At 46.0% G+C, this 72089-nt stretch overlaps 1 protein-coding gene across 1 annotated transcript; it reads right to left on the bottom strand.

Annotated features, from left to right (window-relative positions):
* Positions 1–32903: 32903 nt before the first annotated feature.
* LOC140122768 (fucolectin-like) lies at positions 32904–41439 on the bottom strand. The gene is made up of 4 exons (XM_072143966.1): positions 41381–41439; positions 40098–40181; positions 38469–38766; positions 32904–33160 (listed from the first exon to the last, which is right to left on the bottom strand). Exons 1-4 carry the CDS (start codon positions 41436–41438, stop codon positions 33016–33018), a joined length of 585 nt encoding a protein of 194 aa, XP_072000067.1. The 5' UTR covers position 41439; the 3' UTR covers positions 32904–33015.
* Positions 41440–72089: the final 30650 nt, after the last annotated feature.

Genomic DNA, 72089 nt, shown 5'->3' with positions numbered 1-72089 from the left:
TACCTATCTACTGTCGGGTAGTGTATACTGGGCTACCTATCTACTGGGGGACAGTATGTGCTGGACTACCTATCTACTGTAGGGTAGTGTATACTGGGCTACCTATATACTGGGGGACAGTATGTGCTGGACTACCTATCTACTGTAGGGTAGTGTATACTGGGCTACCTATCTACTGGGGGACAGTATGTGCTGGACTACCTATCTACTGTCGGGTAGTGTATACTGGGCTACCTATCTACTGGGGGACAGTATGTGCTGGACTACCTATCTACTGTAGGGTAGTGTGTACTGGGCTACCTATCTACTGGGGGACAGTATGTGCTGGACTACCTATCTACAGTAGGGTAGTGTAAACTGGGCTACCTATCTACTGGGGAACAGTATGTGCTGGACTACCTATCTACTGTAGGGTAGTGTATACTGGGCTACCTATCTACTGGGGGACAGTATGTGCTGGACTACCTATCTACTGTGGGGTAGTGTGTACTGGGCTACCTATCTACTGGGGGGCTGTATGTGCTGGGCTACCTATCTACTGTAGGGTAGTGTATACTGGGCTACCTATCTACTGCGGGGCTGTATGTGCTGGGCTACCTATCTACGGTAGGGTAGTGTGTACTGGGCTACCTATCTACTGGGGGACAGTATGTGCTGGACTACCTATCTACAGTAGGGTAGTGTATACTGGGCTACCTATCTACTGGGGGACAGTATGTGCTGGGCTACCTATCTACTGGGGGACAGTGAGTTCTGGGCTACCTATCTACTGGAATTCAGTGTGTGCTGATTGCTGATCTACTGGGTGGGGGCAGTGTGCTGGAAGCATATATACTGGGGGAGCATTATATATGCGGGGGCTACCTATCTATGGGGGTATGTGTAGGGGATTTATAATGCATATTGCACTTTATGTTATATGAACACATCATTAATTAATTAATTAGGGGGTGCTTTATGTAATCAGTAAAATGGGTGCTGTATCTATAATGAATAGGGGGGTGTTCTAGTTATAATTCATTCCATGGAACAATATGTAGAAGAATGAATTTATGAAGTAGTTATAAGCAATTTTGTATATTACTATAAGATGGGAACTAAAGTGTGTTGGGAGGGGGCAATAATTTTGTCAGTCAGGAGCCCCAAAATTCCCAGTGGTTGCCCTGGACCTCCTCATTTACTTCGGCAAAACACCAGAGGAAAGACGCTCATTGAAAACCTCAGTCAAGAGGGGAACCAAGGCGTCCTTAAAACTCAGATGTAAAGCCTTCAGGACCTGTGATTTTTGTGGGTGATGCCACACGTGGTGTTTTTGGTCCGTTTTAGAGCATGCGTTTCAGTCCATTTAAAAAGTTTTTGGTAGTTTTTAATTGTTTACCATGCGTTTTGCTGCCAAGAACCTGTTTATCTATTAAGATAATCAGGAAAAACGGTCAAAAAACGGATGCGTTTAAAAACGGACTGAAGACGCCAGGTCTTGTATCACCCTTAGAATGATGACACTCGTGGCGTTCTGAATGCGTCTTTGGCCCGTTTTTAAGCAGTCCGTCAAAAAATGCATGCGTTTTTTGAAAACACATCCGTTTTTGACCAGTTTAAATTAAGATAAATGGTCAAACCTGTCAAAAACGGATACGTTTTCAAAAAACGTTTTTTTTTAACGGACTGCTTAAAAACCGCTCAAAAACGCGTTCAAAACGCTACGTGTACCATCACCCTTAGAGTGCGGTCACACGTTGCAGTTACAACTGCGTCACAGTCAATTTTGAGGTGGTTTTAGGTGCACTTTTGCTAATTTAACTGGTGAAAGACATGAACGGGTGAATTTGATTTTGAAGGGAAAACCTGCTCCACAAATTTCTTTCACCTGTTAAATGAACAAAACTGCCCCTGAAACCAACTCAAAACTGATTGCGATGCAGTTTTAACTGCAACATGTGACTGTACCCTTAAGGGCGAGCCCATCGATCGCCCGGTTGACTTCCTCTTCCCTGATCATCTCTGTCAAAACATCAAGAGAGGGGTCTACTCCTGGCTCAGGGACAGTTTCAGCCAGGAAAGCCGACATCACATCCCGATCTAGATCCTTCCTGCCCAAGAGGTGTGAGTAGAAGGATCTGACAACCTCCAGAATCCCCGATTTGGACCTTTTCAGGGATCCCGTACTGTCAACCAGTCCCGTGACAACTTTACTGCTCAGTGACATCTTGCAGTTTCTGTAAGGGTCGGGTGAGCGGAAGAATTGACCAAGAATGCACCATGTGACAGCACCCTTAGGATGTTCTCACATGGAGCATTTTTGGACAGTTCTTGGACCATTTTTAAACAATGAAAATACATGCGTTTTTGTACGTTTACCGTGCATTTGGTTTTTATCCATTTCACAGCGACTTACACCTCCAGAAAAGAAGAAAAACAGATTCAAAACAGCCAAACACACGGTGAACATACAAAAACACATACGTTTTTTACGATAAAATTTGCAGAAGGGTTTTGTGACTTTTGCACAACTTTTTAAGAAAAATCCCCAAAGATATTAATGCTAAAATAATGAAATAAATGATTTAAAAAATTCTCATTGTGGTTTGTGATTCTTCTCAGATGGACATAACGGGGCACATGTACTTACCCGTCCGATGGAGTTTACGGAAAGCGCATTGTCCGTGTATAATGCGCTGTGCCGCGATTCACTAAGATTGTGCGTCCGATATCCTGCATGTGTCACTTCCCCGCTCAGGTCCCCGGAGTTCACCTTCTTCTTCCTGGTGCATGTAAGTGCATTGTCCGTGTATAATGCGCTGTGCGGTGAGTCACTAAGATCCTGCCCCCGATATCCTGCATGTGTCACTTCCCCGCTCAGGTCCCCGGAGTTCAGCTTCTTCTTCCTGGTGCATGTAAGTGCATTGTCCGTGTATAATGCGCTGTGTGGGGAGTCACTAAGATCTTGCGCCCGATATCCTGCATGTGTCACTTCCCCGCTCAGGTCCCCGGAGTTCACCTTCTTCTTCCTGGTGCATGTAAGTGCATTGTCTGTGTATAATGTGCTGTGCGGGGAGTCACTAAGATCATGCGCCCGATATCCTGCATGTGTCGCTTCCCCGCTCAGGTCCCTGGAGTTCACCTTCTTCTTCCTGGTGCATGTAAGTGCATTGTCCGTGTATAATGCGCTGTGCGGGGAGTCACTAAGATTCTGCACCCGATATCCTGCATGTGTCGCTTCCCCGCTCAGGTCCCTGGAGTTCACCTTCTTCTTCCTGGTGCATGTAAGTACATTGTCTGTGTATAATGCGCTGTGCCGCGATTCACTAAGATCGTGCCCCTGATATCCTGCATGTGTCGCTTCCCCGCTCAGGTCCCGGAGTTCACCTTCTTCTTCCTGGTGCATGTAAGTGCATTGTCCATGTATAATGCGCTGTGCCGCGATTCACTAAGATTGTGCGTCCGATATCCTGCATGTGTCGCTTCCCCGCTCAGGTCCCCGGAGTTCACCTTCTTCTTCCTGGTGCATGTAAGTGCATTGTCCTGTATAATGCGCTGCGCAGGGAGTCACTGAGATCCTGCACCCGATATCCTGCATGTGTCGCTTCCCTGCTCAGGTCCCCGGAGTTCACCTTCTTCTTCCTGGTGCATGTAAGTGCATTGTCCGTGTATAATGCGCTGTGTGGGGAGTCACTAAGATCCTGCGCCCAATATCCTGCATGTGTCGCTTCCCCGCTCAGGTCCCGGAGTTCACCTTCTTCTTCCTGGTGCATGTAAGTGCATTGTCCGTGTATAATGCACTGTGCCACGATTCACTAAGATCGTGCGTCTGATATCCTGCATGTGTCACTTCCCCGCTCAGGTCCCCGGAGTTCACCTTCTTATTCCTGGTGCATGTAAGCGCATTGTCCGTGTATAATGCGCTGTGTGGGGAGTCACTAAGATCCTGCGCCCAATATCCTGCATGTGTCGCTTCCCCGCTCAGGTCCCGGAGTTCACCTTCTTCTTCCTGGTGCATGTAAGTGCATTGTCCATGTATAACGCGCTGTGCCGTGATTCACTAAGATCGTGCGTCCGATATCCTGCATGTGTCGCTTCCCTGCTCAGGTCCCCGGAGTTCACCTTCTTCTTACTGGTGCATGTAAGTGCATTGTCCATGTATAATGCGCTGTGCCGCGATTCACTAAGATCGTGCGTCCGATATCCTGCATGTGTCGCTTCCCTGCTCAGGTCCCCGGAGTTGACCTTCTTTATCCTGGTGCATGTAAGTGCATTGTCCGTGTATAATGCGCTGTGTGGGGAGTCACTAAGATCGTGACCAAACATACCTTGACAATGCTGTAGCTACACTGATGCAGAAACATATCTTGTTTAGTCTCTGAGTGGTTTTGCTTAAAAAACAATTATAAAATTCAGGACCTTGGGAAAGCTGGGTGCCAGCTGGATGCCGTACATAAACACATTACACAGAGCTTCCTGCACTGTCGAGACAAGACTCATCAACCTGAGCTGGATGACTCGTACACGGCAGCCAGGGGATGGTGCAGCTATTGATTACTTTTGTGTCAGGGACAACACAGTGATTTCGGTGTTCTCTGAAGCAATATATAATTAGGGTAAGATGAGAAGCACCGGAGCAGCCACAGGAGTGACAGAGCTTCATTACCATAATTTTATAATAATTTTTTTAGCAAAACCACTCAGTTCAGGGAATAAAAAAAAACATTTTTTAGGGGTAGTAAGGGCTTAAGGGCTGAAAAACATGAGTAATAACAGGGCCCTGACAAATGTGCTAGAGAAAGAACTTAAAATATAATATAATACTTATAATAACAGAAAAAATAAAAAATAAATAAATAATAAAAATAAATGCTGTTTTTAAGCAGCCCCGATGACATCTGAAAAATGTTCATCTGACTTCCTGTTTGCATCCACTTCCTCCTTCATGTGCATCAGTCAAGTCATTGTCATCTAATATCTCACAACTAGAGATGAGCGAGCACTAAAATGCTCGACTGCTCGTTACTCGAGTCAAACCTTTCCCGATGCTCGAGTGCTCGTCTCGAATAACGAGCCCCATTGAAGTCAATGGGAGACTCGAGCATTTTTCAAGGGGACCAAGGGTCTGCACAGGGAAGCTTGGCCAAACACCTGGGAACCTCAAAAAAGGATGGAAACACCACGGAAATGGACAGGAAACAGCAGGGGCAGCATGCATGGATGCCTCTGAGGCTGCTTAATCGCACCATTATGCCAAAATTATGGGCAACAGCATGGCCATGACAGAGTGACCGAATGAGGCTAGATAGCATCTAAAACATCCAATAATTGACCCTGACACTATAGGGGACGGCATGCAGAGGCAGCGGCAGCAGCGGCAGGCTAGAGAGTGGCATGGCAACATACCCCAAATGGACTCAGGCTTCGAACCAATTAAAAAAATTCCTTTTGACGAGGATAAAGTGTAGCACTGTACGTATCAGTATTTGGCCTGGTTATGGCGGCAGAGAGGAACCTAAGGAGGTGAGCAAGAAGCGCTGAAATGATTTACTATGTGAACAAAAGGTTGACTGTATATTTAGTCGATAGCATGGCGGCAACATAGTGACCAAGTTCCATAACGTATCTGGTGAAACACCCGAAAAATGAGCCTGACACAGCTCGTTTGCTAAGGGGACGACATGTGGAAGCAGATATGAAGACGACTTTTGGAGGCAGCTATTGAGACGACATGTGGAGGCTGCTATGGAGACAACGTGTGGTGGCAGCTATGGAGACGGCGTGTGGAGGCAGTTATGGAGACGGCGTGTGGAGGCAGCTATGGAGACGGCGTGTGGAGGCAGCTATGGAGACGGCGTGTGGAGGCTGCTATGGAGACGACGTGTGGAGGCAATGGGGGCGGTTATGGCACCCGAGGTGATCATAAGGAGGTGAGAAAAGAGGAGTGAAAAGATAGATTTTAGAGGTAAAAGGTTATAGGTTGTGGGTTGAAGGTTGCTGCAGTTAAAACAATCTCAGTTGGATCTTGGGATGGAGCTGGCGGTCCGCTGCCAGGTGAGCTTTGGCCTGTCCAAGCACCTGCCTCTCGGCTCCTCCCCACCCAAAATGGACCTGGGGGCTCGTAGCGTTTACTTTGAAAAAATTATCATTTTAAAAGCAGGCGGGGGCTACAAACAGCATTTCTAAAAACCTTTTGTGTAAGATCAAGTGTAGTACTGTTCTTATAAGTATTTGGCCTGGTTATGGTGGGGAAGGGGAACGTACAGAGATGCGCAAGTAGCGCTGAAGTAATATCGGTCAATGATAAAAGTTGGGCGGTATATTTTGTTGATAATACAGCATGACGGCAAAAAGTTAACAAATTTGATGTGGAAGCCGATAAAAAAACACAAAATTTTGCCGGACACAGCTCGTTTGCTAAGGGGACGATGTATGGGGGCAGCTATGTGGACGACTTTTGGAGGCAGCTATGGAGACGACATGTGGAGGTAGCAATGGAGACAACGTGTGGAGGCAGCTATAAAGAGGACGTGTGGAGGCTGCTATGGAGACAATTAAATTTGGATAGTGCCTGTATGTGGCAGTCCAAAAAAATTTGCAAAACAGAGGAAAGGGTAGGTGGCCCTCCAGAAAAATTAAATAGCTATTGTACTATAGCTAGAGCCAGATGGCCCTGGCAAAAAATAGCCAGTTGCCTCTGCTTTAGTGTACATAGGGAGAAGGAGGAGAATGAGGAGGAGGAGTGCATACATGAGAATTATTCAGGTTGAGCTGCTTTCACCTGGTGGAGAATGGAAATCCTGAGAAATCCAGGCTTTATTCATCTTGATAAGCGCCAGCCTGTCAGCGCTGTCAGTCGACAGGCGTGTACGCTTATCGGTGATGATGCCACCAGCTGCACTGAAAACCCGCTCAGACAACACGCAAGCGGCAGGGCAGGCAAGAACCTCCAAGGCGTACAGCGCCAGTTCGTGCCACATGTCCAGCTTTGAAACCCAGTAGTTGTAGGGAGCTGTGTGATCATTTAGGACGATGGTATGGTCAGCTACGTACTCCCTCACCATCTTTCTGCAAAGATCAGCCCTACTCTGCCGAGACTGGGGACAGGTGACAGGGTCTTGCTGGGGTGACATAAAACTGGCAAAGGCCTTGTAAAGCTTACCCCTGCCAGTGCTGGACAAGCTGCCTGCTCGCCTACTCTCCCTCACTACCTGTCCTGCAGAAGTACGCCCTCTGCCGCTAGCGCTGTCAGAAGGGAAAGACTGTTTCAGCTTGTGCACCAGGGCCTGCTGGTATTCATGCATTCTCACACTCCTTTCCTCTCCAGGGATGAGAGTGGAAAGATTTTGCTTGTACCGTGGGTCCAGGAGAGTGAATACCCAGTAATCAGTGCTGGCAAAAATTCTTTGAACGCGAGGGTCACGGGATAGGCAGCCTAGCATGAAATCTGCCATATGCGCCAGAGTCCCAACGCACAAGAATTCATTCCCCTCACTGGCCTGACTGTCCATTTCCTCCAACTCCTCTTCTTCTGCCCATACACACTGAACAGTGAAAGACTGAGCAATGCTCCCCTCTTCTGTCTCGCCGACATTCTCCTCCTCTTCCTCTTCCTCCTCATCCTCCTCCACCTCCTCCGATACGCGCTGAGAAACAGTCCGGAGGGTGCTTTGGCTATCAACAAGGGGAATCTTCTTCCCCCGTCTCTTGTGATGAACGCAAGGCTTCCGACTTCATGCTGACCAGAGAGTTTTTCAACAGGCCAAGCAGCGGGATGGTGAGGCTGATGATTGCGGCATCACCACTGACCATCTGTGTTGACTCCTCAAAGTTACTCAGCACCTGACAGATATCAGACATCCACGTCCACTCCTCATTGTAGACTTGAGGAAGCTGACTGACCTGACTAGCAGATCTGGTGGAAGTTGACATCTGGCAGTGAACAATCGCTCTGCGCCCACCTGGTGGGCACGTTGCACAACAGTCGGTGAGCGGGCATTTGGAGGTGGCACTTCGCTGCCCTGAGAGTGGCAGCATCTGTGGTCGACTTTCTGAAATGCACACAGATGCGGCGCACCTTCGTGAGCAAATCAGACAGATTGGGGTATGTCTTGAGGAAACGCTGAACTAATGAGATTTAACACATGGGCCAGGCATACATGAGAATTATTCAGGTTGAGCTGCTTTCACCTGGTGGAGAATGGAAATCCTGAGAAATCCAGGCTTAAATCATCTTGATAAGCGCCAGCCTGACTTTCAGAAAGTCGACCTGCGTTGTCACACACAACCATGCCTGGCTTCAGGTTCAGCGGTGCCAGCCACAGATCAATCTGCACCGTGATGCCCTGTAATAGCTCTTGGGCGGTGTGTCTTTTATCGCCTAGGCTCAGCAGTTTGAGCACCGCCTGTTGTCGCTTAGCGACGGCACTGCTGCTGTGACTAGAGCTACCGACTAATGGCGCCATGCCCACAGCTGGTAATTCGGAGGAGGAGGTGGAGGAGGGGTGGATGAAGGAGGAGGCATAGTAGGCCTGAGAGACTTGGACCAAGGTAGGCCCTGCAATCCTCGGCGTCGGCAGTATACGACCAGCCCCAGGGTCAGACTCGGTCCCAGCCTCCACCAAGTTAACCCATTGTGCCGTCAGCGACATATAGTGGCCCTGCCCGGCAGCACTTGTCCACGTGTCCGTTATCAGGTGGACCAGGGCACGGATGATGTTGTCTGACACGTGCTGGTGTCAGGGCTGGGACTGCACATCGGTAAAAGTAATGGCGGCTGGGGACCGAATATCGAGGGGCGGCCACCGCCATGAGGTTGCGAAAGGCCTCGGTCTTTACCAGCCTATAGGGCAGCATCTCCAGGCTGAGTAATTCGGAGATGTGGACGTTGAGGGCTTGGGCGTGTGGGTGGGTTGCACTGTATTTCCTCTTGCACTCCAGTGTCTGGGGTATAGACAGCTGAACACTGCGCATGGAGACATTGGTGGATGCTGTTGAGGATCGTGGAGGCGAAGGTGTAGTTTTCGCATGGGAGGTGTTTGGGCCGGGGTCCTGGGCAGGGGGCTGACTAGCAGAGGCCGCAGATGACACAGGGGAAGGAGCAGTGGTGTGCCCGGCCCCAAGGTGAACAGCCTTGGTTCCATTGAGTGGGGTGTTTAGCATTCATATGCCTGCGCATACTGGTGGTGGTTAACCTAGTAGTGGTGGAACCCCTGCTGATAGTGGTGTGGCATTGCTTGCACACCACAGTCCGTCGGTCATCCGGTGTTTCTTTAAAGAACCTCCAGACTTCCGAAAATCTAGCCCACGCCACAGGAGCTTCACTACCTGAAACATTTGGCGCTGGTGCACCAGCTCTGGCCCTGCCTCTCCGTCTGGCCCCACCACTGCTTATTCCAACCTGTTCTCGTCAAGGACTCGCCTCTGTCTCAGAACCACTGTGTACCCCCGGCCTATCAACCCAGCTTGGGTCTGTCACCTCATCATCCTCCGTCTGCACTGACAATAACTTCACCACTGTCTGACAACCGTGTCTCCTTATTGTCCGACACCTCTTTACACACTTCTTCTATTACGTCAACAATGTCATCATGACCCACAGACTGCGACCGGTGGAAAACCTGGGCATCGGGAAAGAGCTCAGCAGCAACCGGACAAGTGGTTTGTGACTCTGGGAAGGGTCCAGAAAACAGTTCCTCAGAGTATGCCGGTTCAAATGCCAAATTTTCCTGGGAGGGGGCAGACTGGGGGGAAGGAGGCTGAGGTGGAGGAGCTGGAGGAGTGCTGATTTCAGTGACATGGGTGGACTGCGTGGAAGACTGACTGGTGGACAAATGGCTAGAAGCATTGTCCGCAATCCACGACATCACCTGTTTTCATTGTTCTGGCCTCAACAGTGCTCTACCACGAGTCCCCGTAACTTGAGACATGAACCTAGGGAGTGTAGCTCTGCGGCGTTCCCTGCTCCCTCATCAGCAGGTGCTGTCTCACCCCGCCTAAGACCATGGCCTCTGACCCCTACCCCTAGCCCTCGGGTTCAACATTTTCAAAATTAAAGTGTAAACTGTTAATTTTTTTTGTGTTTTTGAATTTTTTTTTTTAACAAAACGATCAGAAGAAATCACACAGCAACCACAGAAGATGATGATGGCTAGTTTCTAACCTGACAGCACACAACTAGATTTTGTGCTGTGCCTGTGATGATGACTTTCAGTTTTGAAAAAAAAATAAAAAATCTGCAGACTGTGCCTAACTCAATCAAACCTCTAATAAATTGTCCCACTTAGGTATTTGAGATGTATATGTGTGTCACTAAGAGCTAAATAGAATGTTCCCAAGTCTCCCTGCAAATTCGTCACAATATGGTACTAGCTGCACTACTAGTGCCAGCAAGCCCAGCCACGAGCAAATAATAATAAAAAAAATATATAATGCTATTGTATGACTAGTTTCTAACCTACACTGACAGCACACAACTGGATTTTGTGCTGTGCCTGTGAATTAAAGTTAAAAAAAAAAAAAATCGGCAGACTATGCCTAATTCAATCAAACCCCTAATAAATTGTCCCACTTAGATGTTTGAGATGGATATGTGTGTCACTAAGAGCTAAATAGAACGTTCCCAAGTCTCCCTGCAAATTCGTCACAATATGGTAGTAGCTGCACTACTAGTGCCAGCAAGGCCAGCCACTAGCAAACAAAAAATAAATAAAATATAACGCTATTGTAGGCCTAAGAAGGGCTGTTGGGTTCTTGTAGACTCACTCCTGGCTAACAGTAAGCTAATATAACAGCCTAACGCTATCCCTGCAGCAGCAGCAGCTCTCTCCCTAATGGCATTCAGACAGAGAATGATCCGAGCAGCGCGGGCAGGGGCTAGTCTATTCCAGTGTCACCTGATCAGGCCAGCCAACCACTGCTATTGACGTGTAAGGGTACCACGTCATGCTGGGTGGAGTGCAGAGGCTCCTGGCTTGTGATTGGCTCTGTTCTTGGCCGCCAAAAATCAAAACAGCGGGAGATGCCATTTTCTCGAGCTGGCGAAGTATTCGTCCGAGCAACGAGCAGTTACGAGTACGCTAATACTCGAAAAGCTCAGACAAGTGTGTTCGCTCATCTCTAGTAATATGTATATATATATATTGTGAGACACTGAAGGGGTTAACTGTGGATGGGCGGTATGTTTCCCCTAGGTTTTCCTATAATGCAAGGCCTTAGTGCTGAGGTTGTAGTGTCCAGCACTTTGGACACAGGTGGTGGGAACAGCCTAATCAGCCTGCATAAAGCTGCCTAGCAGAGCTGAGAGTGTGGTCTCTCTGAGTGGAGGCTGGAGAGCACACAGCCTTGACCTCTGTGCCTGGAGCAGCAAAGTATTTTGTTAGCGGTGAGTCAGAGAATCACTGTATAGTTAGTACCCTGACGGGTAGGATATTATTTTGTTTTGTTGCCTGAATGTGAAGGCTGTTTTATTTTGTTCCTGCTGCAATAAACACAGGCTAGACCTGTTTTGGACTGTACCTTGGTGTCACTGTCTTGAGCTGCATCACAGCACCCCGCTACCACGGTCTCTACTGGGCCAAATCTCCCCATATGGTGCTTCGGATTGCGGGCAGTTCAAAAGACACACACCTGAAAAGGCTCGCTACATCCTGCAACATTGCATGGCCTGGGTGAAAGCTGCAGGCAAATTGCAGGATAAAGCCAAGATGGAGGACTTTATTAAGGCCATGCTCCAGCAGCAGGAGGAGAGGTCCCGCCAGCAGCAGGAGGAGGCCAGAGCTAATCGGCAGCAGCAGCAGGAAGAGTCCCAGGCTAATTGGCAGCTGCAGCAAGCCATGCTCCAGCAGCAGGAGGAGAGGTCCCGCCAGCAGCAGGAAGAGTCCCGAGCCATGTTCCAGCTGATGATGGAAAAGTTTTCTGGCATTATGGCAGCACCGCAAGCGACGACTACTGATGGGTCCCATACTGGTTTGCAAGGGTACCCGGTTGTCCAGCGTACAGCACGGGCTGCAGTACAAAAGGCTTTACAAAAAATGACGGCGACCGACGACGTGGAGGCGTATCTCACTGTGTTCGAGCGAGTAGCTGAGCGAGAGGAGATACCAGCTGAGCAGTGGGCAGATGTCCTGGCATCTTTCCTGACGGGCGAAGCGCAGAAGGCTTACTACGACCTGAGTGAAACGGAGGCCCGTGAGTACCCCCAGCTAAAGGCGGAGATTCTGGCTCGTCTTGGGGTCACCGTTCAAGTTCGTTCCAGCCGGGTCCACCAGTGGGCATACTCAGAAAAACTACCCCCAAGCTCCCAAATGCATGACCTGATCCATCTTGTCCGGAAGTGGCTACAACCAGAGGACTGCACCCCAGCACAGATGGTAGAGAGAGTAGTTCTTGACAAGTTCACCCGTTCTCTGCCCTCTCGGCTCCAGCGATGGGTTGGACAGGCCGGTCCCACAAATGCTGAGGAACTCGTGTCCCTAGTAGAGAGATATCGGGCTACGGAGGAGCTTCTACTTACCTCTCCCACACGAAGCAGTGCCAGTGGCAAGGTCACCAAACCATCTGGCAAGACTGCTACTGCGGAAAAGTGGAGACAGGTCAGGTTGGGAGGGGGTTCATTGGGGGGCGTGGATACCCAGAAACCCAGTGAGGCTCGTGACAGAGGTCATAGCCGTATCCAATGCTGGTGATGCCATGAAATGGGCCATATTGCTGGCAACTGTCCACTGTCAGTGGAGCCAATGGACTGCAACCAGACCCGGCGAGTGTCACTGTTTGCCCGGCCGGTTCTGGCAGCCGAGTCGGTCACGGATGCGGAACCCCAAGTGTGTATGGTCACAATCGGAGGTCATACGGTGGAAGCCTTGCTAGACTCAGGGAGTCTGGTCACCCTGGTGCGGAGAACTTTCGTTGATCCTGGACTATACAGTGGGCGGAAAGTGGGAGTGTTGTGTATACATGGGGACACTCGCGAGTATCCCACTGCTGTCATCAACCTACATACCCCTTGTGGTACTATTACCCATGAAGTGGGGGTGGTGGGGACCCTGTTTCATGAGGCTATTATCGGCAGAGACTTACCGGTGTTTTGGGACCTCTGGAGACGAAGACCCACCTCAGGTGCTGTTGCAGATAATGGACATCAGGTGTGTCCGGCCTTGGCCCCTGAACCCTTTGAGGCCAATGTACCCACACCAGCACAGCTACAGAACCCTACCTTATTTAAAGCACGGGAGAATGTTAAGGTGATAAATGGGGTACTCCAAATACCAGGGGCTGACAAAATATACCCCCGAATGGTGATTGTTGGGGAACTGTTGTACAGGGTTGACCAGGTACGGGGTGAGGAGGTTGAGCAACTTGTAGTACCCCAATCTCACCGTAGGCTGGTGCTAGATTTGGCACATAAACATGTGCTGGGTGGGCACTTAGGTGCTGAGAAGACCCGACAGAGGATCCTGCAGAGATTTTTCTGGCCCGGGGTGTGGGAGGAGGTAAACCGGTATTGTAGCTCCTGCCCTGAGTGCCAACTTACTGCCCCGGTGTCCCACTTCAGGAGTTCTCTGGTACCGTTACCAATCATAGAGGTGCCGTTTGAACGGGTTGCAATGGATTTGGTTGGCCCCATAGTCAAGTCCACAAGGGGGCACCAGTACATCCTGGTTATCCTGGACTACGCTACGTGGTATCCAGAGGCAATCCCGTTAAGGAACACCTCCTCCAAAAACATTGCTAGGGAGCTGTTCCAGGTATTCTCCCGCACAGGCCTCCCCAAGGAAATCTTGACTGACCAGGGAACCCCATTCATGTCTAGATTAATGAAGGAGATGTGTAAATTACTCCAGGTTAAACAGCTCCGCACCTCTGTATATCATCCTCAGACAGATGGCCTGGTCGAGAGGTTTAACAAGACCTTGAAGGGGATGCTAAAGAGGGTGGTCAGCAAAGATGGGAAGGACTGGGATTGTTTGTTGCCTTATTTGATGTTTGCCATACGTGAAGTTCACCAGTCCTCCACGGGTTTCTCACCCTTTGAGCTGTTATATGGCCGTTCCCCACGTGGGCTTTTGGATGTAGCCAAGGAGACCTGGGAACAGGAGAGGACCCCCCACCGTAGTGTGATTGAACACGTCTCCCTTATGCAGGACCGCATAGCGGCGGTAATGCCCCTTGTAAAGGAGCACATGACAAGGGCACAAGAGGCCCAGTCTAGGGTCTACAATAGATCAGCCAGACTCAGGACCTTTAACCCAGGCGACAGAGTGCTAGTTCTGGTGCCCACCGTTGAGAGTAAGTTCTTGGCAAAATGGCAAGGTCCATATGAGGTCATGGAGAAAGTGGGGGAGGTAAACTACAAGGTATCTCAGCCGGGGAGGAGAAACCCGAACAGATATACCATGTGAACCTCCTAAAGCCATGGAGGGAAAGAGAGTCCCTGATGGCCGTGGGAGTAGAAAAAGCATCTGTCCCCAAGAAGGTGACACCGGAGGTAGGTGTACCCAATGCCAAGGTGCCTGAAGTACGGATCTCGGAGTCCCTCTCCAGGGCCCAGATTCAGGAAGCGAAGGAGTTTGTGCTCCGAAACATTGATGTGTTCTCTAAGTTACCGGGACGTACTTCAGTCATCAAGCATGACATCATAACCGAACCCCACATCCGGGTACACCAAAAACCCTACCGGGTCCCTGAAGCGCGCCGGCTTGCCATATCCGAAGAAGTCAGGCAGATGTTAGACCTGGGGGTTATCGAGGAGTCTAAAAGTGACTGGTCGAGCCCTATTGTGTTGATTCCCAAACCTGATGGTTCCCTACGGTTCTGCAATGACTTTAGGAAGTTGAACGAGGTGTCCAAATTTGATTCTTATCCTATGCCCAGAGTTGACGAGTTGATAGAACGACTTGGACAGGCTAGGTTCTTCTCCACCCTTGACCTGACGAAAGGGTATTGGCAGGTACCCCTTACTGACAGGGCCAAAGAGAAGACCGCTTTTGTTACTCCTGATAGGCTTTTTCAGTATGTGGTACTCCCCTTTGGGCTACATGGGGCTCCCGTCACATTCCAGAGGTTAATGGATCTCGTGCTAAAACCTCACCGGAGATATGCCTCGGCCTACCTGGATGACATAATAGTCTAAAGTAACGATTGGGAGAGTCATCTAGCCAAGGTACAAGCAGTGGTAGACTCCCTGAGGGCAGCAGGGTTGACAGCGAACCCCCAAAAATGTGCACTTGGTCTGGAAGAGGCCCGTTACCTGGGGTACCATATTGGGCGAGGTGTCATCAAACCCCAAGTAAATAAAGTGGAGGCGATACAGCAGTGGCCACGACCTATGAGCAAGAAGCAAGTGAGGGCTTTCCTAGGCATAGTGGGCTATTATCGCCGATTTATTCCCGATTTTGCAACAATAGCGGCACCCCTGACTGACCTGACCAAGGGTAGCAGGTCAGTAATGGTAAAGTGGAGTGAAGCGGCTGAGGGGGCGTTTCAGCGACTTAAGGCGGTTTTGTGCGAGGGACCGGTACTGATCACCCCTAACTTCACCAAGACCTTTATTGTACAGACTGACGTTTCTGACATGGGTTTAGGGGCTGTCCTGTCCTAAGTAGTGGAGGGTGAGGAACATCCCGTGACATTCCTGAGCCTCAAGCTCACACCTCCTGAGTAGAACTATAGCATAGTTGAGAGGGAGTGCTTGGCGATCAAATGGACCCCTGAGATATTACTTGATAGAGTTCACACTAGTAACCGATCATTCTCCCCTCACCTGGATGAGTCAGGCTAAAGAGAGGAACGCCAGGGTCACAAGGTGGTTCCTAATGTTACAAAACTTCAAGTTCACGGTAGAACATCGAGCAGGAAAGCTGCATGGGAATGATGATGCCCTGTCTCATACCCACTGTCTGATGGCCAAAGGTGTTCGCCCCCACAGGGTCAAACAGAGGTGGAGGGTATGTGAGACACTGAAGGGGTTAACTGTGGATGGGCGGTATGTTTCCCCTAGGTTTTCCTATTATGCAAGGCCTTAGTGCTGAGGTTGTAGTGTCCAGCACTTTGTACACAGGTGGTGGGAACAGCCTAATCAGCCTGCATAAAGCTGCCTAGCAGAGCTGAGAGTGTGGTCTCTCTGAGTGGAGGCTGGAGAGCACACAGCCTTGACCTCTGTGCCTGGAGCAGCAAAGTATTTTGTTAGCGGTGAGTCAGAGAATCACTGTATAGTTAGTACCCTGACGGGTAGGATATTATTTTGTTTTGTTGCCTGAATGTGAAGGCTGTTTTATTTTGTTTCTGCTGCAATAAACGCAGGCTAGACCTATTTTGGACTGTACCTTGGTGTCACTGTCTTAAACTGCATCACAGCACCCCGCTACCACGGTCTCTACAGGGCCAAATCTCCCACAAAATATATATATATATATATATATATATATATATATATATATATATGTGTGTGTATATATATGTAATATGTGTATGTATATATGCATATGTGTGTGTGTATATATGTGTATACAGGCGGTCCCCTACTTAAGGACACCCGACTTACAGACAACCCATAGTTACAGACAGACCCCTCTGACCTCTAGTGAAGCTTTCTGAATGCTTTACCATAGTCTCAGACTGCAATGATCAGCTGTAAGGTGTCTGTAATGAAGCTTTATTGATAATCCTTGGTCCCATTACAGCAAAAAATGTTTAAACTCCAGTTGTCACTGAGGCCAAATTTTTTTTGTCTGGATCTACAATTATAAAATATACAGTTTCGACTTACATACAAATTCAACTTAAGAACAAACCTCCGGACCCTATCTTGTACGTAACCCGGGGACTGCCTGTATATGTATGTATGTGTGTGTGCATATGTGTATATATGTATGTATGTGTTAGTGCATATATTTATGTGTATATACACTCACCGGCCCCTTTATTAGGTACACCATGCTGGTAACGGGTTGGACCCCCTTTTGCCTTCAGAACTGCCTCAATTCTTCGTGGCATAGATTCAACAAGGTGCTGGAAGCTCCTCAGAGATGTTGGTCCATATTGACATGATGGCATCACACAGTTGCCGCAGATTTGTCGGCTGCACATCCATGATGCGAATCTCCCGTTCCACCACATCCCAAAGATGCTCTATTGGATTGAGATTTGGTGACTGTGGAGGCCATTTGAGTCCAGTGACCTCATTGTCATGTTCAAGAAACCAGTCTGAGATGATTCCAGCTTTATGACATGGCGCATTATCCTGCTGAAAGTAGCCATCAGATGTTACAGGGTACATTGTGCTCATAAAGGGATGGACATGGTCAGCAACATTACTCAGGTAGGCTGTGGCGTTGTACCAAGGGGCCCAAAGACACCATGACACCACCACCACCAGCCTGACCCGCTGATACAAGGCAGGATGGATCCATGCTTTCATGTTGTTGACGCCAAATTCTGACCCTACCATCTGAATGTCGCAGCAGAAATCGAGACTCATCAGACCAGGCAACATTTTTCCAATCTTCTACTGTCCAATTTCGATGAGCTTGTGCAAATTGTAGCCTCAGTTTCCTGTTCTTAGCTGAAAGGAGTGGCACTTCTGCTGCTGTAGCCCATCTGCCTCAAAGTTCGAAATACTGTGTGTTCAGAGATGCTCTTCTGCCTACCTTGGTTGTAACGGGTGGTGATTTGAGTCACTGTTGCCTTTCTATCAGCTCGAACCAGTCTGCCCATTCTCCTCTGACCTCTGGCATCAACAAGGCATTTCCGCCCACAGAACTGGATATTTTTTCTTTTTCGGACCATTCTCTTTAAACCTTAGAGATGGTTGTGCGTGAGAATCACAGTAGATCAGCAGTTTCTGAAATACTCAGACCAGCCCTTCTAGCACCAACAACCATGCCACGTTCAAAGGCCTCAAATCACCTTTCTTCCCCATACTGATGCTCGGTTTGAACTGCAGGAGATTGTCTTGACCATGTCTACATGCCTAAATGCACTGAGTTGCCGTTATGTGATTGGCTGATTAGAAATTAAGTGTTAACGAGCAGTTGGACAGGTGTACCTAATAAAGTGGCCGGTGAGTTTATGTATATGTATGTGTTTATATGTATATGTGTGTGTATATGTGAATATATCTTTGTGTGTGTATATGCTGTATCTCCTGTTTGTTTATGTGTATATATGCTATATGTATATGCAGCATTTGTGATATTTATCAGGGCTTCTATTTTGTACTACATGGCGGTACTCTGTATGCATTTTATACTACATGGCGGTATGCTGTATGCATTTTATACTACATGGCGGTATGCTGTATGCATTTTATACTACATGGTGATACGCTGTATGCATTTTATACTACATGGTGGTACGCTGTATCTATTTTATACTACCTGGTGGCAGGCTGGATGCATTTTACACTACATGGTGATACGCTGTATGCATTTTATACTACATGGCGGTATGCTGTATGCATTTTATACTACATGGTGGCACTCATTATGCATTTTATACTACATGGTGATACGCTGTATGCATTTTATAGTACATAGTGATATGCTTTATGCATTTTATATTACGTGGTGGTGCGCTGTATGCATTTTATACTACATGGCGGCACGCTGGATGCATTTTATACTACATGGTGGCACGCTGGATGCATTTTATACTACATGGTGATACCATGTATGCATTTTATACTACATGGCGGTATGCTGTATGCATTTTACACTAAACGGCGGTATGCTGTATGCATTGTATAATACATGGTGATACGCTGTATGCATTTTATACCACATGCCACACAATCCAATTTTGTTTGAAATGTTGACATTTTTATTAGGCCTGGTTCCGACATTTGTCTTTCATAACGGTAACATTCATTCATATTCTCTTTTATTAAATCCGGGTCAGTGTGACTGAAGGATTTTTCCATTACTTGGCAATCGTGGCTCTAACATCGGCACAGAACCTACTAATTATCCATTTCTCCTTCTCAGAGAAAGCCCCCAAATATATATCTAAGAGAGCGATCGCAGGGCAGTGTGGGGGATAGATGTTCCGTAATTTAGAAATGAGCTTGAAGGTATAGTTCCACACATACAAAACTCGATCACAGTCCCACCACATATGGAAAGTTGTAGCTATGGCCATGCACCCCTCCAGAAGTATTCACTGGGATCTTGATTGATTTTTGCTAGTTTTTTGGGGGGTTAGATAACATCTACTGCGGAGTTTATCTATATGGTTTGTGCATAGCAAATTTCTATTTGAGTCATTGATTGCCTTCTTTTACCCCTAGTTTACCCCTACTATCTCGGTAAATGAAGTCCCTATAAACTGTGGAGGTGCCGCCCTTTCATCTAACTGACTTCATGTACCGTAATTTTCAGACTGTAAGGAGCACAAAAAATCCTTTGATTATCTCAGAAATCAAAGGTGCGCCTTATAATTTGGTGCACCTAATATATGAACTGCACTTACAGGCAATGGGGGTCATTTACTAAGGGCCCGACGTGTTACCCGAATATTTCCGATTTGTGCCGATTTCCCCTGAATTGCCCCGGGATTTTGACGCACGTGATCGGATTGTGGCGCATCGGCGCTGGCATGCACGCGACGGAAATCGGGGGACACGGCCAAACGTAAACCCGACGGATTCGGAAAAACCGCCGCATTTTTTTAAAAAAGTGTCGCAAGACTTGCACTTACCTTCACTAGGAATAGGCCAGGTGTCACTGCTGCGCTGAAGTCCGTCGGAGTTCACTGAAGTTCACCAAGCTATCCTGGGTGCAGGTAGGTGCGTGTCAAGCGACACATTTTTTTTTTTAAATTCAGCAGTTTTTCCGTATCCGTCAGGTTTTCCAATGGCCACGCCACCGATTTCCGTAGCGTGCATGCCGGCGCAGATGCGCCACAATCCGATCGCAACCTCGATCTGACAGTATGGATACAAGCTGGGAATAAAAATCCTAAATCCCTAAAGAAAAATGAAAGCTGCATATCCTTTAAGGAACTGAGACAGGAATATAACATACCTGTATAACATACCTGTATAACATACCTGTATCGGACTGGTTTAACTACTTTAGATTAAGAACCTTATTGCACTTAGTAAAAGATCTTCCAGAGGAACCGGTACACAGTAGTCTTGGATTTATTACATACCATATTTTTCGGACTATAAGGCGCAATGGATTATAAGGCGCATCATTAATAAATGCCTGCTAAAACGTCTAGGTTCAGGCACATCGGATTATAAGACGCACCTGATTATAAGGATGAATGACCAGCAGGTGGCAGACCTGTGCGCAGTTCAAGGCAGCTATTGGGGGTCATTTACTGAGGGCCCAAATAGTTTTTTTCTGCTGGGTTTTCAGAATTTTACAGTTTTGCACCGAATTGCCCCGGGTTTTTGGCGCAAGCGATCGGATTGTGTCGCATCGGTGCCGGCTTGAATGCGACAAAAAACAGGGGGCGTGGCTGTCAGAAAACATGACGGATTCAGAAAAATCGCGCTATTTTAAAAAAAAAAAAATAAAGTGTCGCTTGACACGCACTTACATGCACCAGGAATAGGATGGTGAACTCTGGCGGACCTCGGCGCAGCAGCGACACCTAGTGGATATCGGGCGCACAACCTTAGTGAATCCCAGCAAGCTCCGAATCCTCGTCGGAGAACGAGCCGGTGGATCGCGACTGGATCGGGTAAGTAAATCTGCCCCAATGTGTTACATGGGGCAGAGAGCTCTGGGAAGAAGAAAGGAACACCCCCGATCACATGTGCAGACATGTAAGCCAATCAGCGACCGGCAGGCTTATGTGATGTCATAGCCCTATAAAAACAGACGGCCATTTGCAATCCCGTCATTTCACACGGCATGTGCTGCCTGTAGCGTCCAGCTGCTTGTACTCAGTAGCCGATGGAGTGATTTTTGCTCAAGATCCAGGGTGTCCGTTTTGGGGGATCTGTATAACGCAAATTTCAATTCTTTTTGGTTGCTAAAGTAGATATCAATAAGTCTGTGTCAAATCCACATAGTTGTTGGAGTGACATGGTGTCAGTTTTTGGGGTTCTGTATCCCCCAAATTTCAATTTGAGTAGAGAAGCTGTCCTGCCCAGCCAGTAGTGTGGCATCAGAGCGGGTGTTCAGTGCGGTGGGGGCCATCGTTGCTCCAAGAAGAACCCACGAGTCCAACCCTAATGTGGGGAGACTGACCTTTGTCAAGATGAATCAGGCTTGGATCCGCCAGGATTTCAACTCACCAATGCCTAATGCATCAGATTAGATCAGCCATGACGCCTCCCCCAAACATTGAGAAATGAGTCTGGGTTTTAACTACCTGCCTCAGCCACTATACTGATGCTGCCACCCGCCTGATACCACACATCCGCTGCCAGTTCCTCCATCTGCCTCCTATCATTTTAACCAGGGATTGGAATTGTCAGCCACCTCCACACTATGTCATTGTGCCACCCTCTGGCCTCATGCTGCTGCTACTGCTGCTGCCCACATCTACACAATGTCATTGTGCCACACTCTGACCTCCTGCTGCTGCCGCCACCCCTGCACTCTGTCACTGTGCTACTCTGTGGCCTATCGTGTTGCTGACACCTACAGAATTTGTCATTGTGCCACTCTCTGACCTCATGCTGCTGCCGCCACCTCCACACTCTGCTGTTCTGCCACTCTGTGGCCCTTCGATGTTGCTGCCACCTCCATAATTTGTCATTGTGCCACTCTACTCATGCTGCTGTAATCTGACCGCTGTCTCCCTGGAACACCCTGTGATTTCCATAATGCTGTTTTCACCCTCCATCACTCTATGACGTTGCCACTATGTTTGGTTTTCCCCTTCATTTCATCTGTCAGAAGGAATGAAAAGCTTCAGGATTGAAAGCAAAAAGCAGGAGTGGATACAGAACACAGAGGACATGCAAAAATCTCATTTACTGGCCATCTCTGTTCTGGATCAACTCCTGTTTGTTTTTGGCTTTAGCAATACTGATGGATTATTGACGGATTGAAAGCGGACACTGACGGATGAAAAGAAGGGCAAAATGATCAGTGACGTCAATGCAGAATTACTGCCGACATCCTCTGCACTCTTTTGGGGGGTTTCTACATGTATCCGCATGTAACAGAACAGGTTCTGTCGTAATCTATGGAATCATCTGATGTCAGTGTAAGAAGAGTGCACTCTTTGATGTTATAGTGGGATCTTGGCCCTTAGCTCGGTCCTTTCGAGCTGGCACAGACGTTACCTTGTTAGGCTGCGTTCCCGCTTCGCTTATTTGGGGAAGTTGGCCTATGTAAGTGCACATGGAATTGAAGAGTGAAGCGATTCTAAGAGCGGCGGCTGTCATGTGCGTGTCATACTAAAACACAGCATTGTTTGAAGACCAAGCCACGCTCCCTATGCATATTTATGCATGGCACAACGTTCTACACCACCCTACATGCTCTCTGCAGCCAGGAAATACCAGTTTTTTAACGTGATTCGCCATGATTCGATTCGGGTTAAAACGAATTTTGTCGGAAAACTCGTCAAACTTGGCAAATCGAATTTTTTTTAAATTCGCCCATCTCTAGCCCTCGGACAAATTTCAGGCCTTGGTGCAAGGAGTGGATTACAGGACATGACACCACGCCTTACCTAAGTAAATGGTTGGTTTAAAGGTGCTAGATACCAACTGTATGTGTGTTGTACTTATGTAATGTATTTAGTTCGATACCAATGCCGGTTCCAATAACCAGGGCTGTGGGTGGTTTGTCCCCCCTCTATACTGTACATATCCATTGCACTTCACCCAAAGTGCACTTCAGTTTTCGCACCTCCAGGTTGTAGTGTGCATGGACCTTATGGATGCTGTGCACTACTATCCAGCCCCAGCATAAATCCCCATATGGTCCATAGCTGAGCCGTGGGCGACTCGTTTAATTACCAAGGGGGAATGCAACAACCCTGTTGATGCATATAGCGCCCTCTCCATATTAGGAACTGCCTAGGAAAATCGATCACCTTGCTAGAAGGTCTCCAAAAGTGGGGACAGCTGGAGCCACTGCCTGGGAGGGAAACTATTAACTTATCAATTGTCTGCAACCAATGCTATGCTTTGTTCTTTACTGTAAAGCAATCTGGAAGCTAATTGGACAGTGCTGCCACCTCACTAGGGGAGGATAAAAACCCCTTGTGGACGGGAGCACAAGGGCAGGTTAAGTCAGTCTAAGCAGAAGCAGAGGAGAGTGCAGCACCTGTCTGTGCTGCAGAAGCCAGTGTCACACTACCGGGCAGCAACAGTGTCTCAGGCCTGCTGCCTGACACCTTGGGCAAGTCAGGAGACTAAGCCCCAGAGCAGAGGTCCACTGTCCGGACTCGCTCCATCTACCAGCCGAGCTGAAAGCTATTACCAGGCTGCGAGCAACCCTTCCTGTGGACCAGCTATCTCCTGCCAGCTTTCCAGCCTGCTGAACCTGCTGTTAATGTAAAAACCAATATAGTACAGTGTTGTTTGGGCCAATGGAACAAACCCTACTCAGGAGGAGCTAGTGGTCCACTGTATCAAATGCTGCAGAGATATCCAGAAGAATGAGAAGAGAAAATAATCACCTTTAGATTTAGCAACACCCCTGCCAATGTAGGAGATTGCAACACCCCTGCCAATGTATAGGCAAGGGGGTAGTTGCGAATAGGGCCCTCTATCTGTCTCTCCCCAGCAGGTGAGCCTGCACAACTCGACTAAGGGGTAGTGCAGTAAGTCTGAGGTAATTAGCAGCTGTAGATCCTGCCTGAACAGGCAATGGTTAATTGGGTGTGAGTTCCAACCAATTGTATTTCACCATGTACACTGGAGTGTGATTGGAGAGTTAGCCACCACCTGACCAGGATAATAAAACCCCTTGACAGGGAGGGGCTAGGTCTCTTGGGTTCCATCTTTAGACCAGAAGGTCTGCCTACAGAGAGATAGAGTGAAGAGAGAGAAACAGTGTCAGTCCACCATCAGGGCTGACACTCAGTTCTAATAAAGAACGATGAGTTATTTTGCACAACGTTGCCCCCGTCTGATCCCTGGATATGGCTGTCACCACCACGGGCTCCCCATCCATCACCCAGGGACATATACTACAGACACTCAGGGGTTGCCCCAGGGAGAACCAGAAAATCAGCCTCTCCCTCCATATTTCTTGCACACACCACCTGCTGGAGACCTGCCAGGCTGTAGGACAGCCCTCCGGTCCCCATACCAAGCACCGTGACAGCAGCGTGCCTAGGCTGCAACCACCAGCTACTCCGGTATTCTGGGCCCCAGCTACTAGGCCCCGGAGGGGGATGTTGAAAGATCATTGGAGACTTCAGAATGAGCAGTTTCATTAGAGTGTATAGTACAAAAACTACAAAACGATTTTAGGGGGTCAAGAAGGGAGTTAGATGATAGATTAGTCGAGAATTAAACAGGCGTTCGAGGAGTTTAGAGAATAAAAAAAATTAGAGACTGGTCTGTAGTTATCAGCACTGGACGGGTCCAGGGAAGGTTTCTTTCGTAATTGGGTAACAACCGCATGCTTGAAAGAAGAGGCCACAATACCAGAAGAGAGAGGTTGAAGATTTTAGTAAGGTGAGAAGTAACTGCAGGGGTGAGGGACTGTACCAGATTTGAGGAGATGGGGAAACTGATGAAGGTAGTGGGGCGAGCAGAGGAGAGGAGCCTGGACACTTCTTCCTCTGTGGATGTGTGAAGAAGACACATAGGGGCTCATTTACTAAGGGTCCGAATTGTGTACTTTCGTCGGGTTTCGCGTTTTTTTTTCATTTTGCGTCGAATTGCCCTGGGTTTTTTGGCGCACGCGATCGGATTGTGTCGCATCGGCTCCGGCTTGTATGCAACGGAAATCGGGGGGCGTGGCCATCGGACAACCCGACGGATTCGGAAAAAACGCGGAATTTAAAAAACAATTTGTGTCGCAAGACATGTACTCACCTGCAGCGGGAAGAAGAAGGTGAACTCCGGCGGACCTCGGTGCAGCAGCGACACCTGCTGGATATCAGGCGCACGACCTTAGTGAATCCCGGCAGACCCGAATCCTCGTCGGACAACGCGCCGCAGAATCGCGGCAGGACCGGGTAAGTAAATGTGCCCCATAATTTTTTTGTAGTATTGAAAACAGTTTTTTCTCTGGTTGTGGAACATTAGTTTCCTGGTTTGGTAAACTTCTGTATGAATGAGTGTGAATGACTCTTATTTTCTACTTCTCTCATTAGGCCGGACACCTAATGCTCTATTCTCCAGGGAATGTGCTGTTACAATGTGACACAATTAGAGATGAGCGAGTATACTGCTCGGTGGAGTATTAGCATGCTCGGACCGGCTCGTTACTCGGACGAGTATCACGCCGGCTCGACATCGAGCATTAAATTAATAAAATAAAGTGAAGAAAAGTATTTTTATTGCAAAATAAAATATTCCAGATGTTTACAGAAGTTTTCCTTGTAAGAACACATTGTAATAACACCATTCTTCACTTTCCGGGCGATCGCGCGTGTCTCCCGCTAAGTTAGGAGATGTTCGGAACATCTGGAATGTGAAAAATAGTGTTTTTTTAATGTGTTCTGCACTTAAATGCTCCTGTGTTCACTGTTTTTAATGTTTTTATTCTATTCTTCACTTTGCAGAGGTGCGCGCACATCTCCGAACCTATCGGGAGACACGCGCGCACATCTGGAAAGTGAAGAATAGTGTTATTTCAATGTGTTCTAACAAGCAAAACATCTGTAAACATCTGGAATATTTTATTTTACACTGTTCTTTTAATGTTCTATTTTATTAAAAAAATGCTAGGGTCGGGGGCGTGCCCGGAAGCCGATGTGAGCGGACACACGGAGAGTGAGCTCCGCATCACCAACGCGACATAAGCTTAAATTAAGCGGACCCGACTCACCCTAACATGGGGAACCGGAGGGGACCGTCGGCAGGAAGGTCCAGGAGCAACGAGAGGCCGCCGCCGGCCCAGCCAGCGGCGGACTTCTTCAAAAAAAGAAGTGCAGACATGCAGGCGGGGATTGGCAAGATGGCGCCGGCCCGAGTCTGCCGCGAGGCGCCACTTCCGGCGCTGCAACACAGCGCTGATAAGGAACACCCGGAGAACCCGTGTGAGGGACACGAGCATCTACCTCTGCACCGGAGTGCAGATGACAAGGTGGGGGAAAAACCCAGCTCCTCTACTGGACCTGGAGAGAGGCCAGAGGTAGCCCCTGGACACCCTAGCTACACATGTAGCAAGCAGAAGGCCTCACCTCCACAGCCTGGCTCTCCGGCCGCAACATTAACCCCTCCAACACCGGGGTACCAGCACCCATTAAGTGAAGGAGGTCATTCACCAGCACCTGACCTGGGATCACAAATCCTGCACCCCTCATTACCCCCCTCTCCTGCTCTACAGCGCACCCTATGCTCCCCGGATGTTTTAACCAGTCAAAAGCTGGAAGTATCATATGCGGCTGCATTGCGGAAAAGCACATTTTATGCCACTCAAGCTCAATTACCCTCCCCAGTTGGAGATGGGTGTATACTGCAAGCACAGGAATCCCTGACCTCTCCACCGGCCTCCCCACACTTGTATTCCTCGATCCCTTCACAAATATCTCCACCCTTGCACGACCCGTTATGGCTTTATATCCAGCAAATGCCCACTAAGCAAGACTTCAGGGAGCTGATAGAGGAAGTGAAGGAAGCTTGCCGGCAAGAAATTACAACAGTCCATAAAGAAGTTCAACAAGTGGCGCAGAGAGTAGATGTACTTGAAGACGACCACAATCTGGCTAGAGCAGCGGTCTCCACTCTACAGCAGCAGGTTTCAACGCAAGACTCCATTATTAGAGACCTAAGAAGGCACATAGAAGACCCAGATAACAGGGGCCGTCGGCACAACATTAGAATCCGTGGCATTCCAGAACAACAGGGGGAGGAGAATGTCCATAGCTACCTACAACACCTTTTCAACACTATCCTGGACAGACCGCTAGACACCCCCATTAAGATGGACAGAGCTCACAGGGCACTGCGCCCTAAGACGGCAGGTCCTCCCCGGGATGTTATTTGCCATGTGAACGACTTCCTGTTAAAAGAGGAAATAATGAAGCGGTCTCGCTTGATGAAATCCATCTCTTTTTTGGGGGCTAAGCTCCAACTATACCAAGACCTCTCCTGGATTACGCTACAACAACGCAGAGCCCTGAAACCGCTCTTAGACCTACTAAGAGATCAAGGCATACCTTACCGCTGGGGTTTTCCATTTAGCCTGACGGCAAGAAAAGACGGTCATTCAGCTGTCTTGCGATACCCAGAAGATCTCAAACTTTTTTGTGATACTTTCCAGCTCACCCTTCCGGATCTCCCGGACTGGCCTCAACATCCATCCCCAGTGGATCTCCCTCCTACGTGCCAACAAGTCCGACCGTCAAAGAAGAGGCAGAGGGCCCTGGATAGTGGCAGTAGACAGTCCAATGGACGATAAGTATCGACAAAATATTGCCATTTTGCTTCTGATGTATATTATTATATACTCGGGCTAACCTTAATCCTTATATGTTAATTCTAACTGACTCTTCTTCTCTGATTGTTGTACATATAGTCTTCATCAATGCTTGGGTTAACCATCATAGAGTTTATTATAGTTTAACTGCATGTCGGTGTCCTACATAAGGGCTCAGGGATGCGGGTTCATCCAGACGTTTCTGTCCCGCTGCCCATTTTGCCACTCCGGTGTACGTTTTCTTTCCCCAAGGGTAAATCTTCCCGAAGAGGTTTGCTCCCGGTAACTGACAATGTCAGCCCCGGAGAAATGCAGGACTATACTTCGGAGGATTTACGGCGAGACCTGCCGTAGGCTACCCTCGCTTTTGCAAGTGTGTTATGTTAATGTTGTTTCATTCTTGTTTTTGGTTTTATTTCATGTTCTGGTCCATGAGTCTCTACATAAGTTGTCTCCCAATCCACCTAACCGTGTGATGGAAACAGAACTCGGTCGAGCTCCCCCGGGAGGCTCTAAGGCCGCGATTCCGTCACCTATAAAAACCTCCTATACAGCTGACAGGCTAACTTATACAGATTATGGTTAAAATACTTTCCCTAAACACTAAAGGTCTTAATTCAGATGTGAAAAGGCGGCTTCTTCTGAAAGAACTACGCCAGGCCAAAGCAGACATAGTGTTCCTCCAAGAAACGCATTTCACATCCACGAGTTCCTTTCACTTTGCCAACCACTGGTATCCCGTGTCTTTCCTGGCTAATGCTCCCACTAAGAAGGCAGGGGTAGCTATTCTTATTTCTAGGCATTGCCCATTTCAGCTAACGGAAACTGTAGCAGATCCCCATGGCAGATATATCATAATCAAAGGTTCACTCATGAACATTCACGTAACACTGTGTAATATTTATGCTCCAAACTCCAGCCAACTCCCCTTCCTCAATAAGGTCCTTTCGGGATTAACATCCGATCAACACGAACTCTTACTGGTAGGTGGTGACTTTAATGTAGTGTTCTCAGATAGCGTAGATCGCCTATCAGTCCCGACCCGCCCGACACCTCAAGGGACGAAAACGTTAGCTACAGGGTTCCGTCGTTTGATCCGTAAAAGCTCACTATACGACCTATGGAGAGTGAACAACCCGACGGCCAGGAGCTTTACATTTTATTCCCCCCCGCACAGGACTCACATGCGAATAGACTATTTTTTTGGCAACTACCCGACACTACGAGCCCTAGGGGATGCTGAAATTGGCCAAATTACATGGTCAGACCATGCACCGATCTCCATAGACTTGAGGTTGGAAGATACCTCACTTAAATCTCCCCACTGGCGTCTTAATGAAACCCTCCTTTCCTCCCCACTCTCAAGAGAATCCCTGAGGACGGTTTTGATTAATTATTTTAAGGAAAACACCCCGACGGCACCATCCGTCCCAATTCTATGGGAAGCCCATAAAACAGTTTTTAGAGGTGAGGCCATATCTATAGCCACCAAGATAAAAAGAGATAGATTACTTAACTACTCTAAATATAAACAGAATCTTAGGCAAGCCGAAAGAGATCTAGCCACCTCCCCCACACCTTCCTTACTAAGACGAATCCAGGTTCTACGTTCTAAACTAAGGGAGTTAGACCTTTTAGATGTGGAGCGCATGATTAAATACTCTAAACGGAAATTCTACGAATTCGGTAATAAGGCTCACACATTTCTGGCCAGGCAGCTTAGACATAAATCATCTTCCCAGGCCCCCTTTGCCATAAGAGACAATAAGGGTATTATGCACTATCATCCCTCCAAAATAGCTGAATTATTCCACACCTATTATTCCGCTCTTTACTCTCTAGACTTCCCTTCACCGTCTTCTTCTTTAGAGCAAAACGCGGCACTAGACCATTACCTGTCTCAATGCTCTCTTCCCCAGTTGTCGTCTGAGGCATTGACTCACCTGAATCAAGCCATCACGGCAGAGGAAATAGAGGATACAATAAAGAATTTGCCCGGAGGTAAGGCCCCTGGCCCAGACGGGTTTACGTACCTATATTATAAAACGTTCCTCCCTCTCTTGCTCCCTAATATGGTTGAACTCTTTAATGGGTTTCTCCAGGGCGAGCCGGTTCCTCAGACGATGCTTGCTTCGCATATCACGGTAATCCCCAAGCAAGGAAAGGACCCATCCGAATGCTCTAGCTATAGGCCCATTAGTTTGCTCAATGCCGACCTTAAAATTTTCACCAAACTACTGGCTAACAGACTAGGCGATTGGCTCCCGAATTTGGTGCATAAAGACCAAGTCGGATTCGTTAAATTTAGGCAAGCAGGGGACAACACGCGCCGAACCATCGATTTAATAGATGTGGTCCAAAAATCAAAATCAGAGGCCCTGCTCCTTAGCCTTGACGCAGAAAAAGCCTTTGATCGGTTAAACTGGCAGTTCATGTTCAAAACCCTTGCTCGTTTCGGTTTCAGAGGACCATTCATAAAGGCGCTACATGGTTTGTATGCCTCCCCCACGGCGCAAGTTAGGCTTACCCATGCCCACTCTCCTTCCCTACCTATTCGAAACGGGACACGCCAGGGCTGCCCCTTATCCCCCTTGTTATATGTCCTGAGTATTGAGCCCTTAGCAGCTCTTATTCGTAACTGCCCTGACATTAAGGGTATTCAAGTGCGTGATAAACAGTTTAAGATTGCCCTGTTTGCGGACGACGTTTTACTTACCATCACAGATCCCCTGATATCACTACCAAGTTTGCACTCGATTATTACAGAATATAGTGTGATGTCAGGATATAAGATAAACCATACGAAGTCCGAAGCTCTGCCTCTGAACTTGTCTGCCTCATTACTGCGGACCCTACAGGATAATTTCCACTACTCCTGGTGTAGCTCGTCCCTCAAATATTTAGGGACAAGACTTACGCCATTAGTATCCTCCCTATATAAAGAAAATTTTCCCCCTTTAATCCAGGATGTTAGGAAACAACTCCAGAGTTGGCGCCCCCTATACTTATCCTTGCTAGGCAAAATAGCGGCGATTAAGATGTCTGTCCTGCCCAGGTTTCTCTATCTATTTGAGACCCTTCCGGTTCGAGTCCCAGTAGTTGCCCTGCGCACAATCCAATCGCTGTTTTTGGACTTCTTGTGGAACTCTAAGAGGCATAGAATTCCTAAAACAGTGCTGGTAGCGCCAAAGTCTAGAGGTGGACTAGGTCTACCGGACATAACCTTGTACTACTATGCAACCCACCTACGCCATATTACCTCTTGGACTTCCCTGCCTGCCTTTAATAGGTGGACAGAGGTAGAGAAGCTTTGGATAGCCCCAACGCATCCTAGTGCCTTAATTTGGGGACCACCTATAGAGATTCCGCCTAAATCTTTGCTGGCCCCAATGTCCTTCACTAGAGAAATATGGCGTAGTTGCCGCATTAAATACTCCTTGGCTACGTTGAAGTCGCCTTTAACCCCCTTCCTCTATACGCCGAACCTACCTCAGGGTCTGGAGTCTGAGTTTGTGGAATTCTGGAAACCCATGCAGGCCTTTCGCATTAAAGATGTTGCCCATCCGACGTCAAAACGATTACTTACCCTTTCAGATCTCTGCGCGGCGTCTGACCAGTTTAGCCAGGTTTCAGACTCCTACCCTCTAATTTACCGCTTCTGCTCCCAGACACTAGGCTCTACTACAGTACCACCCCTCACGGACTTTGAGAGGATTTGTCTTAGGAGTTCCTCATCTAAGGGTTTGATTTCAGACCTTTACGCCCTACTACTGACCCAGACGTACTTAGAACCAATTCAACATGCATATATGCAAAGGTGGGAAGACTGGCTGGGGAGACGGTTACCGGTACCCATCTGGAAAGCTATATGGGACAAGGCCCCTAAAGGTTCCTTATCAGCATTATACAAGGAGAACCAGTATAAAATCCTTATGCAGTGGTACCACACCCCAGCACTGCTTCATAAGCTTAATCCACAAATACCAGACGTTTGCTGGAGGTGTAATGCACATGGAGCTTCCGTGTTTCATATTTTCTGGGACTGCCCGCACATACAACAATTTTGGAGTAAGGTCCAAAATGTGTTGGAAAAGACTCTAGGAACCACACTTGAGAAAGACCCTGTCGCTTTCCTTTTAGGCCTCCCCCCTAACAATCTGGGTAAACATCACTCTAAACTGTTTCTCCATATACTTTGTGCCGCGAAGACCCTGATCTCCGCTCACTGGAAGCGAGCCGCTCCCCCTTCACAACTGGATCTATGTGCCCGCATACGCCATATGCGGACACTGGAATCCATGACTGCGACCTTACAGGAAAGGTCGGATCACTTTCTTAAAGTCTGGTCCCCTTGGGATGCGATTGAGGACAACTTTCCCTATTAAACTATATCCTTAACCGCTTAGAGGCTCATGGACGTGTTAGGTTGAATTTTTTGTATAGTTGGACCCACGGAAATGTTGTTTTTTTTTCTTTTTAAATCTTCTTTTCTGAGGTCCGTGTCCATTTCTGTGCTGTTTATGTTTGTAATATTCGATGTAAATTTGATTAACAGGCACTACTGTATGTGGTGGACTCTTGCTGTCCTGTCATTGATCATGATCTCTGAAAGGTGGCAAGACCCCCATTCTTTTTTCTGCTTTTTTTTCAGAACAGATGTATCTGACCTAAGGTCCTTTAGCTTAATACGTCTAGTTGGGTCCTGTGCGACCCGGATGTGATTATTTGCTGTATAACACTAGATATGTCTTTGTTCCCCCTATAATGTACATGTCTGTTTCTATCATTCTTGGTTAAAAAATAATAAAAAGTAAGTTGGAAAAAAAAAAAAAAAATGCTCGGGTCTCCCATTGACTTTAATGGGGCTCGTTATTCGATTTTAGTGCTCGCTCATCTCTAGACACAATGTAATATCTGTTCTGTTCTCCTCACCTGCAGCGTGGGGCGTCTGCTCTGACCTTATAAGAGGCGGCAGCAGCAGCTCTGGTGTTTTATAGGGGAAGTTGCAAAGAATTATGGGAATTTTTAATTGTATAAAAGGTGTCACTGAGCAGCAATCTGGGGGATTTTAATTGTGGAGATTTCTGCTGGTCTGTGGAACTACAAGAGCCTGATGTCTATTGAATCCGTTATATTATATATCGACTTTCTTTTGTGAAAAATTTACTTTTCAAAATAAACTCCTTTTGGATAATTTTCATCAAGAAAAGTCCGGTTGTCCATTGAAAAGCCTTTGCCTCACAGACTGGCTCAAAAGAAGAGAGTAAGGTACCGGAGAGAAAGGAATGATGGAGTGAGGGGATTGGGAAATATCTTTTGCCGGACATGAGCTGCACATCCCTAATCCCAAGAATCAATGTCTGACTTTGTGTCGAGCAGGACCCTGAAAGGTGAAAAATGACACAGCAGGCGGAGAATCTGCAGAAGCTTTTATTTCATGATATCTTGCAGTTATATGTGCAGTGATTATTGGGAATGTTACTATATTGCTGTCATTATTTTATCATCAGATTTTAACCTCCGGTTATTGCTCTCCAAAGATCTGAACCTCACACAGGTGAAGAACCTCAGTCTGTCCAGCCAAAACGATATTGACGTATCTCCCGACCATTGCTCCGCACTCATAAGTCTGAGTCGCTCCATCTGGGAGAGAAGTCACCAGAGCACACCTGTGACAGAAAGGATGACAGGTAAGTGTCTGTATCACACATATATACATATACCAGGCCATCGCTCCCTGCTCTACTATTACTGATATACATCGGGAGGAGGAAATGTCTGTCACCAACCTCCTCTCAGTGTCCTGAATTGCCTCACATTTGCGTAAGTTCTTTAACTGCTTCAGGCTCACAGTGATTTCCACATTCAGGTTTTGTCCAATTATTGTGTACTTTTTATGTCTCTAACGTTTTATTTTTTGGGAATTATTTTTATGGCTTTATTTTTCAAGAGAAATGCTTTTTTAAAAAAAAAAAAAATGTGTTCACAGTTATTTGCTTTAAAAGAGGTTAGAGGCTTAAAGTTGAAAAAATATTTGTTTTTACATATAAGATACCTTATAAAAATATAATCTGCCACAAATTTTGATCTATTACTTGTCTTGTTGAATGGTAACTCAGTGCCGTATGTGGTTACCAGTAGAAAGAAAAAATCCTGGCACTCACTGCTTAGTGATTCTTCTTCCTTCTTTTGTAAAAAAGACAAAGAAGGAGCCGGATCAGGACGCGTTTCGGGCCCGTCCACAAGCCTTTGTCAACTGATATCAACATACATAAAGACACTTCATTATATAAGGCAAGTAAATCCCCTACTAATGACATCACACCCTCAGGCACACTTCAGCTGGGATGTGATGTAACCAAGAGGGAGGCTCAATAGGTGAAATACTTCACAGTCCGTGTCTAAAGGTAAAAATATACATCAAATTGCACAATTATCAATGCAAAGAATAAAAATTATATTGTAACCATGTTCAAGTCATATTTATTATAATATAGTGAAAACAAAAGCATTTTAGTTACTATATGTTTGCAATATCATAATATCATATGGAGTTCCAGTGTGTCAAGTAGAGGAATCCAATAAGCCTCACAACGCCTCAATAATTGTTTAATATTACCCCCTCGTCTGGAGGGTGGCACTTGTTCTATCATAATGTATTTAAATTGAAAAATCTCATGCCTCTTGGCACTAAAATAGCGAGGAATCGGTAAAAAGGTTTCATTGCATCTAATGGTTGTCAGGGTTGTGGACCACCGCGGGAGATGGTACTAGCCGACACCTGGGACCAGAATCTAAGTGGAACCTGGTCTTCATCAGAGTCCGCCGTAAAGCGGGATGGTCTTGCTGCGGTAGGGTGCCACCAGGTCGTTCCACAGGTGCGACTAGCCCGCGGGGGAAGCCAAGGTTGTGGTACAGAATCGTTGTCCAGGCACGTGGTCAGGTACAGGCAGACAGTCGGGGCAGGTGGCAGAGATACAGAAGTCAAAAGTCAGGTCTGAGGTCACAACAGGAATACAGCAGAGCAGGAACAAGGAATAAACGTAGGGAGCACAGGAAGCTTTCACTAAGGCAAGGCAGCTCAAAGATCCGGCCGGGAATCCTGGGAACAGCCGGCCTATAAGGGATTTTGGAAGTGCCAGCGCCAATCAGCGGTGCGCTGGCCCTTTAAATCTTTGAGTGCCGGCGCACGGAGCGTGGACGCACGCCAGGCCAGACGGGAGCAGGAGCGGGGAGAAGACATAAGAAAGTGCTCCGGGCTGGCACATAGAGGCAGAGGTTCTCCTGTCTTGGTCTGGAATGCTCTTTGGAAGACAGACGAGCTCTATCCACCTGCATGGGCTCCTCTTCAGCAGACACGGAAGATGGCTGAAGTGGTCTTTGGAAGACTGGAGCCAGGCGGGGCAGATGTCGGGTCCTGACTTGTGGTTGTTCCAGACGTTGCTGCTCAAAATGCTCAGTAGACCGGATGTCAATCTGAGTGGCCAGAGAGATGAGACCACTCAGCGTAGACAGCAGGTCCCGTGCAGACAAGGCATCTTCCCCTTGACTCAGCTTCAGCAGTGCGGTCTCAGCAGAAGACGCCTGGGCAGGTTCCTCAAAGACAGACCGGAATTCAGAGGGGAACGTGGTGAGAGTAGCCGTGACTGGATCGTTCCTGTCCCAGAGGGGAGTAACCCATGCCAGGGCTTTCCTGGAGGCTTTCCTTAGCCCATTCTACAACAAACTGTGAAGGCATCAGCTCGATATGTAGGGGGCAAGTAATGAAACCGCTGCATAACTGCTGCATAACACCATCATATTTGGAGGGCATGGAAAGATGCAGCCTGGGTTCAGCAGTAGACAATGCAGCCATAGTAATGAGTGGTACCGGCGGTACTGGATGCTGGATGCTGGTGCAGAGTAGCCAATAAATGCTGCAGGGTGGCGGTGAATTCTTGCGGTGAGTTGAGGTGAGTTGCTGTCCTTGCACGGCAAACTGTTGAGACTGCTGGACCACGATGGTGGTAAGATCAGCCAGTTCAGGAAGCGGAGCCTTGTCGGGATCCATGGCCAGATCTTACTCTCAGGATCAGTGGTAGTGGATCCTCTGTACCACCGTGGACAATGGTGTAAGACGACACCTGGGAACGAAATGTAAGTGGCACCCGGCTTTCACCAGAGCCAGCCACAAAGCGGGTTGGACTTGCTGTGGCGTGGTACCAACGGGTCGCTCCACAGGCGAGACTTTGTTGCGGTGGAGGCCAAGGCGAAGTACAGAATCGTGATACAGCATCATGGTCAGGGACAGGCAGGAGGTCAGATTAGGCGGCACAGGATTGGAGTCAGGAGCAAGGCAAAAGGCCAAGGCAGGCAGTGGAGGAGCGAAGTCAGGGTCACAACGGGAATTCAACAAACAGTCGCAAGGCATAGAAATAAAGCTTTCTAAGGCTTTGAGGCACAAAGATCCGGCAGGGAATTTAACAGAATTGGCAGCTGGTCAGCACCAATTAGGGTATCAAAACTACAGGTTGGGGGGAACCTGGGGAATAGTGATCATAATATAATTGATTTTGTATTATGCTTTACTAAGAACGTTAGGGAAGGGGCAACCAACACTCTAAACTTCAGGAGGGCAAATTTTCAGCAACTAAGGGAAGATCTTAAAGGCATAGACTGGGATAATGTTCTCAAAGACAAAAGCCCCCCCAAAAAATTGGACTTTTTCTAATATATTCTGAAAAAGTCCTGTGAGAAACACATACCTTATGGGAAAAAGCATAAGAGGAACAAGAAACAGCCTATGTGGCTAACTAGTCTTGTAAGGAAAGCAATAAGCGAGAAAGATAAGGCGTTTAAAGTGCTAAAACGTGAAGGTAGCGATGAGGCATTACAGGATTATAGAGAGAAAAATAAATCCTGTAAATTGCCAGGGAGAGCAAAAATAATCCCAAATTATTTTTCAAGTATATAAATGATAAGAAACTAAAAACAGAGAGTGTTGGTCCCCTTAGAAATAACATGGGGGTCATGGGGGAAGGAGATGAGGAAAGGGCCAATCTACTGAATGTCCCTTTCTCAACAGTCTTACCCAGGAAAATCCCCTGGTGGAAGACACAATGAGGAATAATGTAATTTCTTTTTGGAATGTCAACAGTTTAACCCAGGAAGAGGTACGGCGCCGCCTCGCAACCAGTAAGATAGATAAATCACCGGGGCCAGATGGCATACACCCCCGGGTTCTATATGAACCATGTACTGTGATAGACAGACCGTTATTTTTAATATTTGATGATTCACTGAGGAGTGGTTATGTTCCACAGGACTGGCGCATAGCAAATGTGGTACCAATATACAAAAAAGGATCAAATCGCGATCCTGGAAACTACAGACCCGTGAGTCTAACTGCTGTGGTGGGGAAAATATTTGAGGGGTTTGTTAGAGATGCTGTCCTCGAGTATCTCACTGTGCACAACCTTATAACCCAGCGTCAGCATGGGTTTATGAGAGATCGGTCCTGTCAGACTAATCTGATTGGTTTCTACGAGGAGGTAAGTTCAAGACTGGATCTGGGGGACGCTGTGGATGTTGTATATCTGGACTTTTCCAAAGCATTTGACACCGTGCCACATAAAAGGTTGGTATATAAAATGAGACTGCTGGGAATAGGAGAAAATCTGTGTATTTGGGTAAGTAATTGGCTTAGTGATAGAAAACAGAGGGTGGTCATTAATGGCACATTCTCAGATTGGGTTGACGTTACCAGTGGAGGCCACAGGGGTCAGTATTGGGGCCACTTCTTTTTAATATTTTTATTACTGACCTTGTAGTGGGTTTACACAGTCAAGTTTCAATATTTGCAGATGATACTAAACGGCGTAAAGTAATAAATACTGAGGTCGATAGTTTAGCATTACAGAGGGATTGGGGAAGCTTGAGGAGTGGGCAGAGAAATGGTTGATGAGGTTTAATGTAGATAAATATAAAGTTGTGCACTTGGAAACAAAAAGTATAATTATGTTCTAAACGGTTTATTACTTGGTAAAACTGGAGCTGAAAAGGACTTGGGGGTATTGGTGGATGGTAAACTTAATTTTAGTGACCAGAGCCAGGCGGCTGCTGCTAAAGCAAATAAAATTATGGGATGTATCAAGAGAGGAATAGATTCTCATGATAAAGACATAGTTTTGCCCTTATACAAATCCCTGGTCAGACCACACATGGAATATTGTGTACAGTTTTGGGCACCAGTGTATAAAAATGATATATTAGAGCTGGAACGGGTGCAGAGGAGAGAAACCAGGATTATTAGGGGAATGGGGGGATTAGAATACACTGACAGATTAAAAAATTTGGGATTATTCAGTTTAGAAAAAAGACGGCTGAGGGGAGACCTCATTACAATGTACAAATATCTGAACGGACAGTACAAGGATCTCTCCAAAGATCTTTTTATACCTAGGCCTGTGACCAGGACAAGGGGGCATCCTCTACGCCTAGAGGAGAGGGGGTTCTACCATCACCATAGACAGGGGGCATCCTCTGCGCCTAGAGGAGAAGCGATTCTACCATCACCATAGACAGAGGTTCTTTACTGTAAGAGCAGTGAGACTATGGAACTCTCTGCCGCAGGAGGTTGTTATGGCGGACTCTATGTACATGTTCAAGAGAGGCCTGGATGACTTTCTGGAGAGAAAAAATATCACGGGTTATGGGGATAAAACATTTATTTAATTCTTAAAGGTTGGACTTGATGGACTTGTGTCTTTTTCCAGCCTAATATACTATGATACTATGAATTATTGGCATGCTGGCCCTTTAAATCTCCGGAAGCGCTGGATCAAAGAAAGATGAGAGCAGTCCCGGGGTTCCGGGGGCACGGAGAGGAGCATGGGTGCGTCTGCAACCCGGGATGTGGGTCGGAGGAGCACCTGTGACAAGTTAAATAAGTAAAAAAATGTTAACAAAGCCTGGACAGCAATAAGGGCTGAGGCTCACCTTGGATTGCTGTTTCCATTGTTGGTCAAAGAGTCTCCGACAAGGATTTCTGCACCATTAATCCTGGTCCCGTAGGCATCTCTGTTAGTGATTGTTATGTAATGAATTATGTAGGACTCTAGCAGGTCCACCCTCCACCAGGGAGACAATTCTGTGTGTGTGTGAAAACACGATCCGTGATACAAGTCGGTGTCTGGGTTTCCATCTATTCCATTTACTGCCATTCCCAAATAGCCCCAATTGCTATCCTTATGAATGGATGACATTGTGGCTCGACCATGAAGAGCGAGATTCTTATCTATCAAGGAAGAGGAAACAAGAAAAGTGAACTTCAGTTATACATAGAGATGGATGAACAGCATCATGAATCCTGGACCATCGCTGTGTCCCCTATAGGGCTATATAGAGGTGTACAGATAGGTCCATAACTATTTGAACACTAACACAAATTTAGATTTTTTTTACCTGTTAACTAAAACGTATTCAAGTCATTGTTACATAATAGACATGGACATAAATTCCAGACTTTCAGCTTAATTGGACAATTGATTAACACAAACAAACCCCTCATTTCCTGACCACCAGACCACCAAGAAAAACTGAGGACATAATACACCTTTACACGTCAGCTGCGGGTGTGGGGAGAGGGTTCATGGGCTGCACCCTCTCCATACAAGGTGGGCGTTTGCTGCACATTGCAGCAAACACCCACAGTCGGTGCTAGCACCAATTGTGGGTGTAACCCCTATAAATGCCTCCGACAAAGATGCCTCACTCATTTCCATCCTGGTGGTGCATGGGTGCTGCCATGTTGGATTTGATCATTGCCCCCTGTGAAGTCACCAGGGGGCGGCGATTGGTTGCCATGACAGCCGTACAAAGACCCGAGGCTGTCTAATTTTTTCCCCATCTATTACAATGTGAGATTTGCACTTTGTAATAGATGGTGTGGAAAATCCCCATATACTGCCATACTATAGTATATCAGTATATGGAAGGCTCAATTACACAAACTAGGGTTAAAGTACCCCAGGGGGTCTGGAAAAATATTAATAAATAAGTAAAATAAAATTAAATTAAACCTAAAAATTCCAATCACCCTCCTTTCCCAAGAACTGATATAAATATAAACATGTTGGTATCGTATCTTCCCAAAATGTCCGATCTATCAAAATATGATAAAAAATTTTGCTAAAATATTCAATAAAAAGTGATCAAAAGGCTGTAAAAATGACACCACCCACTGCTCCGTGCACCGAAGTATGAAAAAGTTATTAGCGCCAGAAGATGGCAAAATAAAGAATAATTTTTTTGTACAGGAGGTTTTAATTTTTGTAAATGTATAAAAACATTATAAAACCTACACAAATGTTTTATCTCCGTGATCGCACCGAGCCAAAGAATAAAGTAGACCTGACATTTGTGGTGCACAGTGAAAGCTGTAAAATCCAAGCCCACAAGAAAATGGGTTTTTTTCACCAATTTCACAACATTTGGCTTTTTTCCCGCTTCCCAGTACACGGCATGGAATATTAAATACTGTTACTATGAAGTGCAATTTATTATGCAAAAAACAAGCCGTTAAGGTCATTAAGGGGTTAAATTGATTTAAGCATTTTTGTAATTTACATTTTTGTTGAATTGAGGATAAGTCCGGTTCTGCTTTTTTCATGATCAGATCAGGTTTCTCAATATCTGTGACGTTTTCTGCATCTAAAGAGAAATATAAAGTAACATCATCATCCATGGACACAGGAATTACACGGGTCATGGCCTCAGTCTCAGGGGATGGAAATGACCCCATCAGCCAAACATTAGATGGATACAGATTCTAGATGGACATCACAACTAAAACAGACCCCAGATGGCAGAATAAAGAGAGAACCAAGATCCGACAATCGTAACAGATACAGACCCCAAACCAGACCCGGGAATAAATAGAGATTAAGGATCAGACACCATCAACAAATAGAGACCCCAAAGCAGATCAGGAAAGAAGAGGAGACCCAATATCAGATAAAATAAGTACAGACCCCAAAACCACAGAATAAATATAGACCTGGTAATGGGCACCTTGTCTAAATTCAGACCCCAAACCAGGCAACAAAATAAATGGAGACAAATGATCAAACAACCTAAACAAATAAAGATCCAAGATTAATGAAGATATTAAGACACCCAAAATGAAAAAATAAAAAGTGAGAGGTTAAGAAGCCCTAAACAAATACAGACCCCAAACCAGATCACAAACTGAAAGGAGACCCAATATCAGATAACATAAGTACAGACCCCAAAACCACAGAATAAATGTAGACCTAGTATCAGATACCCAGTACACATACAGAGTCACACCAGAAAACAGAATAAGTAGAAAGCCAGGATAAGAAACCCTAAGTAACTATAGACCCCCAAACCACAGAATAAATGTAGACCCCAAACACCCTAAATAAATAAGGATCCTAGGACACAGATTATTATGAGACCAGGAAAAGATCCGCTAAATGAATTCAGCCCCCAAACCAGATCACAAAATAAAAAAAGACTAACGATCAGATACTCTAGACCCCAAACCAAGGAATGAATATAGACCCAGGATCAGACATTGTACAAACTCCGACCACCAAACCAGAGCACAGATTAGAGAACCAGGATCAGATGTCCTTAACAAGTATAGACCCCAGACCAAAGAGCAGAGACCCCAGACCAAAGAGCAGAGACCCCAGACCAAAGAGCAGAGACCCCAGACCAAAGAGCAGAGACCCCAGACCAAAGAGCAGAGACCCCAGACAAGACCCAACCACTAAGAGACTCCAAACCAGATGTTGTGCTGCTCCTCTCCCACATATCTTACTTATCACTGATATTAGAGGAGGATATAATTATAAAGCGGCTGAGGAGAGAAGTTACTGAACCTGCAGAAGCCTCATCAGACGCCGTCCACACCAGGACCACGAGGAGCAGAAGCTTCATCCTGCAGAGGAGAACATGTCCTGATATCAGAAGACGAGGTCTATGTATATTCTCTATATTTCTACAATGTTTGTACAATGTTATCCCTCAGACCCTCCTACATCCTGGTCACCATTAATGTCACCTACAGATCATGTGACGCCTAATTCCAACTCTGATCCAGGAGGTAACAGAACCAGTAATACTATCAGTCCTGATAATGGAGGCTGTAACGCTAATAGATGGACCTGTCATATATAATAGCCCCCGCGCTGCTACAATGATACAATACTGGCTGGTCTGGGGAACATGTACATTACAAGTCATTCTGGTGCTGTATCATGTACTCAGCCTGGTTCTGGTGCTGTATCATGTACTCAGCCAGGTTCTGGTGCTGTATCATGTACTCAGCCTGGTTCTGGTACTGTATCATGTACTCAGCCTGGTTCTAGTACTGTATTTATGTACAAAGTTAATGGTATGTACTGAGCCTGGTTCTTGTACTGTATATATGAATTGAGCTTGGTTCTTCTGTTATATGTGTGGTCTGATCTTTTTCTGGTGATATTTAACCCTTTCTGAACCCGATTCTATTTCTGTACTGATCATGGTTCTTTTTCTGTAGTTCTGTGGTCAGCCTGCTTCTGTCGCTGTGTTAATATACTGAGCTTGTTTCTGGTGCTATATTTATGAGCTTGGTTCTGGTGCTGCACTTATACTTTAAACCTTGTTCTTTGCTGTATTCATATACAAAGCCTGGTGCTGTATATATACAGTCTGCAGAAGGTTCTTGTGCTGTATCTATGTATTCAGCCTGGTTCTGTTAATCATTTCATGTAGTAAGCTTAGTTCTGGTGCTATTTTATGTGCCGGCCTTGGGTATGGTATTAACCCCTTCACGACTTGTGCAGTATTAGTACGGCGCGGCGGAAAGTGACTTAACGACGTGCACTAGTCTTAACGACACACACTTACGGACTAGTGACTTAAAGAAACACATTAGTCCGTACTAGTGTGCAGACTCGTGGACCAGAGGGGTTTCGTGGCAACCCCCGTTTCACGATCGATGCTATTGGCCGGTCGATGCGACCCGCCAATAGCAGCAGTAAACGTCATCAGTGGGCATGCAGGGGTTAACACAGGATGATGACTTGTGCTGTCTAGGACAGCACCAATCATCATCTTTAGGGGGCATGTCTGGTGGCATCATGCCACCTCCCATAGACATCTGATTGGCCGATCTGTGCAGAACGGCCAATCGGATTTCAGGTGGGAAGTTCAAATTAGTGATCACTCATTCTAGTGTGTGAGACAGCGTGCAGAACAGTGTATATCACCCCCCTGTGTTGCTGGACCCTCTAGAATTGCTGGCTGGCACCTTTCTGGGCACCACCAGTGTGATCCGCAATTGCTGCTGCGACTGCTACAGTAAGATCTCACTTCTGTGTCATCTTATTTTTTTTGTGTGTGTGTGATCCTTAATTTCCCTATCCCAATCCCTGTTCCTGATCCCTCCCCCTGTGTGCGTCCTGCAGTTTTTGTGGCAGTTTTTTTTTTTCTCGCCTTGTCCCCTGCACCACCTCCGTGGTTGCATCCTGTACGCTGGGCACTTATCAGCCTTAGCTTCAGCTTTTTTTTATATACAGGAGGGTTTTTTTTGTTTTTTTGCTCAGTTTTGTGCAGATCGGTGACAGACATCACTGGTTGGCATTTTATGCTGCAGTAACTTTTTATACTGCAGCTTTTTTTCTTGTTTTTTCTGCGCACACAATCCATCTTGTGCGTGCGCTGCAACAACCGATGGCTGATCAGTAGCATCTTACTGCTCAGCACTTGCTCCTTTTTTGTTGCTTTTTTTGGTTGTAATTTTTTTTTTCCTGTAGTAAAAGTTCTGCTGGTTACGGTTTATTATTTTATCGCCCCCCACGTGCTCCAGCACAACATACACATCCCCTTGAATAAAGTTTACATGTGTTACAGCACAACATTTATACACGCCCCCCCCCCCCCCAATAAAAATGTCCAATACATCCCAAAGATCTTTTTCAGCAATGGAGGCTTCTGCCTTTCTTGCTGAGACTGATTCAGAAGGGGAGGATGCCCCATTTCTTTATTTTCCTCCTCCTCCTCCTTCTGCCCCTCCTCTTCCTCAGGTGATGAGGGGCCCTCAAGAAGACGCCCCAGGACCACCGCCGAGCATGATCCCCAGCCCGCAAGTGATTCTTCATGGAGCCACCCCCTGAAAATTATGTGCCCCAAATTCCTTAGTTCGTGGGCAGCTCAGGGATTCATTTTAAGACTGATGGCCTCACTGAAATAGATTTTTTTCAAATTCTTTTTCTCTGAGGACCTCCCAAATCTCATGATGTCACAGACAAATTTATATGCCCACCAATTTTTTGCACAAAACCCCACTTCATCATTCTCTAGGTGTACCCCTGTAGATGCAGTAGAGATGATGAAGTTTTGGGGTCTTGGCAGGTTGTACACCGGGGCTATGGGCTTTCTGGCTGTATACCAGGGCTGTGGGCTGTATACTGGGGCTATGGGCTGTATACTGGGGCTATGGGCTGTCTGACTGTATACCGGGGCTATGGGCTGTCTGACTGTATACCGGGGCTGTGGGCTGTCTGACTGTATACCGGGGCTGTGGGCTGTCTGACTGTATACCGGGGCTATGGGCTGTCTGGCTGTATAGCGGGGCTATGGGCTGTCTGGCTGTATAGCGGGGCTGTGGGCTGGCAGGCTGTATACCGGGGCTATGGGCTGGCAGGTTGTACAATGGGGCTATGGGCTTTATGGCTGTATACCGGGGCTATGGGCTGTCTGGCTGTATACCGGGGCTATGGGCAGTCTGGCTGTATACCGGGGCTATGGGCAGTCTGGCTGTATAGCGGGGCTATGGGCAGTCTGGCTGTATAGCGGGGCTGTGGGCTGGCAGGCTGTATACCGGGGCTGTGGGCTTTATGGCTGTATACCGGGGCTATTGGCTGTCTGGCTGTATACCGGGGCTATGGGCTGTCTGGCTGTATACCGGGGCTATGGGCTGTCTGGCTGTATACCGGGGCTATGGGCTTTATGGCTGTATACCGGGGCTATGGGCTGTCTGGCTGTATACCGGGGCTATGGGCTGTCTGGCTGTATACCGGGGCTATGGGCTGTCTGGCTGTATACCGGGGCTATGGGCTGTCTGGCTGTATACCGGGGCTATGGGCTGTCTGGCTGTATACCGGGGCTATGGGCTGTCTGGCTGTATACCGGGGCTATGGGCTGTCTGGCTGTATACCGGGGCTATGGGCTGTCTGGCTGTATACCGGGGCTATGGGCTGTCTGGCTGTATACCGGGGCTATGGGCTGTCTGGCTGTATACCGGGGCTATGGGCTGTCTGGCTGTATACCGGGGCTATGGGCTGTCTGGCTGTATACCGGGGCTATGGGCTGTCTGGCTGTATACCGGGGCTATGGGCTGTCTGGCTGTATACCGGGGCTATGGGCTGTCTGGCTGTATACCGGGGCTATGGGCTGTCTGGCTGTATACCGGGGCTATGGGCTGTCTGGCTGTATACCGGGGCTATGGGCTGTCTGGCTGTATACCGGGGCTATGGGCTGTCTGGCTGTATACCGGGGCTATGGGCTGTCTGGCTGTATACCGGGGCTATGGGCTGTCTGGCTGTATACCGGGGCTATGGGCTGTCTGGCTGTATACCGGGGCTATGGGCTGTCTGGCTGTATACCGGGGCTATGGGCTGTCTGGCTGTATACCGGGGCTATGGGCTGTCTGGCTGTATACCGGGGCTATGGGCTGTCTGGCTGTATACCGGGGCTATGGGCTGTCTGGCTGTATACCGGGGCTATGGGCTGTCTGGCTGTATACCGGGGCTATGGGCTGTCTGGCTGTATACCGGGGCTATGGGCTGTCTGGCTGTATACCGGGGCTATGGGCTGTCTGGCTGTATACCGGGGCTATGGGCTGTCTGGCTGGATACCGGGGCTATGGGCTGTCTGGCTGGATACCGGGGCTATGGGCTGTCTGGCTGGATACCGGGGCTATGGGCTGTCTGGCTGGATACCGGGGCTATGGGCTGTCTGGCTGGATACCGGGGCTATGGGCTGTCTGGCTGGATACCGGGGCTGTGGGCTTTCTGGTTGTATACCGGGGCTATGGGCTTTATGGCTGTATACCGGGGCTATGGGCTGTCTGGTTGTATACCGGGGCTATGGGCTTTCTGGATGTATACCGGGGCTATGGGCTTTATGGCTGTATACCGGGGCTGTTGGCTGTCTGGTTGTATACCGGGGCTATGGGCTTTATGGCTGTATACCGGGGCTGTTGGCTGTCTGGTTGTATACCGGGGCTATGGGCTTTCTGGATGTATACCGGGGCTATGGGCTGTCTGGCTGTACACTGGGGCAGGGGCTGTATACTGGGGCAGGGGCTGTCTGGCTGTACACTGGGGCAGGGGCTGTACACTGGGGCAGGAGCTGTCTGGCTGTATACTGGGCGGATATATATATATATATATATATATATAATACACTACAGTGGGCTGGATGTAAACCGGCGTGGCACGCTGACTATATACTGGGGGGGGGGTTGGCTACTAGTAATAGTAGCTATATTCCTTTACATATGGGACAGTATTATAGTAGCTATATTCTTATATTCTTGTACATAGGGGGCAGTATTATAGTAGTTATATTCTTGTACATAGGGGGCAGTATTATAGTAGTTATATTCTTGTACATAGGGGGCAGTATTATAGTAGTTATATTCCTGTACATAGGGGGCAGTATTATATTAGTTATATTCCTGTACATAGGGGCCAGTATTATATTAGTTATATTCCTGTACATAGGGAGCAGTATTATAGTAGTTATATTCTTGTACATAGGGGGCAGTATTATAGTAGTTATATTCTTGTACATATGAGCAGTATTATAGTAGTTATATTCCTGTACATAGGGGGCAGTATTATAGTAGTTATATTCTTGTACATAGGGGGCAGTATTATAGTAGTTATATTCCTGTACATAGGGGGCAGTATTATAGTAGTTATATTCCTGTACATAGGAGGCAGTATTATAGTAGTTATATTCCTGTACATAGGGGGCAGTATTACTGTAGTTATATTCTTGTACATAGGGGGCAGTATTATAGTAGTTATATTCCTGTACATAGGGGGCAGTATTATAGTAGTTATATTCCTGTACATAGGGGGCAGTATTATAGTAGTTATATTCCTGTACATAGGGGGCAGTATTATAGTAGTTATATTCCTGTACATAGGGGGCAGTATTATAGTAGTTATATTCCTGTACATAGGGGGCAGTATTATAGTAGTTATATTCCTGTACATAGGGTCAGTATTATAGTAGTTATATTCCTGTACATAGGGGGCAGTATTATATTAGTTATATTCCTGTACATAGGGAGCAGTATTATAGTAGTTATATTCTTGTACATAGGGGGCAGTATTATAGTAGTTATATTCTTGTACATATGAGCAGTATTATAGTAGTTATATTCCTGTACATAGGGGGCAGTATTATAGTAGTTATATTCTTGTACATAGGGGGCAGTATTATAGTAGTTATATTCCTGTACATAGGGGGCAGTATTATAGTAGTTATATTCTTGTACATAGGGGCATTATTATAGTAGTTATATTCTTGTACATAGGGGGCAGTATTATAGTAGTTATATTCCTGTACATAGGGGGCAGTATTATAGTAGTTATATTCCTGTACATAGGGGGCAGTATTATAGTAGTTATATTCTTGTACATAGGGGGCAGTATTATAGTAGTTATATTCTTGTACATAGGGGGCAGTATTATAGTAGTTATATTCCTGTACATAGGAGGCAGTATTATAGTAGTTATATTCCTGTACATAGGGGGCAGTATTACTGTAGTTATATTCTTGTACATAGGGGGCAGTATTATAGTAGTTATATTCCTGTACACAGGGGGCAGTATTATAGTAGTTATATTCCTGTACATAGGGGGCAGTATTATAGTAGTTATATTCCTGTACATAGGGGGCAGTATTATAGTAGTTATATTCCTGTACATAGGGGCAGTATTATAGTAGTTATATTCCTGTACATAGGGGGCAGTATTATAGTAGTTATATTCTTGTACATAGGGAGCAGTATTATAGTACCGTATATACCGGCGTATAAGACGACTTTTTAGCCCCTTAAAATATGGGCTACAGTGGGGGGTCGTCTTATACGCCGGATACGTCTTATACGCCGCACTGTGTTAGGTAGCGCCGCTTCCTCGGATCGCCGCGCATGCGCGGCAGTCCGCCTCTCACTGTCATTAGAAGACGGGGCGGCGCGCTGTATGCTAATGCAGCCGCCCCGTCACAGCGGTCGGCGTCACAGAGCTGGGGGTCATCTTCATTAATATCACAGCATGGATGCGAGGGGAAAGCTGGCGGTGCAGTAACGCCAGATTCCCCTCGCATCCATGCAGGGACATTAATGAAGAGCTTACATGCATATACAACACAATAAGTGCCGACCCCGCCCCCTTCTCCCGGTCAGAAAAAAAAAATATGTAAAGAATATGAAAAATCACTTTACTAAGCTATATGGAGGGTTAACAACAGACTACTATCGTTTAGTAAGCTGTTTTTAACCCTCCATATAGCAATTTGGCCATGTCAGTATCCCTTTAAGTAATTACAGTTTAAGAAAGTTGGGCAAGCAGGGAGAGCTGACCAACCCAAGCAGGATTTATACAACAAGCAGCCAATCACTGGTATAGCACTGTACATACCATAGCTTGCAGCGATTGGCTGCTTGTTGTATAAATCCTGCTTGGGTTGGTCAGCTCTCCCTGCTTGCCCAGCCATCTTTCTTAAACTGTAATTACTGTAATAACACTGGGTACCACATACAGTAATATTACATTGTGTACCGTACTGTTGCTACTGTGTAAACAGGTACAGATAATACAGTACAGTATAAAAATGTCCAACAGTCAAAACCCCATCATGGCTCCAGCAAGAAGAAAGAAATATGAAGCCAGTTTCAAACTTAAAGTTATAAATTTTGCCAGGGAGCATAATAACTGTGCTGCTGCAAGACAGTATGGAGTTACAGAAAAGATGGTTTGGGACTGGAAAGCAAATGAAAAAGCTTCAAAGAGTATGCCAAGAGGTAAGTGTGCATTAAGAAGAGGCACCGCACACTGGCCAGAACTTGAAAAAATTGTAGCCGATATGGTGGATAAGCATCGCCAAAGCGGTTATGTAGTGACACGCAATCAAATACGCCTGTTTGCACTTCAGTGGGGCAAATCTAACCCAGATCACAGCAACAGATTTAAGGCCACTGCATCCTGGTGTACTAGATTCATGGCAAGACATAATATGGTACTGAGGCAAAAGACAAAAATTGCCCAAAAGTTGCCTGCTGATCTTGATGCCAAAGTGAATAGTTTTCATCGCTACATAATAAAACAGCGCACTAAACACGGCTATCCGTTAAGTAGCATTGGAAACATGGATGAAACTCCAATGAATTTTGACATGGTTGGAAATAAAACCGTTCATCAGAAAGGTGAAAAAACTGTTTTAATTAAAACAACAGGGCATGAGAAGTCCAGTTTCACAGTCGTATTAGCATGCACAGCTGATGGCGCCAAACTGAGACCAATGATCATTTTCAAAAGAAAAACAATGCCAAAGCTCAAGTTCCCTCCTGGTTGTTTTGTGCATGTGAATGAAAAAGGCTGGATGGATGAAGAAGGGGTAAGGCTATGGCTTATGAATGTGTGGAGCAGGCGACCAGGTGGACTTCTTAAAAAATCTAGTCTACTGGTGTGGGATATGTTCAGGGCTCATTTAACTCCAAGCACCAAGCAGAGGCTTGCAAGATTAAACACCCATGCCACAGTTATTCCTGGAGGATTAACATCGCTGGTACAGCCGCTGGATGTGTGCCTAAACAAGCCATTTAAAGATCGCATTCGAGAACAATGGAATGAGTGGATGGTTAGCGGCGAAAAGTCATTCACAAAAGGAGGAAACATGCGTGCTCCACAGCTGGATGTTTTGTGCCAGTTTGTCATAAAAGCCTGGAATGATATTGATGAAGAAACCGTCATCAAGTCTTTCAAGAAGTGTGGCATATCAAATTCATTAGATGGCATGGAGGACGACTACTTGTGGCAAGATGAAGAGGAATTGCAAGCCCGGAGGCGTATAGCCGTTGGGCTAATGACTGCACAAAGGGGTCTTAGTTAGCGGGGTTCTAAGTACAGGAATAGGCCCTCTTTAACTGAGGTGGTTTTTCCTTTCCTTTCTGTCTCCCTGCGTATCCCAGGGAGGTGGGGGCTACGTGACTAGGGGCGGGGCTACGTGACTAGGGGCGGGGCCTGTGTCGTGGGTGGTACAGGAAGTGAGCATAGCTTAAATAGGAGCTGCAGACGTCACTCACCCTCTTTCCGGATTGCGTTTCCCACCCGCCCTCCCTTTGTTTCAGGTACTTTCGGCGTTGCTTTTGTCACAGCTGGCGGTTAGTTTGGGTTATTTGGCCTACATGCCCATTGGCTGGCAGGCATACAGGTGGGAGGGGTTTTGTTACACTTTGTTTGTTGGTATTTAAATTTGTTTACCTGTTCAAATTATGTTTTAAATAATACAAAAAATAATATAAAAAAATAAGAAATGTTTATTACAATAATATATAAAGCTGTGGCCGACCCTCATGTCAACCCACATATGTTTAACGTTAATACAAGTCTCTGTGTGTTTTTTATCGGCGAATATTGGTTTTGGGTAAAAGGGGCCTGTGCTCCCGGTGGTTTATGGTTTATCTTTATTTGGGCAGTCGTAGAAGAAGCCGGAGCTGAGAGCGTACCATCTGATACGGAATTTGATCCATATGATGATTGCCTTACAAATGTATCACAAGATGTCATTGATGTACTTATGATATCAGATGACGAACAGGAGGATTTTGAAGGCTTTTAAAGGGAAACTGTCATGCCAGCAAGACCTGTTACAATATCGCAGCTTACAGTTATGATCACCAGGCACTTGCTCTCGTTTGTTTTGCAAAGTTTTAGCTTTACCGTACATGTTTGAAACAACCTTATGTTTATAAGTGTTTATAGTGCTGCTATATACAGTACCTGCATGTCATATGCATTTGAATTAAAATTAACATGTTGAAATCAAAGCAGACTTTTTTTCATTTGGGAGAGGGGTAGTCTTATACGGTGAGTATATACCAAATTCTATATTTTTAGGGCAGAAGTTGGGGGTCGTCTTATACGCCGGCATATACGGTAGTTATATTCTTGTACATAGGAGGCAGTATTATAGTAGTTATATTCTTGTACATAGGGGGCAGTATTATAGTAGTTATATTCTTGTATATAGGGGGCAGTATTATAGTAGTTATATTCTTGTACATAGGGGGCAGTATTATAGTAGTTATATTCTTGTACATAGGGGGCAGTATTATAGTAGTTATATTCTTGTACATAGGGGGCAGTATTATAGTAGTTATATTCCTGTACATAGGGGGCAGTATTATAGTAGTTATATTCCTGTACATAGTGGGCAGTATTATAGTAGTTATATTCCTGTACATAGGGGTCAGTATTATAGTAGTTATATTCCTGTACATAGTGGGCAGTATTATAGTAGTTATATTCCTGTACATAGGGGTCAGTATTATAGTAGTTATATTATTGTACATAGGGGGCAGAATTATAGTAGTTATATTCCTGTACATAGGGGGCAGTATTATAGTAGTTATATTCCTGTACATAGGGGTCAGTATTATAGTAGTTATATTCCTGTACATAGGGGTCAGTATTATAGTAGTTATATTATTGTACATAGGGGGCAGTATTATAGTAGTTATATTCCTGTACATAGGGGGCAGTATTATAGTAGTTATATTCCTGTACATAGGGGCAGTATTATAGTAGTTATATTCTTGTACATAGGGGGCAGTATTATAGTAGTTATATTCTTGTACATGGGGAACAGTATTATAGTAGTTATATTCTTGTACATAAGGGGCAGTATTATAGTAGTTATATTCCTGTACATAGGGGGCAGTATTATAGTAGTTATATTCCTGTACATAGGGGGCAGTATTATAGTAGTTACATTCTTGTTTATTGGAGAAGCTATTGTAGTTAGTTTTAGTATCTATTAACAGTTTGTATGGAGTTTAGTAACTCTACCCACATCACAAGGCCACGCCTACTTGTTTTGACCCCGCCCACACAATGGGGCCACTTTTACAGTTTTTTCCAGGGCTACTTTAAATTCCCAGTCCGCCCCTGGTTAGGAAGGACACTATGGGGCAGATTTATCAAGTGTCTGAAAGTCAGAATATTTCCAATTGCCCATGGCAACCAATCACAGCTCCCCTTTAAAATATTCATGAGCACTGGTGAAATGAAAGTTGAGCTGTGATTGGTTGCCATGGGCAACTGGAAATATTCTGACTTTCAGACTGCTTGATAAATCTGCCCCTATATACCATTGTGAGACCTGCCCTGAGAAACCTGGCCTCTCCATGAAGGAGTGTTTCAGGATATACCATACAACTCCTGAGTAATAAAATCTTATAAAAATTACAAAATTAATTGCAATTTCCATCTTGGGCATCCATAGCACATTATATTTGGAAAACCACCCATATGTTCAAAATGCTCACTACACCACTTGTATTACACTGCACCACATATTACACATTGAAAAATTCTCCAAATGTGTACTTTCCAAAAATTGGTGTCACTTGTTGGGGTTCTCTTCTGTTTTGGTAACACTAGGGCTCTCCAAATGCATCCTGACCCATGTAAAAAATGTCTGGGTTCTAAAAGACAAACATCCCTCTTTCCCTCTACTTCGTACCCATACATTTTATCTGCACATGTGGGGCAATTCTACATCCGGGAGAAATAGTTTTACACATTTTGTGGGGTTGTTTCATCTTTTGACACTTGTGGCTAAGAAAAATTTGGGGTAAAAGTGACTTTTTTGGGAAAATTTTCACCAAATTTCCATTTTTTTCATAAATAAATACTAAATATATTGCGTAAATTTCTCCACTAACATGAAGCACATTGGGGGTGGATTTTCTAATTATGGCGCAAGCACGACTGTTGGCATTTTTAGATCAGTCTCCGGAAAGCACCGCCCGATGTACTGAAGTGGTGCATAAAAATGCGGACATCAATGAGATGTGCGCCAAAATCTTAAATGGACTGCGCCTTAAAGAGAACCCGTCATGCAAAATATCCCCCCTAAACTAAATATATTTTCATAAACTGCCATTAGAGAGCATTGCCTCTATCCCTTCATTGTCCCTCTACATGCCTGTAAACCTAAGCAATGAGGTCCTAAAGCTGTATGCAAATGACCTGTGAAATGTCCAATGAAGCATTAGCATATTCGAGCTGTCCACTCTATTCATGAGTGGGAGGCACAGCCACACCCCCAGTGCTTGACTGACAGCCTGTATAATGATGTGAGGCTGTATAATGATGTGCTTCCTGGGGCTGGTGGCCACGCCCCCTGCAGCCTGTGTGTGTGTGTGTATAGGAGAGATACAGCAGCTCCAGGCAGCCATGTTACAGCAGAACATGTCAGATTCATGTGTAGCTGATGTCTGTGTCTCTCACCTGTATATTAGGAGGATGCAGCATGTCAGCAGATGCAGCACAGACACTAGCCATGCTTTACTATACATTACACACAGACATGAGCAGGGGGAGGAGAGGGGAGGGGTAACAGGGGTGACATCACTGCCTCTGACCATGTGACCAGCCTCATTTACATGATAAAGAATAGATGATTTTACAATGAATAATGTATGAAATAACTAGATAAAGGCTGGGATGGGATCCTTGTGAGCTGCTCCAACAGGTAGAGGTGACAGTACTAGTGACACAGACCTGATGACAGGTGTCCTTTAATTTTGATCTCTGACCATTTTTTTCCTGGTCTATTGTGCGCCAAAAATTGCGCCTAAAAATGCCGACAAAATACACATAAATGTGACGGATAATGTGGAAAGTTGGGCCACGCCCACTTGCGCCAAAAAAAGACAGAGGAGTCGGGATAGTCGGAAATATCTGTTCTTTCTGGCGCAAACTCACTATAAATGATCCGCTACAATTCTGCGCCCAAAAAAAAAAACCCCGAAAGATCCCGGCCTTTTTTTAGGCGCAGATACGATAATACACGTCCCCCATTGTGTCACGAAAAAACAATCTCAAAATCACCCGGATATATTAAAGTGTCAGATTTAAAAAAAAAGGGCTTTATCAGGAAGGTGCAAAATGGCCAAGTCGTTAAGGGGTTAATATACTGAGTCTGGACCGTGAACTTGGTTCTGATGTATTTATATACTGAGCTTTTTTTCTACTGTAATTGTGATTTGAGACCAGTTCTGGTGCTGTATCTAAAGTCTAATCCTGGTTCTTGTGCTGTATTTATGTATATAAAGGGCCACATTTATCACTTTTGTGCGCCCAAGTGTAGTCGTTGCGCCTAAATTCTGGCGCACTGTTTTTCCAGAATTATCACAAGCTACAACCATCTGTGATCAGGTAATTTCCTGCCTCTTATTAATCACTTTACTTTATCACAGTTTAGGCGCAATGTTAGATTCAGGCTCTTACATGTGATCCTGCTACACGCTCCTCTCTGCTTCTCCCACAGCCCAGAATGACACTCACAGCAGCACCCAGGTGTGTGACACCCAGCACCCAGTGACCTTCTCAGCAGCACCCAGGTGTGTGACACCCAGCACGCAGTGACCTCCTCAGCAGCACCCAGGTGTGTGACACCCTGCACCCTACCTCCTCAGCAGGGGCTTCTCCTGGGGGGGATCCCCCAGTGCTGATCTCCTGCAGCACCCCTGTAATTCTGCACAGTATTCCCCTCAGACACACTGGTGATACTGTGCAGAATTACATGGGGGACACTTGTCTGTAGTATCTGCAACATTCTGCAAAGTTCTCTTCTCTCTTGCCTTGAGCTGAAGATTTTGCAGCATGTTTTGTAAATAGAAGGTGATGAACTGTAAATAGATTCTGCAGCTCCTGTCTGTAATGTATCTCATGTATCTATTATATGTACTAGTGTCTGCAGAGTATCTAATGTCTGTATTATCTGTACTAGTGTCTGCAGTGTATTTAATGTCTGTAATATCTGTACTAGTGTCTGCAGTGTATGTAATGTCTGTATTATCTGTTCTAGTGTCTGCAGTGTATGTAGAGTCTGTATTATCTGTACTAGTGTCTGCAGTGTATGTAGTGTGTGTATTATCTGTACTAGTGTCTGCAGTGTATGTAGTGTGTGTATTATCTGTACTAGTGTCTGCAGTGTATGTAATGTCTGTATTATCTGTACTAGTGTCTGCAGTGTATGTAGAGTCTGTATTATCTGTACTAGTGTCTGCAGAGTATCTAATGTCTGTATTATCTGTACTAGTGTCTGCAGTGTATGTAATGTCTGTATTATCTGTTCTAGTGTCTGCAGTGTATGTAATGTCTGTATTATCTGTACTAGTGTCTGCAGTGTATGTAGTGTGTGTATTATCTGTACTAGTGTCTGCAGTGTATGTAATGTCTGTATTATCTGTACTAGTGTCTGCAGTGTATGTAGAGTCTGTATTATCTGTACTAGTGTCTGCAGAGTATCTAATGTCTGTATTATCTGTACTAGTGTCTGCAGTGTATGTAATGTCTGTATTATCTGTACTAGTGTCTGCAGTGTATGTAATATCTGTATTATCTGTACTAGTGTATGCAGAGATATGTAATGTCTGTATTATCTGTACTAGTGTCTGCAGTGTATGTAATGTCTGTATTATCTGTACTAGTGTCTGCAGTGTATTTAGTGTGTGTATTATCTGTACTAGTGTCTGCAGTGTATGTAATGTCTGTATTATCTGTACTAGTGTCTGCAGTGTATTTAGTGTGTGTATTATCTGTACTAGTGTCTGCAGTGTATGTAATGTGTGTATTACCTGTACTAGTGTCTGCAGTGTATGTAATGTGTGTATTATCTGTACTAGTGTCTGCAGTGTATGTAGTGTCTGTATTATCTGTACTAGTGTCTGCAGTGTATGTAATATCTGTATTATCTGTACTAGTGTATGCAGAGATATGTAATGTCTGTATTATCTGTACTAGTGTCTGCAGTGTATGTAATGTCTGTATTATCTGTACTAGTGTCTGCAGTGTATGTAATGTCTGTATTATCTGTACTAGTGTCTGCAGTGTATGTAATGTCTGTATTATATGTACTTGTGTTTGTAGTGTATGTAATGTCTGTATTATCTGTACTAGTGTCTGCAGTGTATGTAATGTGTGTATAATCTGTACTAGTGTCTGCAGTGTATGTAATGTCTGTATTATCTGTACTAGTGTCTGCAGTGTATTTAGTGTGTGTATTATCTGTACTAGTGTCTGCAGTGTATGTAATGTCTGTATTATCTGTACTAGTGTCTGCGGTGTATGTAATGTCTGTATTATCTGTTCTAGTGTCTGCGGTGTATGTAATGTCTGTATTATCTGTTCTAGTGTCTGCAGTGTATGTAATGTCTGTATTATCTGTACTAATGTCTGCAGTATATGTAATGTCTGTATTATCTGTACTAATGTCTGCAGTGTATGTAATGTGTGTATTATCTGTTCTAGTGTCTGCAGTGTATGTAATGTGTGTATTATCTGTTCTAGTGTCTGCGGTGTATGTAATGTCTGTATTATCTGTACTAGTGTCTGTAGTGTATGTAATGTCAGTATTATCTGTACTAGTGTCTGTAGTGTATGTAATGTCTGTATTATCTGTACTAGTGTCTGCAGTGTATGTAATGTATGTATTATCTGTACTAGTGTCTGCAGTGTATGTAATGTGTGTATTATCTGTACTAGTGTCTGCAGTGTATGTAATGTCTGTATTATCTGTACTAGTGTCTGCAGTGTATGTAATGTATGTATTATCTGTTCTAGTGTCTGCAGTGTCTGGCTGAGCTTTGCTGCTAGAAATGAGCTGTTCTGCAAAGGGGCTCAGTGCTACTTCTCAGTTAATGCCACCTTCGGGCTGGAGTGTTTTTGCGCCCGTTTTTGCGCCTAAATGAAAAAGTTGCAAGTAATGAATATCATTAGGCGCAGCAAAACATCTGGATTGGTAAGATGGATGAGGGAAAGCTGGTTATTTTTACTGCGCGGCTAGTTTGGCATTTAGTCGCAAAAATGGCGCAAAAACGGTGCGCCTGAATGGTTCTTGTGCTGTATTTATGTATATAAAGCTCTTCCAGTATGAGAGCCCCCAGCAGTGCTGTCCAGAGCCCCCCACCACCCTGACCCCTACACATGACACTGCACAGGTTACTACTAATAGCTGCACCTGTGTGATACAATGTATACAGGATATATTCCAGCACTACCAGCTCTGCTACATCTGTAGTTACAGACTCTGCTACATCCGGCAGCTCCCCCCATAACATACAGATCCTGTGCTAATAACTAATATCAGGGAGATCTTACCTTGCTGTAGGGATATTCACCAGCCGTATCCCCAGAGGTGATGGGAGCCTCTTATATAGTCCTGGGTGACCTCAGCCCACACAATTATTGATTGGGGGAAATGTCAATGAGCTGATCCAGACTTATGTACATAAAGATTTATCAAAGTGCAATCTACTGGGGGGAAAGCAGCCAATCACGGCTCAGCTTCTAGCATCCAATCAGAGCTCAGCTTGTATTTTGTCACTGATCATTAATATGATATCTAAGCTTTGATTGGTTAATATAAGAAACGACTATAAGACGCTTATGTGTGAGGTAATATGATAGATGGATGATGTCTGAGGGACTTATCTATTAGGAGGTTTATTACCCCCCTGTGAGTGACCGATCCCCCTGAGATAGGGAGCGTCGCCCCGGACTTCATCCCCCTACATACAGGACTCCTTATCCCTTATATACAGATCATCAGGATCCGGCAGTGATGGGGTTAAGTATTCACCTTCCTAATTCATTAATAAACTTTTCTATATATAAGAACTAAACCTCCCCCTTATCCCGGTGTCACCTCAGTTTGGGCGACTTTATAAGACATTATCCGAGTGTCCCTGCCGTATTCTCCCCTCATCTCCACTAAAAGATCCGGAACCATAGGAGACACCGGCCCAGATGTGTCCAACTACATCACAGCCCAAGACTCACAATGTGCTGTTACATAGGACTGCAGGTCACATCTACTACATGATCTGTACTCAGAGATATCACTGTGTTATCTGTGGTGTTACATAGGACTGCAGGACACATCTACTACATGATCTGTACTCAGAGATATCACTGTGTTATCTGTGGTGTTACATAGGACTGCAGGACACATCTACTACATGATCTGTACTCAGAGATATCACTGTGTTATCTGTGGTGTTACATAGGACTGCAGGACACATCTACTACATGATCTGTACTCAGAGATATCACTGTGTTATCTGTGCTGTTACATAGGACTGCAGGACACATCTACTACATGATCTGTACTCAGAGATATCACTGTGTTATCTGTGGTGTTACATAGGACTGCAGGACACATCTACTACATGATCTGTACTCAGAGATATCACTGTGTTATCTGTGGTGTTACATAGGACTGCAGGACACATCTACTACATGATCTGTACTCAGAGATATCACTGTGTTATCTGTGGTGTTACATAGGACTGCAGGTCACATCTACTACATGATCTGTACTCAGAGATATCACTGTGTTATCTGTGGTGTTACATAGGACTGCAGGACACATCTACTACATGATCTGTACTCAGAGATATCACTGTGTTATCTGTGGTGTTACATAGGACTGCAGGACACATCTACTACATGATCTGTACTCAGAGATATCACTGTGTTATCTGTGGTGTTACATAGGACTGCAGGACACATCTACTACATGATCTGTACTCAGAGATATCACTGTGTTATCTGTGGTGTTACATAGGACTGCAGGACACATCTACTACATGATCTGTACTCAGAGATACCACTGTGTTATCTGTGGTGTTACATGGGACTGCAGGACCCATGTATTACACAGATAAGGGCCACCTCTCGCAACAAGGCAGGGAAGGAGAATCTCCCGAGCCACGGGGAGAAAGACTGCCAGAGGCTGACAGCTCCACCGCGCTCCACTAGGAGGCAGCGAGCCCCAGCTCCTGAGAAGCAGAAGGGACGCAGATACTCCTCAGGAACCGAGGAGAACGTCCTCCCAGCATACAGCAGCCAGCTGCCAGCACCACTGCAGCAAGCCTTCTCTCCTGCTGGCCTCTCCTCTGGGATAGCAGGCCCAACAAGAGGTGAGCTTCCTTCCCAGACCCCACACATCTCTATACCAGTCAGCTCCAGGCACATACAGAGCTCCAGCCAGAAACAACAAGGGGCTTTAGACCACACAACAGGAGATCTTTTTACAATGGCTCCCCCACTCAGGATCCCCTCAACAACTACATCACAAACCTCCTGTGAAACACCAAAAAAGGGTTCCAAGGGAGAGAGTGCTTCATTACAGAGTCCCCCCACAAAACGCCCCCTTTTAAATAAGGGAGAGGAAACATCTAACAGGGTGCAGCAAACAAATCATTGTGAACCCGAAGAAGGAGTTAGTGGCGGCTTTAACCCTACCTTGCCTACCCCAGAAGCAGCGGCACACACATTACAGGGACACCCAGAACTACAAGCCCTCTTGGCTCTACTACCTTCTAAGGGGGACATGGACACACTAGCACTTGACCTTAAAGGTGCCTGGCGCCAGGATCTCCAGAAAGTCCAAGTGGAAGTCAATGCTATACAAGAAAAAGTAGAGTCTCTTGAAGTGTTCAGGGCAGAAACTACCGCTGCTATCGCAGAGATCAGAGAGAAAGCAGACTTACAGTCCACTCAAATGAGACAACTGATGTCCCAATTAGATGATCTGGAGAACAGAAATCGACGAAACAATATACGAATCAAAGGCCTACCAGAGGCGACACAAACCTGTGACCTCATTCCAACCCTCACAGGTATATTCAACATGTTAATGAGCCGTCCGGCAGATACCCGTATCGAAATTGATCGCGCGCATAGGGCGCTCCGGGCCCGCAGCTCAGACCCAACCAGACCACAGGATGTAATCTGCAGAATACATTTCTACTCTATCAAAGAACAGATTATGCAGAAAGCAAGACAAAAAGGTGACCTGGACTTTGATGGAGCTCGGATAGCCCTGTTCCCTGATCTCTCCAGACGCACACTTCGACAAAGAGCTGCACTCCGACCTCTACTACAAGTATTACAAGAAAAGAACATAACCTATAGATGGGGTTCCCCTTTGCACTTCACGCACGCTCCTCAAAAGGCCAAGCGTCACTAGTTCATCCAGAGGACTTACCATCTTTCCTACGTGCTTTAGACCTACCCTCAATGACCCTTCCAGACTGGGATTCGCCTACAGCCGACCGACCTCCACAATCCTACAACCCCTCTGCCTCAGCTCCTGGAAGATCCTTAGACTGGGAGTCGCCCCGCCCACAACGTCAGAGAAACAGGGGTCGCCTGGAATCCGACTAGACCAAAGAACTTAGCCTTCCACGGCTTACTTTAGAAGTATTTATACCCCTAAACCCTGTATCCTTTAATATTTCTCTATGAAACAATCGTCAATAGTCTTTTCACTGTTCCGATATTTCTATATGTCATGATTGTGAAATAGCCAATCACGACATTCTGAACCCTCTACGACCCTCTCGCCCTGACCACGATGCCGTAGACAATATCTTTCATCAACACTCTTATACAGCAGAGGTGAGGGGGCCGCAGACGAAAGAGGACCGCTATCTATTGGCTATCCTGTTTAGTTATCTTACATGCCCCAACGTTTATACTTTTTCAATCCCGCACTTCCAAGGCCACTACGGATTGTTACTTTGTCTGAATCTACCACTACCAGTTTCTGTTACTGCTTGGTAAACCTACCCCCATAGGTGAAACCGCAGTAAGACACTGCGGTTTAGATTTGTGCACTAGCACTAAACTGTTTAGTTCCCTTCCCGGAACAGTTCTTAGTCCGGGTTAAGTCTTGTTTTTCAAACCCTCTTTCCTATCCCTCCTACCCTGACCCTCTTACCTTCCCACTACCTCTAACGTAGTCACTTGATCTCAGTCTTCTACATCAAACAGATTTGGGGGTGGTTTAGTAACTTGATATTAGTAGCCAAAATGACCACATCCAACGCACTCCCTTTCAAAATAGCCTCCTTCAACGCCAAAGGTCTTAATGTACCGGAAAAGCGTTCACAGATTCTTTACTCTTTTCATAAACAGAAGATCCAGGTTCTGTGCATACAAGAAACGCACTTTAAAACTGACTGTATACCTAAGATTAATAGCAAACATTACCCTACCCACATACATAGCACTAACCCCGAGTCAAAATCTAGAGGGACATCTATATTCATACACAAATCTGCACAATGTTCTGTCTTAGAAACCAAACTCGACACCGAGGCTAGATATGCCTTTATAAAATGTGACATCCAGGGCTCTGTATACACATTAGCCAATATCTACGCTCCGAACTTTGACCAGACAAATTTTCTAATCAGCATATTAGAAGACTTAACGGATTTTGCTAGCGGTTCCCTTATCCTCTGTGGTGACTTCAATCTAGCTATAAACCCACTCATAGACACCTCCTCAGGTAAATCCTCGGTGTCATATGGCAAACTAAATCGCCTGCGAAAGCTACTCCACTCCATGCAACTCTGTGACATTTGGAGATTGAAACACCCAGAGGATAGGGATTATACCTTCTATTCCCAGGTACATAACTCATACAGCAGAATAGATTATATATATGCCCAACATCATCTCCTCTCATCTGTTCTAAGCACAGAAATCGGCTCATTTATCAGCTCAGATCATGCCCCTGTCACATGTACTCTCTCTCTCTTACCTGGAAAACGCTCTCCATTCAATTGGAGACTTAACGAGTCCCTACTACATGACCACCTCTGCATTGCGGAACTTAAGAAAGTTACTAACACATTTCACCTCGACCACAAACATGACGACACATTCCCGGCCTACAAATGGGAAATCTTGAAGCGCAATCTAAGAGGCATCCTTATAAAACACGGCTCCCGATTAAAAAGGGCTGCAGGAGCCAAACTTAAATCTCTTTTGACCACACTCCATGATCTTGAGGCCAAACATAAACAAACCCTTCTACTCAGTACACTCCGCGAGCTCACCACAGTTAGACACAAGATTAATTCTATCCTTGAAACCAAACAAAAACGCTTTAAACACCTGTGCTCACATTCTTTCTACGAATGGGGAAACAAACCTGGCCGTTTACTTGCTAGGACCCTGCGTGACAGGAGAGCATCGACTTATATAGCTTCAATAAAGAAGGAAGGGGACTCACCCGTCCATACTACTGAGGAGATAGCCGAAGCCTTCTCTTCTTACTACCATTCTTTATACAATCTCCCACACTCCTCGACCTCGTTCACCCCACCGCAACCCACACAAACACTGAAACAATACATCCAAAACACGGCACTGCCAACCCTTTCACAAGAGGATACTGAATTACTCGAACGACCTTTTACGTTAGAAGAACTACAAAACGTGATTAAATCACTCCCGACTGGCAAGAGCCCAGGGCCGGACGGATACACCGCTCCCTTTTACAAAACTATGTTACATGAAATCTCACCAAGCCTGTTAGCCACATTTAATGCAGTCACCTCCACTAACCCTCTTCCACCTCCATTCCTTCAGGCCCATATCACAGTCATCCCCAAGGAAGGAAAAGACCCCCAGCTATGCCCGAGCTACAGACCAATATCCCTAATCAACATCGACACTAAAATATATGCTAAGATGCTTGCTTGTCGGCTGGCCCCCCTCCTGGGAGATCTAGTTCACCCGGACCAGGTGGGTTTTGTCCCCAACAGAGAGGCAAGGGATAATACCCTTAAGTCTTTCTCCCTGATTCACCAGACAACCCAGCAGAAAACATCTGCCCTCATTCTGTCGTTGGATGCCGAAAAGGCATTTGACCGGGTGGACTGGACCTTCCTTGAGGAAACATTATCCCAAATCGGTCTTGGCCCAAGGATCAGAGCAAAAATAAAAGCCCTATACAGCGCCCCCCAAGCGCAAATAAGAATAAATGGATCACTATCGCCCCTCTTCCCAATTAAAAATGGCACTAGACAGGGATGCCCTCTATCTCCACTCCTATATGCGCTGGTGATAGAACACTTACTTATAGCCATTAGAACACACCCTGACATCACGGGAATCAAAATAGGAGATCGCGACTACAAATGTTCAGCCTTTGCAGATGACGTTCTCTTATACCTTACAAATCCAGGCACATCTCTACCCCCACTGATGACAGCTCTAGAAACATTCGGACACTTCAGCAATCACAAGGTAAATGTATCCAAAAGCGTGGCGATGAGTCTGGGCCTTCAAGACATTGAGATACGTGACTTAAGCTCACGATACCCCTTCTCCTGGCAGCAGAAGGCTATTACTTATCTAGGGATTCAAATCCCCTCTGACCTTAACTCCACATACGCCCTGAATTTTGATCCATTCCTGCAATCAGCAAAAAGAGACCTAACGAACTGGTCATCTAAGCAAATTTCTTGGGTAGGTAGAGTTAACTGTGTCAAAATGACTCTACTGCCAAGGTTGCTATACCTGTTCCAAACATTCCCCTTAGCCCTTCCCAAAATATTTTTCCAGAAACTATCGAGCCTCCTAAATAAATTTATCTGGTCCTCCACTCCCCCCAGAATAGCTAAAGCGACACTGATTCTAAGAAAGATGGAAGGGGGACTGGGACTCCCCGAATGCAGAAACTACTTCCTTGCGACCACATACGCTAGGATACTTGATTGGTTCCACAATAGTAAAAATAAACTATGGATACAAATAGAAGGTAGCCTCTCTCCAGCACCCCTAACCACCTTGCCCTGGTCACACTCACATGCCACATTAGACCACCGTCTAAATGCCCTCCCATACGTGGCCACCCAAACCCTTAAAACGCTAAAGAGTCTGGATACTAGCTCCCGATTATTTGAACCTGACGGTCCACTTGTTCCGATTACGGATAACCCTGACTTCCCACCGGGAACCCACCCGGAATTTTTAGCTTCAATCAGATCCAGTGACCCACTCGTGTTTAGGGACCTGCTACAAGACTCTTCTCTGCGCCCTCTCGCCAACATTACCACCTCATCTACACTCACATCTCGCACAAATTGGGACTACAACCAACTGCGTCATTTTTATACTACACACAAAAGACGCCTCAAACTTCACCGCCAGCTAAGACCTTTTGAGTGTATGTGCACATCCCCGACAGCTACTCCTCACCCGATCTCAGCATTATATAGCCTTTTCCAAGATGAGTGGGCTAAAACCACTCCCCCCTACACAAGTGCTTGGGAAAAAGAGATGGGGAAAACATTTACATCTGAGAATTGGTCAAAAGCCTTTGAGTTCTGTCACAAACTATCTATTTCTGTCAGAGCCCAGGAGACCAACTTTAAGATCCTGTCCAGGTGGTATTGGACACCGGCCAAACTGCACTCTATTTACCCCTCCAGCCCAAGCGAGTGCTGGAGATGCCATCAAAGAGAAGGGAATATGTTGCATATATGGTGGGAATGTCCAGTATTGCAACCCTTTTGGTCCCGGGTGGTGGATGTGATAAACAAATTGTCTGGTCAGGGGTTGGAAAATGATCCGGCTCACCTTTTACTATCCATGCTCCCACCATCCCCCACCAAAGCAAAAAGATCACTAACAGGCTACATGCTAATTGCAGCGCGCATACTGATCCCAAGACTGTGGAAGACCACTCGAGTGCCATCCATGTCGGAGTGGTTTACAGAGATCCTATCTCTGCAGAGAATGGAAGAACTTTCGGCAGAATCTCACCGCACAAAGGAAAGACACACTCTAATATGGGGCCCTTGGTTAGACTTTACCCGCTCTCCCTCCTATTCCACTATGCATGACTGAGAACGCCCTCCCTCCCTTCAAAACATACCTTAACCTTCCCTATTCCCTTTCATTCCCCCCCCCCCCACAGTTTAATCTGTTTCTCCTTATCTCTCTTACTCCAAAACAATGATACAACTTTAGATCAAACAAAATAGTCTAAAATTCTTTAATATTCATATAAATTGCCTATATGTACCTAATTTAGACAATTGTGATAATATGATGTAACAATGTTGGTTTGTAATCTCATTGTATGTTCAATAAAACTTTTGAATTAAAAAAAAAAAAAAAACATGAGCGATCACTGAATATTATGTGAATACATTTGGGACGGTCTGTGGGGGGTGTAATACCAGCTGGATCTTATCTTGATAAAGTTTTCTAAATGATTAATTTACATGATCAGATTATTAGTTCCAGAGAAGTCTGATGACACTGTCGCCCCCGGATCAGTGACCTTGTATTTGGCTTTACCTCTGTGTTCTTTACTTTGGCTTCGTTTTGTGACATTGAGGGATTCCTTATACACTGGATTTCCGCAGAATGGACGAAGCAAATAAATAACATTTGTATTGAAATTGGCTCCAATTGTTCCCTTGTGTCTCCTGCTTCTCTGTGGCCTGCAGGTGAATATTCTGTGTAGGGATCAGGCTTCTTCTCGGGTGGGTTCTGCAGATTGTTGGGTCTCAGTCGGATGGAGGTGAATTAATACCGAGGAAACTTATGGCCGATGGTGAATTGTTGCTCATGTTGTCGGTGAGTCCTCGACCTAAAAGTATCAGCAGGTTCTTTATGGTTCTACGGCCAAGAGTAAAATTCTCTAACATCAGAAGCTTCACCACTTCTCCTTTCCAATATTGTTATTTGGTTACAATAAGAGTCAGAAACGATAAGAACCATCATGTAGCCCCATTTATCTGGTGTTTACATTAATTCTCTTGAATTGAAAATGCAGTCACTATTGTTCATGGTTCTTATACTTTCTGACTCTTAGAAAAGAGAAGTGGTGAAGCTTCTGATGGTATAGAATTTCACTCTTGGCCGTAGAACCATAAAGAACCTGCTGATACTTATAGATCGAGGACTCACCGACATCATGAGCAACAATTCACCATTACAGCTTCACTCTACTCATCTCCGCCTGAGGAGGAGACACGCCGCTCCCTATACAAAATGTACAGAAGAGCCAAGACCACAAGAAAATAATACCAGCAAACTTCTGTAGTATTTTTATATATCTGCTTCATCATTCATGAATTCTGCGAAAATCCAGTGTACAGTCATGGCCATAAGTTTTGGGAATGACACAAATCTTCTATTGTCACATGATGTGTTGCCCTCTGGTTTGTCAGATGTTTTTATCACATACAGAAATACAAGTGCAATCATATTATGGGGAACAGAAGCTTTTATGGACAGTTAGAAGGAGTTACTGCAGTGAGTCAGTATCTGCAGGACCTCTCCTTCTTCTTCAGGACCTCTGCAATTCTCCCTGGCAGCTCTCACTCACCTCCTGCACCAGATCCTGACTGATCACCGTCCATTCCTGCACAATCACTGCTGCATTGTGTAACAATTTGTTGGTTTTTGTTTGTCCCCCCGTCTCTTGATGATTGAGCATAAGTTCTTTAGAGATAACCATGGGTAACAGAAGAGAAACAATGATGCCAAGCACCAGCCTCCTTTTAAAGTGTCCAACCCTGTCCTCATCAACACTCACACCTGTGTTACTGGAGCAATCACTGAAACCATGTTAGCTGCTCCTTTTAAGGGTGATGCCACACATGGCGTTTTTGGTCCGTTTTTAAACATCCGTTTTAAGTCAGTTTTTGGCCGTTTACCATGTGTTTGGCTGCTTACAACCTGTTTATTAAGATAATTGGGAAAAACGAACTAAAAATGCCATGTGTGGCATCACCCTCAGGCAGGCCTGCAATGAAGTTGAAATGTGTTTTTGGGGAAAAAGTTCATTTTCTAGGCAAATATTGACTTTGCAATTAATTGCTGTTAAGCTGATCACTCTTTATAACATTCTGGAGTATTACAAATTGCCATTATAAAACCTGATGCAGTAGACTTTGTAGAAATTAACATTTGTATCATTCTAAAAACTTTTGGCAATGGCTGTATTGCAAAATTCTAAATAATGGCCCAAAACAACGCCAAAGACAAACACAAAGTCAATGATCCAAGGGGCAACAGTGTCATCAGACTTTGAGGTAGTAAACATTAACCACCTAACTCCGCTTATAAGGCATTTTCGGTAAATCCCACCCCATACCCATAACATTAAACCAACAGAGTTACAAAATGCAACACACCTGCCAATACATGGACAGAGGAGTAGTTGCGAACAGGTGCCCTCTCCAGGTTAGGAGCTGACAGAGGGAGTCGCAAACCCTCCAGGAAGGTTCCAGAACCTGAACACTAGGTATTAGCAGCTGTAGATTCTGCCTGAACAGGCAAGGGTTAAGTATATGTGAATTGTCATCCAATTGTATTCCCCTACGTAAGCTGGAGTGTGATTGGAGAATAGCCACCACCTGATCCCTGACCAGGTTAACAAAACACCTGGACAGGGAGGGGCTAAGTCTCTTAGGCCCAGGTCTTACCACAAGATCAGATCTTAGAGCACATGCTCTAACCACAGGCCACCCAGGCCTCAGCTCTCACTAGAGAGCAGATCCTGTCACAGAGAGACAGTGTATGAAAACGGCTGTATCCGTACAGTTTTTTTACGGGTTACATATGGCCACATTCATTTCAATGGACAATACATCCAACCATTTATATTGCCTTTTTTGACAAAAATATAGAGCATGTCCTATTTTCTCCCGTATTTCAGTTCCGTATGACCTAGAAGTCTATGAAATATAAAATACGGGTTACATACGCGCTGCATACGGATGAAAAACGTCACATATATATACCTATAACGGCCTGTAAATACAGAACTGGAGAAATCATACGGTCCTGTGAATGTAGCTTTAGACACACAGCAAAACCCAGGACTCATAGCTGCAGCATCCACAGATTGGACACAGCTCCATCCCAGCCTGCATCTACTACCAGGCTGGTGCATCATTCCTGAGGAACAGTCTCCATGACTACTCCAGTAATCCGGAATGTCCAGTAATCTTTACCAGAATCGTTTAGGCCGTTGCCTGCAGTTGTTCCAATAAAGAAACGTGAATTATTTTGCACAATGTTGCCTCCGTCTGATCCCTGGATAAGGCTGTAACACCACCAAGGGCACCCCATCCATCACCCAGGGAGATATATTACAAACACTCAGGCGTTGCCCCAGGAGAACTAGTACATCAACCTCTCCCTCTACATTTTCTTTCACACACCACCTGCTGGAGACCTGCCAGGCTGTAGGACAGCCCTCCGGTCCCCATACCAATCACTGTGACATCAGCGTCCCTAGGCCGCAACCGCCAGCCACTCCGGTATTCTGGGCCCCGGCTAACCCCAGGCCCCAAGAAAAGGCTAGGCCCTGGTGGGCTATGTTGCACGAACTTCCCATAACTACCTGAAAGAAATGACACGAGGCTTCCTGTTGGGCAGAAAAGGTCACAGCTATTTATTAACCTTGGCTTAAGAATCTCAAAAATTAACCGCCATCTGTTAGTTCTTTCCTTGTGAAAACCTCGGTGATGTTGGAAACAGTAATGACACAGCAGCCCAATTTTTTGAACAACATAAATAACAGGTAAGACTGCAGGGATTGCCAACCCTACCTTAAATCTGGTCCTTGACCTTTGTGCCTACAAGTTAGACTACTATTAAAAGACTACTATTGAAAATAAATTATTAAACAACATTATAACTTAAAACATTTAACAACTTGCAAGGCCCTCTTGGCTTCTTCTGAAACTTGGGAGCCAACTTCGCCCGAAATGGCGGCTGCAGCCCGGCAGCCGGCATGTGGGCATCTTCCAACGCCTTAGGGCCTGTGTAACTTCCGCCTTTGCTGTGACAACTGAAGGAAGACAGAAGGAAACATCCAAAACCGAGGAAAGAAGAAACTGAAAAGAACCAAATCAGAGGGCAGGGTGGGAGGGTGACTTCTCGCCTCTTCCGTCCAGGGGGCAGAAGGAAAGAGGCCCCCCCACGTGCTCTCGAACTTTATAAAACCCCCGGGCGGGTCCTTAGACCAAAGACCGCCTTCGGTGACCTCACACGGAAGGAGTAAAGGGCCAAGCCCCAAACCTACCAGAAGGCTTTAAACCCACCCCCTACAGTCCTCCACCCCTTCTCTAGTCGTTTTAGGGCTTATTATTAACAAAATTCAAAATACAGACCATAATGACAAGGTCTCAGAGGGTAACTAGAACTATGTGCCTCCTGCCGCACCTCACCAGTCCGGGAGACTGACAAATATGTTGCTTGAACAACCTATGCCCACCTGCCTCCAAGAAATTCTAGGGATCATTTCTGACAATTATCATACCAGGATACATATATTAATTGCAAATTAAAGATGTCAAACTTTAAGTCTCTTCTTATATCAACAGAGGTTCGCAACCCCAAATCATTTCCCCCCCGGTGGATCACTAAAATGTCCGGCACATCATCCATCTAGGCATAATAATGAATGTGCCCAAGTAATGATCCCCACAACATGCCCCTCACCCCCAACCATCGGACAAATGCATCCAACCTTGCAAAACCCAACTGCCTACACTGTGGGGGGACTTCAGCCCTCTTGGCTCCCCAGAACACGTAGGAATGACCTACAATTCAAACGAAGCATGTAGCAGGATCTACAAAATAAAACACAACAAAATAACATGTATTACATACACACATCACACAACATGAGAAGGACAAACATCAGAATCTGCCTGACTTCCATCTACCAATCTGTTTAATCACTTGTGCTGGCAAACTGCATTGCGACACCTCCGTGGCTGCAAACTCTGAAGGCTGATGACCCAATAAAGCTAGTGCTTTCGTAAACACTGCCGTAAACTGAAACTGTGAAAACGCTAAGCCATCATGATGCACCAATAAGCCTACATGACCACTAGGCCTTACCGCCAAGTAACTCTAAGGTATCAACCGGGTAGACCCTCGAACCCCCCAACTAAAACAAGACTACTTTAGAACCCTTCACCCCTTGATCTGCCTTAGAGCGAGGCAAATGACAAACCATCTGTCATGATGCAATATAACATTCTAAAACTGTAAACCCCCGACTTGGATGCTCTACTCTCCAATTCACTCACTCGAAAGACTATTGGTAGTAAACCACCATAACACTTAATAACTATGAATTGCACTTTTCCAACAGTATTAACAAAACCACCAACCCCCTTCTATATAACGCAGGCAGAGGTTTGTTGTTGGGTGTAAAACGGTCACAGCATATTTAATGCCACATCCTTGTGGCAAAAACAGCTTGGCAACTTCAGCCATCAGGTTTATAAGGCACAAACGGTTGATATTATTTGCACACCACCACCAGTATCGGTATACCCAGCCGGACTCCCGACTGGCAAGTCGTCCACCTTGTAACACACTTGTCTCTTTATTCCGCCACAAGGAGGGCAGTATACTCCTATACTGAACTCCGACCGCCACCCAACAGGAACAAAGCTTGCTCTATGCCGTCCTGGAGGCCCGACAAGAAAATGTCAAGGCCAATGTCATTCAAGTGAACTCCATCCTCTCTCATCAAGTTTGCATTATCCCCCTCCAGCTGCCTATGGCGAACCACTACACCAAAACGGGATCTCACGAATCTGGCCATACGAGCATTAACTATTGGCCTAGCGCGGTCTTCAGCCCCTGAGTCCCTGGCCCATTGCCATACCACCCTCGGAAATATCTCGGACCACACTAGTATCATTTCCAGGAAGAAGGAGGTAAGCCTCTCAATATCCGATCGCATTAGCGTGAGCAATTCTGCCGCCCTAGTAAGACATAAATCATTCCCACTAGTAATAAACGCTGTATAACTGGACCAGCTGCAGAAACACTGATGTTAACCACTTCCGGAAGGACCTGAAACCACCTCAAGCCACGGATTCCTCTCCAAAGCACGTTAACCCCTCGGAAACCAAGATTCCTGCTGCCAGGCCGTATCTCAGCTCTTTGTGCAGCCCAGAAAACCCCAACAACCAAACAGACGGCATCGGGCGTTGCTGCTGAGCAGAACCTAAACAGATCACTGTAGAAGGTCCGGCCGGATGTACCTAGAAAGGCAAGAGGAGCGCCACTGCCCTATGCGCATCACTTCCGAATCAGGGATACCCGCCCTAGCCGCTTCAGTAGCTGCACCAATATGAAATGAATATGTACCGTACTCCGAAGGGGTCACACCAGAAACCTCAAGGCATTTTTAAACAACAAGGAAAATTGAAAATGAGAAAGGGGGGAACAACCCTCATGCACGAAGAAACGCTCAGCTACTAAGGGAGGCGCCAGAAAACGCAAGCGCAAAGGGGCAGGCGGGGCCAGAGACTGCCTGCAAACGAACCCAAGAGCCCTTCCCATATATATCCGTCTTAGATTTACGCACTCGTATGCGGACCACATCAGGGCCCAGGACCACATCCCTCCTCAAAAGGCCGCCAGGGCGGGAGGAGGAAGGGGGCACCAGCTCCCCGATGCGGAAGGCACTGAAAAAGGAAAAACTAAAAGCCTAGGAAAAAAGTAAAGACTCATGCTCGGATGAGCATACCACCGCACATGCCTGGACTAGTGAGCAGAGCAAAGTAAAGGATACCGGGCGGCGACATTCGTCCGACACTCCCTCCCGTTTCCAACCCATCAATGTTTGACGAACTACAAAAACCTTGGTGACATCCTTCCACCCCAACAATTGGAAATGGAAGGAGATGCCAGCAAGACGCCTGTGCGCCACCGTTCCCAAGACCCGATTGTCCCGCAGGATGAACAAATATCTGCATGCCACATCAAGACGATCCGACTCCCTAGTGGACACCAGTCTCTCCCCAGCAATAGCTAGCCAGGTCTCCCAAGCCTTACCATATTGCTGCCACGTCGTCGGGGCCAACGACACCCTCCCCGAAGACATCAAACCTGGATCAAGTCCCACAGCAGGGACGGACACTTCCGCCCCTCCGGGAGGGACGAAGGCAGAAGGGACTAGAATTCCTGCCAATGAAACTGAGATAAAGAGTCAGCGATAGAATTCAAAACGCCCGGGACATGGCGAGATCTGAAAACAATATTGTATTGTAAGCAATGTAGCTCCAGATGGCGGAGAAGGGATAGCACTGGGAGGGAAGAAGAAGACAACTTGTTAATACAACAAACCACAAAAAACGTTGCCACATCATCAAATCGTCACGAAGAGAACGAGTAATCCTAATGTGATGATTAGGCTTAGTCGCACCTCTAGTGGCAAGGGACAAGCGGCGGGAAAAACACGCCCCATGGGCATCATTCTGCACGCAAAAACCAGCATTCCGAGCAGGGATTGGACCTGCCACAGCGTGACCTTGCGTACAGAACAAAAACCATCCACCAAATCCAGCAACCACTCAAGCTTTTCCCTGGGAAGGCAAAAGACCATGGACACCGAATCAAGCTCTATCCCAAGAAAAGTAATCACCGGCCTGGG

Source organism: Engystomops pustulosus, chromosome 3, assembly GCF_040894005.1.
Source record: "Engystomops pustulosus chromosome 3, aEngPut4.maternal, whole genome shotgun sequence".
NCBI lineage: Eukaryota > Metazoa > Chordata > Amphibia > Anura > Leptodactylidae > Engystomops > Engystomops pustulosus.
The sequence above is the reverse complement of the archived record's forward strand: the minus strand, read 5'-3'. Positions and strand labels throughout refer to the sequence as shown.

Excerpts from the sequence above, each read along its gene's own strand:
- LOC140122768 (XM_072143966.1), bottom strand. The coding sequence starts at position 41,438 with ATGAAGCTTCTGCTCCTCGTGGTCCTGGTGTGGACGGCGTCTGATGAG. Across the intron at positions 40,182-41,380 it reads GTCTGATGAGGCTTCTGCAG|ATGCAGAAAACGTCACAGAT; the intron begins GTTCAGTAACTT and ends ATTTCTCTTTAG. Across the intron at positions 38,767-40,097 it reads ATCCTCAATTCAACAAAAAT|ATAAGAATCTCGCTCTTCAT; the intron begins GTAAATTACAAA and ends CTTCCTTGATAG.